This window comes from Passer montanus, unplaced genomic scaffold (genome assembly GCF_014805655.1).
Source record: "Passer montanus isolate IOZ18808 unplaced genomic scaffold, ASM1480565v1 scaffold55, whole genome shotgun sequence".
Lineage (NCBI taxonomy): Eukaryota > Metazoa > Chordata > Aves > Passeriformes > Passeridae > Passer > Passer montanus.
In genome coordinates, this window is record NW_024370485.1 from 2,183,793 (window position 1) to 2,251,860 (window position 68,068).

Here is a 68,068-nt window from a genome sequence, read left to right on the forward strand (position 1 = left end):
GGCGCAGCTGCATGGACCCCCTCCCATCCTCTCCCCCAAACGCCTCGTGCCCCCCGTGTACTTGCAGCCCAACACTGTGATTTATGAAAGGCCAAAGGTCACTGTGCATTAAAGGGCTTCTTTCTTGCATCATTTATTAACCCCTCTATGACAAGGAGCACTCATTGTGGCAGTGGTGGTGGCACAGGGAGCAGGGCACGGGCAGACTCCATCCCAGTGGCAGCATGCATCTCCCAGAGGATGCTGAGATGCAGGCTGGTGCTTAAACCTGGTTTTACACCGACCTGGTGCTGGGGGGAGGAGGGGAGGCTTTGGTGAGATATGTTTTGGCCAGCAAAAGCAACTCATGACTCCAGCTCAGCTCTGTTCATACTGCACTCAGGTCACCGTCTGCCCCCCCTACACTTGCTGCCAGGCTGGCTGCTCAGGCTGCTGTCCATGCTGTGGCCATGCACACACTGAGAGCTGACCTGAAGGTTCTGGATTTCACATGGTAGAGTGGACCACGTTGCATCACCGGAGCCTTAAGTCACCCTGTGCTACCAGGTGTTGTCACATGGGCTGCCCATGATGCAGCTGGGCAGAGAGGAGGCAGGGGGTCATGGCCGAGGATCACTCCAAGGTCTCCTTCTCAGGAAAGTAGAGATGTGCCCAAAATCTCTCCCTGGCTCACCAGAGCTGGTTGCCATTGCAGGCAAAGCTGCAGTGTCATCATGCAATATTTTCAAGCCTTCCTGTGTAGCCATGAAGCAGTATCATGAAACAGCAGCATAACAAATCCTTAGACTGATCTTTTTCTCCTGAAATTGCAGTGATCAGGTGAGTTTGGGTGAGCCATTGCAGTAGTAAAAGCTTCAGCACTGAACTTTGAGCCCTGAGGTATAGCCCCACATCCCTCGCTGTGCTTGAGGGTTCCCTGGAGACCCTCTCCATGGGCAAGCTTGCTTGGGAGGACAAGAACATTGCCATCACAGGCTGGGGGTGGTGAGAGAGCCCTGGAAAGGGGATTTCATGTCCACTGTAAGAGCAGTGGGGCTGTGCTGGCCCCTGGTTGCCTGGCCCATCCCTCCAGGCTCAGCAGAGAGCAGGCTGTGTTGGTGGGCTGAGATATGTCACCCCTCCCCGGGATAAAGGGATGGGTAACAAGGGACAAGCTTGGGAGCCCTTTGAATATGGGTGTCAGGGTGAGCCCCTGCACAGGGCAGAGGGGACATGGAGGCTGGGGTAAAGAGGAAGACGGTCCCACTGCCCAAATGCTGGCTGGTAACTCTGGTTACCAGCCAAACTGCTCCTGCCCTAGCTCTGGTGCCTTGAGGCCATGCTCCCTCACTCATTCTCCCTCACATTCCTCTGGGAGCTGATCAGGGCTTGAATGACACCCCAGATGACTCTTTGCTATTAATTCCTGTGAACAGAAAGGGCTCCTTGTTCTCCCAGTCCTACTCTCTGGAGGAATTACAGGGGCCAAGGCAGCAGGCTGAAGCCTTCCCGACTTAACCCTTCCCCCGGCTCCCCAGGAGTCTCCCTGCATCCAGAGGACTAGCAGAGGAGAAGATCACCCTGGAGCCACCTTGACCACCACAGAGTGAGCCCACTGGGGTCACTCAGCGCTGCTACAGACACAGGTCCCATCAGGAGGATCCCCTTTTCTGGTTGCTCTGCCAAACCTTGTACGATTCCCTTCTTTTCTCCTATAGGGATTTCTCATCTGGTGTGCAGACTGAGAGCATCCAGCTCCCTCCACTACATAACACTGGATATGCCAGGCTCCATCCAAAAACAGGCAACCTGGTCTTTCTCCCCCAGCTGTACCCCTCCAGTGCATGCTTTTTGGGGCTAGCCCTTTGGAAGTACACCTGTCCTCTCCAGCAGGAGATGCAGGGGTTAACAGCCAGGCAGGCTCTGTGCCATCTATCAAAGCAGGTAGCAGACAGACATGCTTGCCCCACTCCTCTTTGATCTTCCCAGACCGGAGTAATGCAGGAAAATTGTCCCGTTTAGCCATCACAGGTCCTTGCCATGCCAATGAAACATTAGACTGGCCAAGATGACAAGCCAGGAGCTGCCTGGGGTCTTTGCAATGTTCAGAATTTTTTCTCCTCCCTACTTTCCACAAGGTTTTCGTACACCTCCTCTCTGGAGCAGCTGGCACTGTAATTCACTGCTTTAGAACAAAAAATGCAGCTGAGCAAAGTCTGCTTGGCCACATCAAGGCCATACACCAGTGGCAGCAACATTGTGGTATCCTGCATCTGTGGCATCCCGCACCAACCCTTGGAGAGCAGGTTTTATTCCTGCTCTGGAACCAGGCAGGACTCTACAACCACATCCCAGACCCACTCCCCAGAGAATTTCCTGAGGACTCCCAGCCCCTCCTGAGGTGATGGGGGTGCAGGGCTATGCACCAACCAGCACCATCCAGGTTTTGTTGCCCATTCAGAATGATATTCCCAGAGGAAGACAGCCACTGTGACACCTCTTTAGCTACCTGAACAGGACACTGGATTTTCAAACTACCCAGTCCACCAGTAAACAACCCAAGGCACTGCCTGCCTGATATCCCATAGCAAAACTCCCTGCACAGTCCCTGCAGCTGTCCTGTAACCACATGGATGCTGTATGGTGCTGCCAAAACCCAGGTAGGGTTGCAGGCAGCTCTTTGCATTTCCTGACTGACTCACACCACTTCCTTTCTCCTCAGGCTGCATTGCAAACAACCAGTTCATCAATGCCCACAACTGGCAACTCAGAGTCACCTGGAAGGGTCTAGGACAAACAGAGGGAGCTTCAGCCAAGAATAGTGAGGGGTGATGAAGATCAGAGCCCAGCAGTGGTTTCTGTGCCCAGCTCGCAGTTGGAAGGCTGCCTATGGCACAAGGCAAATCAAAGGGTTCTTTGGAGAGTGTGGCAGACACAGAATTGAGGAGGGTGACACAAACATGGCCTTCAGGGACCCTCTGCTTCCTCTTGTTCATGGATAAGCCTTGAAAATGACCCACACTCTGGGAGCCTGGGAGAGCAGTCATGACATTGGATGCGAGAGGAATTTGGAGAGAAGGGCATGAGGAAGTGGTGGAGACAGGGCTGGGCTTGGGTGCTCCAGCAAAGGGTACGACCTGGTCCTGATCTCTCTCAGGCTGTCATCAGTCATGTCCCATGATGTCTCACGAGTCAGACCATCTGCAGACTCACAGGTTTTCCAGACATTATAGTGGTCTTTCCCTTTGCTCCTCCCTGCTTTTTCTCAGAGCATCACACTTATGCAATCATCAAATAAAAAGGATAATGCTTTGAAATTTTCTAGTTTTTCCAATTTTCTCACAGCTTCCTCTGTGGGGGGGTCAAATGGCCACCTGGCCACTAGCTTCCACTTGCCCCCAGGACTGAGTACCGAGCTTCCCAGCTATCCCATGGCCATGATGATGAGCTGTGGTAAGGCCCACTGGCATCTTCACACCAAAAGGGACATGCAGTCCTCACTGTGGATGTTTAGTATATTATTTCTGACTGGGATAGCGGGACTTCCATGTGGGTCAGCTGTCCCTGACATCTTCAACCCTCCCATAACCATCTGGGTTGTCTGGTCCTCTGCCTCCCTCTTTCTCCCTCATGGGCAGGGAGACAGACCCCCTTTTCCTCACCATGCCCACCAGCCATGTCAGGCAGCAGCAGCAGGCTTCATACTGTCAAAGATGCAAATCCCACTTTGGAGATAGGGTAGGACAAGGGTTTGGCTTTGGTGTGAGAAATTGAGTTTCCCTCCCTAACATGATGTTGGTATGGCCATTCCCTCTCCCTTCCACAGCATCACAGGGGTGATACAACCACAGCAAATCCACACCAACCTGCCTGGCACAGGCAAGAAGGCAGCAGGGACAAGACCCCCTCCCACCCCCAAATCCCAGACTAGCCCCCCCACACCCCCAACCACCTGCCCCTCATTGTCTCACGTGCCCACTTCCACATGAAGGGGATTTTGCAAAGAGGAGGTGGTGCCCGCTCGTCCATCCCAGTGGCTGTCCCCATCCTGGCCACTGCCGCCGCCTCAGCTCCTCCTAGCCCAGGCTTCCTCTCCCGTCTTTGGGTCTGGAGCAAGCTGGACGCTCTTAAAAAGCTTTTTATGTGCGTGCGTGTGTGTGTGCGAGTGTGTGTTAATCACATGATTGTCATTCACCTGTATCCTGAACAAAGACTGTGCACTGTTTAAGGCCCAAACAAGAAAGCCAGAAAGGGAAGGAGGGGGGGTTGTTGGGAAAACTGAAGGGGCTGTTGAGAGAGCAGGCGCGCGCGGGAGAAAATCCTTATCAAACTCCCAATTCATGGGTCTCCCTTTCCCTCAGCACACTGTGGGTATTGTTTGGCTGGGGGGTGTGTATGTGTATTTTTTCGAATGTCTGTATCGTCCCCTCCTTGCTCCCCAGCTGTGACGCTGTTTTACTGTATGGAAAGATTTCACAGGGAACCCCTCCCATTTTCCCAGGCAGTCCTGGGACAATACCAGTGCTGTGCCCCCGAGTTGGGCAGGGGACAAAAGCTGGCTCTCGTGCTGGGGATCCTGCTGCTCCTCTGCTGTGGACAGGCTCTCCCCTCTGACTCCTCCCTTGCCGCAGGTGCAGGGGAAGGTGTCACCTAGCAAAAGCCCTCCCCTGAAACCTCCATGGTCCCACCTTGGTGGAGGAGGTGTCCCACCAACGTGGTCCCCTTGCTGAAACCCTCCCAAGCAGGTGCCACTGCGATGATGCTCCTTGTTCACTGAGCAGCCAGCCTGGAGCAGGGTGTCTTCCCGATCATCCTTGGCAGTGGTATGGACACGGGACACATGGATGGAAGAGACTTGGACAAGGATATACAAACACTCAGTGCTCTGAGAGGGGGCTGAGAAAAGGGATAAACAGACTGCAAAATAAAAGAGAATTCAAAGAGGGGAAGCAGGACCAAAGGAGACAAAATACAAGAACTGGAGAAAAGCAGAATGGAGGGAAAAGCCCCTTCCTCAACATTTAAATATGAGGGGACACTGAGATTGCAGACACTGTGTGGCTGGTACACCCTCCTTTGAGGACATCCCTCTCTGCAGCTGAGCCACCCATGGCTCTGCAAGGAGGCACAAATTGGACTCAGCTCCTGGCTGGCTGGTGGCAGCAGGCTCTGACAGGGATGGTGAAAAACAGTGGGAAAAACACTGGTCCAGTGTCCTGGAGGTTACTGAAATCCCTTCTGGCTCTGATTCCTTTCTTGCCCAGCTGGGAGTTGTTCTCCTTGCAGAGTGTACCTGTTGCACTTGGGGTGTGAGCTGAGCAGGCTGTAAACTTCACTCAGTGCCTTGTGGGGCTCTTTTTTTTTGTCTCCTGACTGAGGATCCTGTCCAGCAAAGCACTAGAGGACTCCTGGCCTCTCGTTCCCTACCATGTGAAGCTCTTCACCCTGTATCCCCACTCCAGAGGAAAACAAGAAATCTCTGCCACACTGCCTCTTTCCTTTGGGATCCACAGGAACTAGCCACCTGAAAGGGAGAGCAAATAAACACCATTTTCTGGCTATTTTCTGTGTCACTCTCCCTCCCTGCTCCAGGCTGGAGGTTGGCTACAGCCAAGGAAACAAGCAGGGCAGTGTTTCTCAGCAAAGGCTGCCTTCTTGAGGGGCAGGAGACCAAACTTCCAGTTCTCCCACACTCCTGTGCAGGGTCCCTGCAGACTGAGGATGACCCTTACTGGCTGGGGAAGGGTCATCCCCAGCCAGTAAGGGTCTGCAGTATCATGGACTCTGGATCCAGTGGGCTACAGGCAATTGTGTGGAATTGACCTTGCCTCACTTGTTTTTGCTGGTCATCTTCATGCCAAAGGGTGAGCTGCCAAATTGCCCATCTGTGCTGTCCTATTCTTATGTCAGCCACAACTGGGGTGTCTGTTGGTGAGAGAACTCATCCCAAATGGCAAGACTTGGCCAAGAAAACAGGGCCTCAATGCTGCTGTGCAAAGCTCTCCATTGGGTTTTCTTGTTATCAAAAAGACACTCATATTCCTCTCTTCCAAAGGGAAAATGGCATGATGTGAAGAAAAGTATTTGAACCCATCTTTTTTTCCAGAGTAGGTAATACTGAAGAGAAGAAAGGTAGAAGATGATCCCTTGACAGTGGCGTGCAAGCAGCCTGTTTAAGCAGAGCTGCCTGCTTGATCCCAGTGGCATGCAGCCATTTCACCCTCCCAGCTCCCAGTAAAGGCTTCTCATTGGGCTTTAGTGGGGTTTCCCCCGCAGCCATCCTATGGTTTCAGAACTTTATTTCCTCCAGACAACACCAGGCATGCAGGGAAACAGCCCTAAGCTGTCAGCCAGTTTGCAGGGGCAGCAACCAGCCCCACAGGTTTGCTCTGAGGGCTTGAGCTCAGGTGCTCAGCACCATCCTTGGGACAGGTTCCCTCACAGTCCATGTGGTGCCAGCCAGTGGTTTTCTGCATCTTTGTAACACAAAGCTTCTGGAGAGTGAATATCTGTTATAGGAGGTGAAAATGTTCTTGAAATCCCTCCAAGCTGTTTGCCTGGGTCAAATGCATTAATCTCTTTGTATTTTCTGACTTAGCACTGAAATGTCTTTAGGCTGGGTCTCCAGCGGGGAGCTGGGGCACAAGCTTGGTTTATCTCTTTGCTACCATAGGAGGTCATCAGAATTTTTGTGTGTGACTTTTCATGGTTACAGAGTTGGTGTTGGTCTATAGAAGCCCTGGTAACAAAAGAAATTGAAGAAACCAGCTACCAGAGGCATGTAGGAAGGAAAGCGAGCTTGAAAACAGAAGATGTGAGGGAAAACATTCTGAACCATTGAGAGCTGAGATCTATTATGTGTCCCAGTGCACAAGCAGCAAGAATGAGGGTAAGCGTGAGAGTCCTTCCCATTAGGAAACCCCACTTTCCTTGTGAGGAAACCCTTGTTAGGAAACCCCCCTTTCCTCCAAGTTTGCCTACAGGGACAACTCAGCATGCTGGAGGAAGCAGAGCCTGCTTATCTTGGCAAGATCCCACAGAGCCCATCCACAGAGTGCAAAAATCTTAAGAAAGCTCAAGCTGGTATCCACTGTCCAGCAGCATGACATTTTCCCTGGACCTGATGTCCTCCACCCTCAGAACACCTCTGATCCCTGCATCCCCTTCCCTACCTTGCAGACGCAGGTCTGAATGATGCCCTTTTCACAGTGCCTTGACCCCAGGGTCAACTTGTTTCAGCATAGAGGAATCCTCATGCGACTCTGTGATGAGGACCAGGGACTCATTTAGCACATGGGGAGCGCTAGATCCTTCAGGAGTAACCATGATATCAGGGAGAAGGAGGGGGACCCCCATCCTGAGGATACACACCCTTCTCCCCAAACCACCCACCACCCCAACCTGCCAGGGCTGAATCCTCCAGCACCATCTCTGGGGTGGCCATGCCACTGAGAGCAGGAATGCCAGCAATTCTCATGAAGAAGCTGGCACCATGGAAAACAGGGAATGTACTGGTGGCTGAGGTGGGGTGGGGGGCTGCCTGTGTCCCCTCCCCGCCGTCCCTGGCCGACTGTTTTCTGGCTCTGAGGAGTGCTTGGCTCCACCTTCCGCCCTTCCCTCCCCCGGTGCTAAGCAGCAAAGCCAGCTAGAGACATCCAGCCGGGGTATTAGTAAAAACCAAGCCTCCCTCCAGGAATGGCACTCGCCTGAGAGCCTCCCCGTGCTGCGCGCCCCGACACCGCTGGGGCTGGGAGAGAGAACAGGGCGGCTATTGGGATACACATACAGCCCTCGCAGGACTGCCCGGCACACCGGCCAGCAATGTAAGTTTTCCTACCTGAGCTCGCTTGCACACGCGCACACTTTCAATCGCGCTTTTTTCCCCTCTACTTTCTCTTACTTTTTTCATTTTCCCAAACAAGAGTCTATGTTGCCCTCTAAAACTGGAGGGACAGCAGCTCTTGCTATGCACTGGCTTTTTTTTCCAGTTAAGCCAGAGGCATGCTTTTCCATCACTTTTTTTTTTTTAATTTCTTTCTTCTTCCCCTTTTTTTTTTTTTTTTCAGTTTTTAGATGGGGAGGATAGAGAGGCCTTTATTTTTAGAGTGTTTCTTTCTCTTAGGGGGGAACTGCTGCACAGCAGCAGGGACTTTTAGAGGTGACTGCAGACAGAAGGAGAAAGGCGGAATGTGTGGGACAGGCAACCCAAAGCTATGGCTTATCTCAAAGTTAAACTTGGTTGTGTTTTTGTCTGGATAGATATAGATATAGATACAGATAAAGATACATGAATGTGAGTATGAATATGCATACACACACATATACTGGAGTGTGTGTGTGGATGAAGTGTAGATGTATTTTAAGCCTTTGGTTTATCAGCTGTGAGAGGAGAGTGAGGGAGGAGATGTCCCCGCAGAAGCACTTTCCTACAGCTGGGATCAGGGTCTCTGGGTGTGTATCCCAGGCCTGGGCTGGTTCTCTGCATGGTGGTGTCACCCACTCAGGTTCCCTGGCACCTGGGGTATCAGTCCCTTCTGGCTTACAGACTGCTGGTGCTTCCCCTCCCATGCCTCCCCCCAGACATTTCACTGTGTGTCTTTGAAATAAAGGGGCACTTCCTCACACAAGTTTGGTGGCTCTCCTCCACATTCCACTCCTCTGTGGGGTGCTGTGTCCAGGCAGAAGGGTACATGTCTGTCTCCTTTGAGGCCCCCAGCCTTGATTATCCCTCTTGCTGCAGGCCCTTCCCCACATGTCACCTCCACACGTTTGCAGAGATAGGGAGCAATATCCCAATTAATCAGGGGCCCTGGCCCATCCCCACCCCCACTGATCACGGGTTCTGTGGTGTGCACGGCAATTGCGTTGCTTGCGCTTTAATTGAGCAGCCCCTGTCTCGTGGTCAGTTCTTCAGAGACCTTGGCGTCCCTTTCAGATTTGGTGGTTGCTTCTCATTTTCTTTCTTTCCCCCCTTTTTTTGTTTGTTTTTGTCTTCCTCCCTTCCCTCCCCAGTGAGAAGAAGGACAGCAAGAAGGAAGAGAGAAAGCTTGAGAGCAACGATGGCTGACGACCAAGACCTTTCGGAGGTGGAGATGAGCCCAGTGGGCTCTGAAGACCACCACTGCCTCTCCCCAGGACCCTCCATGGCATCAGACAACTCCCCACACCTCAGTGGCTCTGGGAATGGGGAGATGGGGAAGGTGAAGAAGGAACAGCAAGACTCGGAGGCGGATGATGACAAGTTCCCGGTGTGCATCCGCGAGGCAGTCAGCCAGGTGCTGAGCGGCTACGACTGGACCCTGGTTCCCATGCCCGTGCGGGTCAATGGAAGTAACAAGAGCAAACCCCATGTCAAGAGGCCCATGAATGCCTTCATGGTCTGGGCGCAGGCTGCCCGGAGGAAACTGGCTGACCAGTACCCGCACCTGCACAACGCCGAGCTCAGTAAGACCTTGGGGAAGCTCTGGAGGTAAGAGAGAGCGGTGGAATGTGGGGTGTCTGGAGGTGTCCTCTAGAGGACTGTGTGGTCATGCGGCAGGATGGAGACTCAGCAGGATGGGTGTCCCTTGAGGGGACTTCTGTAGGGGGAGCCCCCTCACAGGAGGCGCAGTTGTTGTCTGGAGCAAGAGTGGTGGTTGGATGTAGTGAAGGCTTCCTCAGCAGAGCTCACCTCTGTCCTGGGCAGCAGCCCTTTCCATGTGTTTCCATAAGTTTCCCTATTGTTCCTGATGAGGACACTCATTCTGGTCCTCCTTGCCTGACTGCCTGGGGAGATCTTGTTTTCTTGGCTCACCCTCCCTGTAGGGCTCAGCTGTGCACTAGCAGTAAACTGGCTGAGCTCAAGACTTAAGAGCTAAGTCACAGGTGGCTGCCTCAAGCCTGTCTGAACTCAGATCCCAGCACTAACAGGGTTTCTTTTCCAGGCAGTGCCACAAAGCAAGAGGGATTTGCAGCTGAGAAGGAAGGTCAGGGGAAAGGAGACAGGCAGTCAGAGCCCCACAGCCGTCCTTCCCAGGATGGTCCCACTTTTGGCAGGCCATGCAGATGCAGTGAGATGGAAAGGAAAGACCCAGGTAGAAATAGGGGCTGAGGCTTAGCAGAGAGGAAGAGACCTGCAAGAGTCCCAGCCTTAGCAGGCTCTCTTGGAATATGCTGGCTCAAACAAACCCCATCTTCCCGTGCACGCAGAAATGCCCTCCCTTCTCATAGCACACATATATACTTGTCCTTTGGCACCACCAGTTTGTGCACTTATTTTCACTCTGTGCAGATCCTGGGCCCTTTGAGTAGCCCCCCCTCCTTCCTCAGCAGATCCTAGGCTGCCCTCATCGAGTGCAGCCAGCCCATGAGTGTGCAGAGAGCCGTTGTGCCGAAGCCAGACGTGCCAGGCTGGCTGTGCCGCATCCTTCCCGTCGGACACTCTCTGCTGATAACCCCATCGACCTGTTACTTTCTGCCACAAGTCCCCAGCACAGTCCCCTGCCTCATGCAAATCAAGGCTCATGCAAACAGCCCTCTCATTCTCACACCCTGACAACATTTCATAGAGGAAGCCCTCCGTTTTGGGTGAGCCAAGACACATTTTTTGAAGCAGAAGCTTCAAAACACACTCTCTATAGCAGCTATTCATTCCTAGCTTCAAACAGCCTAGCTCGTAAGGAACCAACCCCTTGGGCATTAGATTCTCCCTCTGCTATGTCAGCCTGTTTACCATGACTCCTGAGTGGCTAATGTAACCCCAGCAAAGGGATTTCTTTGGGAAGTCAAAGTCAGAGCATTGATTGTGAGTGTCTAATCTGACCTTCTTTCCTGCTTGGATCTCCTCTGCCTTCCCTTTACCACAGCACTTGCTTTCACCTGGACTCTGCTGCCAGCCTCTGTATTGTGAAGCTGTGTTGAAAAGGGGGTGTGTGGGGGGGACCAACCCTTTTTGTTCCTGAAATGTTGATTTCAAGATATCATTCCTTTACTGCAAAATTTTGCCAGATTTTAGAGCAATGGTGTCTCCCTCCACGCATTGCATTTTCCTTGAAAATATAGCAGAGCAGTGAAACCTCCACAGGAATTACATTCAGAGCGCAGGGAGACAGAGCTCCCAGCCCATGGCCACAGTCATGCACCCAAATGCCTCCCTGCTCCCAGGACATGGCTCCCGCTGCTGGCCACACGGGACTCAGAGCAGCAGAACACTGCTGCCAGACAATGGTCAAGGTCCCTGTGTGTTTTAGGGCACAATACAGCCAGGAAGCTTTGCTCAGGTGAGAAAGCTTGTGGCATCAGGCCTGGGGTTGTTGTAAGCTGCTGAGTTTGCCACCTGGGTGCTTCTCTTGAATGTCTCCTCTCCCAGAGCATGCTGAGAATCTCCAAGCTGTGCCAGCCCCTACGGAGATCATACAATGCAGCAAGCTGGGTTATGGGTACAGTCAGTATCTGGCCCCATGGGTGTGTACTTCTGTGAGGCTGGGGGGAAATATCAACCACAAAACTCCAGGGGAGGTGGCCCAAATGTTACCAGGATAGTAGCCCAGAGCCTTGCTTTCCAGCCACGTTATGGCTGGGCCTCCTCTGCTGAAGTTTCCACTGCCTTATCTACACTGTCCCTCAGGTATAGCTCCTACACATGGGTACAGCTGCAAGCAGACAGGATTTTTTCTGGATGGCTTAGCCTCAAACTTTGGATGAATATCCTTCGAAAGGCGGCCACCTAAACCCTACTGCCATGGCTTGTTGCTTTGGAAAATGCTGGCTGTTCTGAGCTTATACTGATAAAGGATGGGTTAGAAGCAAAGGCTGGTGACCACAGGGACTCCCTGCAGACCCCCATTAAACCAAGCACATCCCCAGCAATTGGCACTGGGTGGGGATGGAAAAGGATGGAAATCTTGAGAGGCAGCTGCAAAATAGAATGCAACGGCACATGATTTTTTTTAAGCCCAGAATTTGCACTGCCACATGCTCCACAGGCACCAGCCTTCACTGGAAGGGGCTGCAGGATATGCCCTGATGACCATGTTACCTGCCTGGCCCCAAACATCGTTCAAGGGGGCTTATGGCCCCATCCACCTTCCCCAGTCTGTACCCACTTATGGTGTGTGATGGGTGCCAACAAGAAATGGGACACACCAAAAAAGAAGGGAGAGTTTTTGTGCTTGACAGTCACGAAATCTATCCTTGAATGCTTTCCTTTCCCAGGGTGGGACAGGGAGCAGCTCTCAAATGGAGGCTGGCTGCTGAAAATGTCAGCATGACTCCCAGCCAAAATGCCAGCCAGCACCACCTCCGGGGCTGAAAACAAGGGAGACATGGGAAGAAGGGGAGGAAGGCTTGGTAGGGAGGAGCAAGGGGCCCCGATGGAGGGATCCTTGCATGAGGGTGGCAACACCCAGGGAATTGGTTCATGCCCACTAAATCCAGGGCCATGGACGTGTAGGAGGGCTGCCTTCTGCTCCCAGCCAGCTCTTGCCTTGCACCAGCCCCAGTGCCCAAGCCCATCACCACACTGACTCATTGGCAGCTGAGCCCCAGGCAGGGTCAGGCCTCTGGCACACGGAGCGGTGCCATGCCAGGTGGCAGAAGGGGAGGTTCCGAGAGGCCAGCAGGAAGGTTTCAGCCCTTCTTTCTCCTCCCAGAGCGCGGCGCTGGATGCTTGCCCCTCTCCCCTCGGCTCAGGGGTGAGCATTTGGTGTCAGGCTTGGATAAGCCCCATGAAGGGCTTTGCTCTGTGATCCGTAACTTCTCTGCCCGTGCGAGATTCCTTTGCATTATGGCCTGGAGAGCGTGGGGGGCAGGAGGGGGAGGGCAGGAAGCAAGTGAAATCCAAATCCCCCCAAATCTCCTGGCCTTTGCCTGCTCGCACCAGTTTCACTTTGCTAAAGCTGATTTGAATTCTGATCCCAGTGGGAGGGAGGAGGGAGCAGGCAGCCTTGGAGAGAAGGCAAAGGTGTGGGGAGTGGACTTGCCTCTGTCCTGTTGGTGGCACTACCCACGGGCTGCTGCCAAGGGGAGAGGAGATGAGGCACTTCAGCATAGCTCAGAGGGCAGGGATCTGACACCTGTGTAGCCTCCAATGGCTCTTTTTCACAGCATCCACAAGACAGATCTCGGAGGCTGAGCTTTGCAGGTTTTGCCTCTATTCTCCATATCCCATGTTCTGTAAGGACAAAGGTTTTGCCAAGGCAAAGTTGCTCTCAGTCCACAAAGCCTATGAGGCCTGACCCTTAGAGGGCCATCTGGAGCAGCACAGGCTAAGGGATTAGAACCCTCTGGGACTTGTGAGCATGGCATACAGTGGCGGGAGGGAGACAGGAAAGCTAGTGCTGGATTCATGGTGGCTCAGTTGCTTTAATCTCCAGGATTAAAGCAGTGGAGGAATGTGGTGTGTGGCCACAACCCGCTCAGGCTGACTGGAGTGAACCCAGGTCAGCACCATGCCACACACCTTCCATCTACCAGCAGAGGCAATGCACAAGGTGTAGGGGGAAAGGGGGCATTTAGGGACCAAGCCATTACTTGCTGGTGACCTATCTGATCACCCACCAGATTTATCTGTGTATTCCTTGAGCCATACCTCCTCTTCATCTTCAGTTTTTCAGGTCAGTTCAGGCCTTTATATCTTCCCCAGAGCCTACAGCTAAACAGAATTGGTCACATTTTAGTGCTAAGGGCTTCGGGGTGCCAAGGTGCTGGCACAGTCCCATCCCCATGTAGTTCTTTTGCTGGGGAGAAAAAGGTGGGGACATAACATAAAAGGAACTTTTTTTTTCCCTGCTTGTGAGCCCTACCATTCATAACTGTTTTGAGTTCCCAGTCGTGAGAAGACCAGTCCCTTCTGAGAGCACTGGTTTTTGGTTGGAGACAGGGTGACCTTGAGTCACAAGAATATGAGAAGGAAAATCATAATATGAAATTGAAGTGCTTCCAGCTGAAATGCTGCAAAAGGCTTGAGCAATGAGTTTGATCTTATCTTCAAGTGCTCTGAGGCATCCTGCCTGTGCATTTCACCATTTCCTCAGAGAGCCTTAACTAGAGCAGCCCATGATCTGGCAGGAATACAGACAAGGAGCTTACATTTCTGCAGTGCCTTTCATCCAGACACCAAGGCTCATCAACTTTTACAAAGTCAGCAAAATAGCAGCTAAGTTTTTTACAACTGCTTGGCCAAGTTCAAGGAAGGTTGGTCCTTTGTGCTTCAGCCTTTTGTATTATCCATGTGTGAGGTGAGCAGGAGCTCCAGGAACAGTAAAATACACAATTTCTAGCTCTTCCAAATTTTCTTTCTGCTAGGGTTTCTAGCCTTTTCCAAACTTCCAAATTCCCATTTAGAAAATGACTAAAGGTTGCTTTACATGGTTCTTGTGGAGCCAATATCAATTCCTGCTATTGGTGCTCCATATTGCCTCAAACTAGGATCAAAGCCTATGGAAGGGGGGAGGTTAACCTGGAACAAATACAGTCTGGGGATGAGCAAGAGACACAGGGCAGGCAGCACTACAGGTGGTACACTACCTTTGTCCAAAGGACAATTGCAACTGCCCTTAATTTGTCGAAAGTTTTTAAAAGCAGCTCATCCACCCTTATTTAATACAGCTGCAAAAGGCTGCATTTCTCCCTTTGGCAATGGAAGAGAGGTTAAGTTGAACTTACTGAGGTGAGAAGCACCACACAGGTGGGGAAGGGAGACCCAGCACTGGCACCAACCAGTGGCAGGGCTTAATGACTAAGGAGAAGAAGGAAAAGCATTGCTGTCTCCATGGAAACACTCCCAGTTCTTCCTATTGTTTTGGGAAGTACCCTCCATGGGGCAACATCCTGGTATTTGGATTTACACACTGAGCATAGGTGTTTTTTTCTGAGGGACCAGCCCCACTCCTTTCCCTCTTCTCTTCTTTACCACCTTGGTCTCTGCAGGTTATTGAACGAAAGCGACAAGCGGCCCTTCATCGAAGAGGCGGAGCGGCTGAGGATGCAGCACAAGAAGGACCATCCTGATTACAAGTACCAGCCCCGCCGGCGGAAAAATGGCAAGGCCACACAGGGCGAGGGTGAAGGCCAGGTAGAAGGGGAGGCTGGTGGGGCTGCTGCCATCCAGGCCCACTACAAGAATGCCCACCTGGACCACAGGCATCCCGGCGAAGGGTCGCCCATGTCCGACGGTCACCCGGAACACTCCTCAGGTGAGTCTGGGGTCCCAGTGAATCTCTTGACAGACTACAGCCAAGTCAGGGGCCCAAAAAAGACAAGTCATCATGGTGAAAGCCTTAGTGATGGGGCTCACACCTTACTCATGACCTAGCAGACTGCTGGTGTCAGCAGTACAGGGACATGCCTGAGTTTCAGAGGCACTCGTGTTCCTCTAGTCAGGCAAGGTAACGTTGCATCCACCCTTTTTTCCACAAGGTGATACAAAGAGATTTGGTTTTGTCTATTTCTTTCTCCCTCCACCAAAGCCTCCAGCTAGACAGCTGCTGGCATACTGGGAAGAACAGAGATGGGTTGCGTATAGAGCAAGTCATAAAGCTGTAAATCACCTCCTCTCTCTTTTTCCTTTTCAAAATATTCTTCACATTGCAGGTCAGAGCCATGGGCCCCCCACACCTCCTACCACCCCTAAGACCGAGATGCAGGCAGGCAAAGCCGATTCCAAACGAGAAGGGCGCTCCCTGGGGGAAGGGGGAAAGCCACACATTGACTTTGGAAACGTGGACATTGGGGAGATCAGCCATGAGGTGATGTCCAACATGGAGACCTTTGATGTCAATGAATTCGATCAGTACCTGCCGCCCAACGGACACGCCGGCCACCCAGGCCACGTCGGGGGCTATGCGGCAGCGGCTGCTGCTGGCTATGGCCTTGGGAGCGCCCTGGCTGCAGCCAGCGGACACTCTGCCTGGATCTCCAAGCAGCATGGAGTCTCCTTGTCCACTGCCACCTCATCGGTGGTGGACTCAAAGGCCCAGGTGAAAACGGAGGGGTCCACCCCTGGAGGCCATTACACCGACCAGCCCTCCACTTCCCAGATTGCTTACACATCCCTGAGTCTGCCCCACTATGGCTCGGCCTTCCCCTCCATCTCCAGGCCACAGTTTGACTACCCGGACCACCAGCCCTCAGGACCCTACTACAGCCATTCCACCCAAGCCTCTGGCCTCTACTCTGCCTTCTCCTATATGGGACCTTCCCAACGTCCCCTTTACACTGCCATCTCTGACCCTGCACCCTCCGTGCCACAGTCCCATAGCCCCACACACTGGGAACAGCCCGTGTACACAACTCTCTCCAGACCGTAGGGAACGGGGAACAGTGACCGAAGCAGCGACGGAAAGGCTCCGAAGAATCAGCACAGGCAGAAGAGCCTCCGAACTCCAAGGTCACTCAGTGCCATCCAGCCACCAGAACCCACCAAGCATACAGAAGTGCCTTTCCTGATCCCAGCTCTTGCTGGCACACCCACCTAGAGGAAGGTTTATTGTCCTTCCGCCCTTTACCAATTTCACACAGGCCACATGACTGGCTTGCAATGCCTTACTGGCCTTCTAGATGAGGAGGATTCTAGACATGGAGTGACTGGTCTGTGGTGGGTTTTGTTGTGCGCACCCTGGACTGTACGATGAGAGAGACTGTCCTTTCCTTCCCCTCCCACACTGCTCCAGGGACTTTGCAAGTGTTTCCAACAGGCCACAACGGCCAACACTTTGTCACCTGCTGCAGATATGTCACGGGAGGAGCAGTAGGGAGGATGGCATGGCCGGCTTCCTTGCAATCAGCGTCGTGCAGCAGTCCTGCCTAGGATTCACACATGCATGAATCTTGAACCCCTTGGAAGACCAACCTATGCTTGCTTCCCTGCCGATTTCCACAGCTACACCCTAGCTTTTCTCCCCACCATCCTGTCTTTGTTTAATCCCACACTCTTCCCAGCATGGAGATTTGAAGGCTTGCCTGAACAGTACATGGCATTTGGGAACAGCATGGTCAGCCTTAGCATTACTTGTATCACAGCCTGTGTGCACACACGTGTTTATGTATGAAGGCAGAGGAGAAGTGGGGAAGGACCAATGAATCATTATGGTGCTATGGGTGAATCCTCCTTTTATAAAATTACTCTGTATCATTCATTTATGTCTGGCATTTCTGGCCTCCCAGCCTCTTCAGAACCCCAAACAACCTCTGAGAAAACTTGGTCCTTGCTCTTCCATGTCTGATGGTGCCTGCATGAAATGAAGAGGCACCAAGAAAGCTATGATGCACTTGCCAACACGCCGAGTTGATTCCAGGACTCTTTTGAGCTCCCACTCCAAACCCAGGCTGAACTCATTCGTTCTTCGTGTCTCCCAGTCAGCCAACATCTCCCTCCCATCTATGCTGAGAATGGAAAGATACTCCTGTGGCTTTAAGCAAGGTAGATATAGACCCAGTCTTGGATGATGAAAGAAGCCTATTTAGGTGCAAAGTGATATTCTTTGCCTTTGGGTTTCAAATTGGAAGCAACCAGGTCTTAGAGATCAACTCCTTTTTTCAGCCCAACATCTGAGGACAGTCTGCTTGCTTCTCCTTTGTCATTTCCAGGACTGGGGTGGTTTGTCATGCCAGGGAGTGAACTGGCACAAAAATTGCCGCAGGAAAAATGATTCCTGACAGCTGATTGCAGAGACATGCTGCGGGACTTTCCAATGCATATTCCAGTCTAGAAAGAGACTTTAACCAAATGTGGACTGTGACGGGTGCTGCTGTATCCCTCTGTTGATATGACTGTCAGATGCCCTTCCTGCCTCCCCTAGCTACAGATGACTTATCCTTGTGGTGTCTGAAAAGATCATGTAGAGTGTTTGCTCCCTGTACGCATGTAACCTCTTCCAGCCCTGTCCCCTTATTTATGCAAGTAGCACCTTCCTCCCCTACCTCCCTTTCCTCAGTCTCTGTGCCATCCTAGCACCATTAACTCTGCATTAAACATATGGAATAATAAACTTATAAGTTTCATTTTCACATGTCTGGGTTTCTTCAGCCACTTCCCTGCAAGTCTCTGTTTTTTCCCCCAGTACATGTGTGATGGGTCACACACACCACCACACAGATCCTGTGCACAGCCTTCCTCTGCCTCTCAGGAACAGGACACAGCTACAACTCTGACTGGCTGTCCAGACTCCTTCATGGATATGAAACTCACCTTCTGTTTACACCTCACCTCCTACCATTTCTTCCATGAGAAAAGCACTGATTTCTGTTCTGTTCTTCACAGAGCACATGCAATCAAGAGTACTATTTTGCATATGTTTCACCCAAAAATTTCTTAGTGTGACTGCTAATGCTCTCTAGGACAGAAGTGTGCAGTTTCTCATCTTGGTCCTCATGACCAGGTAGCAGGTTACATACTTTCAAAAAAAACTTCCCCACATACACAAATTTGTGTATTTTGGAAGCAGCCATTAATTTCTCTGTAAAAACTCAAACCCCCACCCTCTTACCATCCACAAGCAAGAACCTAAACACAAACACTCACACACACAGAGTATATTCCAGAACACATGTATACACTGCCTCACTTGCTGAAGAAGATCTCCTGTATATAGTCAGGTCCTGGGAGGGTATCTGAACTTGTCGGGAAAGAAAAACGTGTAGCAGGTATCACTGTGCTTGAGAACATCTCTCAAGGCAGAACAATAGGAGCCCATTAACCACAGACATTGCCAACAATTACAAGCTGATTCCAAAGGGCTTCAATGCTGGTGCAGGTGAGCAGATGCAGTGAATTCCCGTTCACTAAACACTTTTATGGGTGAGTTGAGTAAGCAGAACATCTAGGAACTGTGGAATGGTCAAAGCTTTTTAAAAAGCACAGCATCATTTAGGAGAAGTTCTGTATAGGCCAAGAGCATCCACAGCAGGATGGATTAATTGATCTAATAATAGTGATGCCAGCTAAAGAGCTCCATACAAAATAGGACTGACCATTCATGGAGAGGAGAAGAAACCTATACCCCAAATCACAGGCTATGGGAAGAACCCAGAAGGGCACTGCTGAGCAAATCAGGTAGGGAGGAAGGGATGTCATGGTGGAATTAGAGGTATGAAAGCTGATCACAGGGGTGGGAGAGAAAAGTGACACAGCATGGATGAACAGAAGAGTGGGAAAAGAAAGTTCTTAATCTCACATAAGTACTCCAGCCCTTCAAGAAGCAAATTGGGAAAGTGAGTGGGCTCTGCCTCAACCATTTGCCAGTGGAAGGGGATGCCTCTCACAGAGGGGGTTGTTGCAAGTAAGATGGTACTGAGAGCACCACTGGTAAAAGAGGGGTTAACACTCCTCCTGCAGCCTAGCAGGAGCTGGCCCGGCATCCTTCCCTATCCCTTTAATCGTATCTGATACAGATGCAAGGCTGGGGAGGGGAGTCCGGCAGGGAACAAAGAAGCCATTTAAAAAAAAATAAAAAAAAGGACAAGAAAACGACCCCGCGCTCCATGGCAGACGCCAAAACGATTGCACAAAGGCACCATTTCAGGGCTGAAATTTCACCGCACCAACGTGATTAAAGGATTCCATGGAGGGTGGGGGGAGAAGGCTGAAGGCCACAGTGCTTCAAATTAACCTTTTCTTGGTGAGGATGGCCTGGACCAGGAAGCATTTGCATTCTTCACAGTCAACCCCCTCCATGCACCTGCAAAGATCTCCACATCCCCTTTGACCTGTCATTGCACCCAAGGACCCATTCAGCTCTTGCATTATTGCCTCCAAAACCAGCCCTTCCTGTGCACACTAAGAGGGGAAGGACAGACTGGTGCTTTTACAGGGAAGAGTAAGAGAATGACATTCATGGCTAGTTACATGAGCCAAGTTCCCAGGCAGGTGGGTAAAAACTCCCTTTGGGACATGGATGCTCATGTGCAGGCACTGACCACACATACAGCATAGAAAATGATCACTTAATATATAAGCACAAGCCTTAACACAAACTAGTCAGAAATATTCTTTCTGGACCAGAGCACAAAAAAATATAATATAAGGCAGAAATCATAGGTGAGGTGTACCCTCCTCCTTCTTCTCTTTAAAAATAGAAACCAAAACCTCTGAGAGCTCTTTATAGTAAGATAATTGAGAAAGATCTGGTGTGTTCTGCCCAAGCTCAGATCTTCCACATGCAGAGGAAGAACCTTGAAGTACACAGATCAACAAACAAAAACTAGGTGAACTGATGAAAACCTGCAGGTGGCTGGAAGCCTTTGCAGATTGTAAGGCATCCACCCAACTCTTGACTGGAGCACATTACCTCCCAGCACACCAGAGGTGAGAGTGCAGGTACCTGAAGGGGACAGACGACTGATCTTTCACCACAACACAGATCAAAGGAACTCTAGGATTTAGCTGCAGTTGTGCCACCCTAAAAATCACCAGGGTATGTTCAGCTGAGATGGCCTGTCCATGCCCAGGACCTCAGTTCCACAGTGTGTCAGAGAACAGCTGCACCAGGAGCAAGTGCAGCAACAACAACCCACACCTGCCGAGCTGCTGGGACAGCGAGGGGCGGCCGCGCTTCCGGCTGGGGCAGTGCCACTGAAAGGGGATCCCCACTTCTGATAAGCAGCAAGGGAGCAGGGAAACAATAGGTGGCTTGATGAGAGCTGCTCTACGATACTCCTGAGAAGCCCCACAGTCAGCACTGGCCAAAGAGGAAATTGGGGGTTTCCACAGCAACCTGTTCAGGGCACAAAGGCCCAACTGTCTAGGGGGAAGCAACGGAGGTGTCTCAGCACTGCCCTTTTAAGAAGGGACAGTGGTGGAAGGCTGGAGTCTTTCTGAAGCCAAAGTACCTGCCAGAGCAATTCTGTACAGCAGGAGTTTAATTGGCTAGCAGTCCTATAACCAGGGAGGAGCTGTGCTAGAGGAGGGAGTTACTGCAGACTTTGGCCTAGCTAAAAGATGAGGCCTTCAACAGTGCAAGAAAGCTGAAAAATCACGTTGCACTTGGCTCCCTAATCTTACTAATACAGTACATGACACACAGAGAAAAAAATAATATCCAAACTGGTGGAGACAGCTAAGAAAGTAATCTCTGACATATGGGACTGAAAGAGAAAACAGAGGGCAAAAAACCCCAAATACATTTAATTTAAAATAGGGAGATCTAGAATTTATTTACACGAACACTAACCAAAATTAGAAACATCATTGGAAATGCAAAACCAAAAACAACGTCTGGAATCTGATCAGTCTGTGATAATTAACTCATCCACACCCCAGTCTTCATAGCTCCCATCTGGAAGGTAACGACGGATGATTATGGGGATCTTGCGTGCTCTGAGGGGAAGAGAGAGATGAACAGAAATGTCAGAATCTCCACTGTATCACTTCAGTAGGCGATGGAAGTGAGGTGCTTGGTGGCTTCAATAAGCTCATCCCATTTAACTGAGAGCTGTGCAGCACCAGTGGTTTGATATTACATAGCAAAGTCCCAAAAACTTTCCAACACTTGTAGATGCAAAGCACTCAGCACCCTCAGACCATGAACACCAAACATCTGACCCTGATACAGGGGGAAAATATAAATCAAGGCACTTGAAGAACAAATCCACTTTTTGTTTGACAGAAGGCTTTTCCCCACACAACACTAAAAAGGTGGCAGAATTCTGAGAACTTCCAGGACAAACTGGAATTTATAGAGAAATGTGCATCCTGAGAGCATCAGTTACATTTTAAGAAGGATACAGGAAACAGTGACTATTCAGGTACCAGAACCTGTTACAGCTGGGGTGGAGCACACACCTGCTAACAGTGCTTCCAATTAGAGAGCAAGAAAATGCTGAATACAATTTAACTTCATGAAACAGCAAAGTATAATCAGACAGTCTGGAATCTAAAAAAAACCTAAAAACCAGGGCATCAGGTTTTAACTGTCTCAGACTTGAAAAGTAACACAACTTCTTTACATTCAGGGAGGTTGTTTTTCCAGTAGTAAAGTAACTCCCATGGATGCCAAGAATTACACCTGAAATTTGGCACAGAACAGGACACACCACCCTGACTTACTTTCCAGAGCTCACACACAGGCAGTGACCAGAAGCAACTGAGTCTGAGCCTGGAGATCTGACAGGAACATGACCTAAAGAGCTTTCAGCAATGGCAAAGGGAGCTGTCATAGATAAAAAAACCTGCAAGAGCAGCTTCCGTGCACTGGGAAACTGGGGAAGCAGGGGGACAATTTCATTCAAGGACAGGAACCTAATCAGTAACAGAGTCCAGCTGCTTGAAGGACATCTGCATGTGACCTGGACTGTGCAGGAAAACTGTGGGACAGCAGGGAGCTCTGCTGTGGAAAGGTAGGCCTCCAAGTGACCATCCAAAAGCTGCCTCTGCTGCAGTCAAAAAGGATTTATTTACTCTTCTGTAAGCAGGGGAAAGCACAAGAAGCCAAGCATGCAAGGGTGCAGGAAACAAACATTCTCACCAGCCTGACCCTTACTTTAATTTTTGTCAGCACTTCACTTGAGCACAGGTCTGCTCAGATGGCTGCTTCAAAACAATTCCATTTGTGGAATTAAATCAATTCCTGAAAGATGAGGACCTTGGGATCCCATCATAGAAATAAAGAATACTGGGAATGTGAAGTAGAAGAGGTACAGAGCACTCCTCATCATCAGCATTTGCAGGAGCAATTAGTTTGGGAGAGAGCAGCTGTGAAAAAAGGAAAAGGCAACTGTAGTGCTCAGTGTTATGGAGGGAAAACAAGGTTGTCTGAGAACAAACTGCCAAATGCTGGGATGAGGAGAGGACTGCTGGCTTTACAGACATCAGTACAAAATCTGTGACTTACTTGAGTTCTTTCATGGCAATGAGCAAGGGGTCTGTCTCTCCTTCCAGCTCCACCATCACAGGGGCACACATCCTGGGAAAAACATCAACAGCCACTTGAGCAAAACCACAGAGAGGGCAGAGCTGAACACCTGCCCACCTTGTGTCACCTCTACAGCAGCCAGTAAAGCAGGAGAGTGGAGCACCATCCTGGCAGAACTGACTTGATCTGTTATGCACTTCAAGAAGAAAATTCCTCCAGATGGTTACAGACCAAACTTTTACTGCACTGTTCTTCTTGTCCCATCCCCAGGGCTCTGCCAAGCAGCTTGTGCTCAAGGACTGCTCAGATCCACACTCTCCAAGTCACCCTCTGCTGTACTTAAACACGTAGGAAAAAATGGTTCTGAAATAAATCCAATGAAAAAGGTGCAATTGCTGTAAAATGAGCAGGCCTCCTACAACTCCAACACATCTCCCACATTCTGACTGGCTCACAGCTTCCAGGCCTTGACCAGGGCAAGAGAGGGGCTGGATTTACAGGGCATTTCACCTCTGGGAAGAAACAATTCAGCATTTTGCAAAGGATTGTGACTACAGCCATCCACTGGACAGAAAGCTCTTCAGCCCTGCAAGCAGAAGATGCAGGTGAAGCAGAACCAGGTGCCAGAGTGTTTTGGATTCAGGGTTTGGCACGGGCCCATCTCCTCTCCCCCCATTTTTCCTGCCTTTCACCAACTGAAAGAACATGCACAAAGCACCTTCACAGGCTTGCAAAGAACAGCTTGCCTGCCTGTGAGCTTCTAAATTGTGCACAAGAGAAGCCTCATTATGAAAATGGATTTAACCAAGATGAAAATCAAACCCCTGCCACTGGCTAACAATCTCTCTCAGAAAGTAATTCTTCAAAAAGCACAACACTTTTTAATATTTATTATTTTAAAAAGTCTAAAAAGGCAAATAGATTAAGAACAGCCAGCCTTGACAGCACTTAAAGTAAGTTCTAAACGTTATTGTCTATTATAAATAAGGCCTTACTATTGCAAATAGTTTGAAAACCTTACAGCTTCCCACAATGCAACTTCATTTAGAATGAATTTCAGGTAGATTTCTTCACTCCCAATTCCTACAGCCCTGTGCTATCAACTGAAGCTGCTTTGAAGCATCTCTCCCTCCAACACTACCTTTCACAAACCAGTTAGGAACTTTCAAGTCCATGCTGGCTCCCTCAGGAAAGACAGAAAGCAGAATTGTCTTGTCCCATTGCCTAATAATCTTGTCTGTGATCTAGGAAAGCTCATTGTGGCTACTAAAAGCTCCCTCTTTATGCACAAGCAGCACAGTTTCAGGCAAGGAGAGACACAAAGCCTTCAGGTGCAATAAAGGCTCAGCTTCAGGCTGGGCAGGGGGTGACACACAAGCTCAGCAGTCACGCAGGGGATTCAGCAGGCCTGGGAATTGCCAAGGGAAGAGGAAAGCACTGTCAGAGCCCAGGGAGGCGCAGCAATGCCGGGGCACAGCGGGCAGTACTCACGCTATCTGCAGGGCCCGAGTGCCCAGGACTCTGGCTCGCTCGTACTTGGTCATGTAGGGGGTCGTGATGCGCTTCTGGTTCGCCTGCTGCCGCTCTCCCGAGGGCAGGATCTCCACGTTCTCCTGTCCCTCCTGGTGGGAACAAACCCGCTCAGCCGCGCCCGCCGCCGAGGCCTCCCCGGCCACGGCCCGGCACCCACCTCCTCCGCGTTCTCCAGGTCCTCCAGGCCCTCATCCTCCTCCACATCATCGAAGTCATCCCCGTCAAAGCTGCGGGAGAGACACACGCGTGGCACTCGTGCCCGTGCCGCCCCCGCCCGCCCCTCCGTGCCCGGGCCCGCTCTCCTCACTTGTCCTCGTTGTCCGACATGCCGCCCGCCCCGCCGGGCCCCACTTCCGGCCGCTGCCGTGACGCTGCCGGAAGTTCTCCTGCGCCGTTGCCGTGGCGACGCCGCCGCTTCCCCGGGCCGCGCCCCCGTGCCGATGGAGGCGGCGGGGACCCCGGGCCGCGGCGGGGTCTCGGCGGCGGGCAGGCGGGGCCNNNAGTTAGTGAGAGGTAACGGCGCAGCGGGCCGGGGCCGGGCTCAGCTGCTCGGGGCGCCGGGGTCCCGCCCGCCGTGCCTCGCCCGAGGCAGAGCGTCCCAGCCGGGCGGGCCCGCGGCTGGTGTCGCCGTCCCGGCTGGAGCCTCCCAAGACCGCATCTTGCCCTCGGGGTTGGGGGTGTGAGGGGAGGTGACCCCGGGGCGGGCTCCCCAGCCCGGCTCTGCTGCCGCTTCAGCGACACGTTGTGTTTTCCAGGGATGATGGAGGAGCTGCAGATGACGCATTCCCAGAGGCGATACCTGATGGACTACGTGACACGTGAGTGCGGCCCCCCGCTCTCCTGCCCGCTGCTGTGCTGTGCGCAGGAGCTTTAGCATCTCGCCCAGAGCCTGCTCGGACGGGCAAGTGTTGTAACCAGCAGCTGCTGATACATGGGGACACACGGGGCGAGCTGTCCCCGCGGGCCAGCCAGAAAACAGGGCACAACGGTGTGACCTGAACCGCAGCCTGTCGTGCCCAGTGAGACATCTGGGGCACTGGGGTCTTCCCTTGTGATGCTGCTGTAGATCAACAGGTAGATCTGCTGGCAGTGGCCCAGAGCCACGCATTCATGCCGTGATTTGCTGTTATTTTTGGTTCGTCCCCCAGGAGGAGATGCCCTGCCCCTTCAGAGATTCCCCCCATCCAGCCAGCAGCCAGTGCCTGTTTCCTACCCAGCAGCCTGCCAGCCGTGCAGGCTTCCAGCCAGACCGCTTCTCCGACCTGCCAAGGTGTGCCAGGCAGGAGATGCCTACACCCGGGAGAAATTCAAGCCACAGCCCACACGTAAGTCAGCAAACGTGGCTAATAAATACACGGCAATGCCTGGAGCCTCTCCTCCCCTTCTGTCCCTCCCCTGCCTCAATCCCAGCAGTGCCAGTACAGCTGAATTGCTCCAGTCTGCAAAGACACTTCAGAAATGGATCTCTGAGGGAGCATCTGCTGGAAGTGCTCACTGACTTCTGCCTGACAGCTGGGGGTGACAGGTGACAGACCTTGAGTAAGAATGGGGCACTACATGATTTTCTAGCACATAAATGTGAACCACTCCTCTGATGTTGGTTCCCCCATGTGGTGCTTGGACTGACATTCATGAAACACTTCCTCTGGCACAATTAGCAGGGAAGCAGTGTGGTCAGGCTCCTCCACGAGGAGACATGCTGATAATAATGGGGTTTTTTTCCTTTGGCATTCACAGGAGATTTGGAAAAGGAGAAGAGAAGACTTCAGAACATCTTAGCGTTAGGGAAGGACGAGGTGGAGGACAAGGTGGAGCAGGTGTTTGCTCGGAAGAAGGAAGAGGACATAGCTGAGCCTGACCGGTTTGAAGAACGTACGTCTGCATGGCCCCATCTCTGGCAGTCAGGCTCCTCCATGAGGAGACATGCTGATAATAATGGTTTTTTTTTTTTTTCCTTTGGCATTCACAGGAGATTTGGAAAAGGAGAAGAGAAGACTTCAGAACATCTTAGCGTTAGGGAAGGACGAGGTGGAGGACAAGGTGGAGCAGGTGTTTGCTCGGAAGAAGGAAGAGGACATAGCTGAGCCTGACCGGTTTGAAGAACGTACGTCTGCATGGCCCCAGGAGGGAGGCAGGCAGGAAGCCTGGGAAGCCAGCTCCCTCCTGGGGCTGGGGTGGCAGCCTGTGTTGCCAGTACCCTGAAGCCCATCACAGGAGGAGCCACAAAGGCCAGTTTCCAAGAGAAAGGACTCATTGCTGTGACACTGTGATCCAGCCATCCTCACAGAGCTTGTACTGCTGAGGTTTGCTGGCAGATGGCTCTCTGGGCTGCCCACACAAAATGCACCCTGCTGGCAGGGAATAGCCTGGGGATGTGCAGGGATACCTGGGATGCAAGCTCAGGTACTGTTGGTCCTTTTCCCAGCAAGCATGACTCAGCATAGAACAGATCACTTGATAGCCTGACCACACTTTGGGCTGTTCCACTCCAGGATCACAGTAGTTATACTAGCAAAGCTTGAATATTGAGCAGAATTTGAAGCAGTGAAAGACTTTTGCCTGCAGTGTATACTGGGATAGCAAAACCCTGCCTAAAACCTCTCTCTGTGCTTGAATCTTCAGTGTGTGTGTACAGCCCTGCCAGCCCTTTGCCAGCCAGGTCAGCACAAAGATGGGCATTGCTAGAATAATGTGTACAGAAGGGGTACATCCTGCTGCAGGGAGCCAGTGCAGCTGATTTTACACGTGCTTGGTAGCCTCCAACACTTGTCACAAGCTGAGTGTTGTCCTTGACACATCTGTGACAGGGTTTAGATCAGCTGGCTGCAGGTCTGTGCTGCAAAGCAGCAGCTGATGATCCATGCCTGGTCTTGGATGGTTGCAGCCACTGGGTGATGCATATCAACTAATGAACCTCAACAGCAGGTTCTGTCTCCATCCACAGACTGGTTAAATTGCCCCCAAGCAAAAGAGAATTGTCTACATAAAGGAAACTACAGAAGTAATGTTCCTGGGAGTGGTTAGAAGTTGGGCAGAGGGAACATTTCCCATTATGTAAGGGACTGCTGAGGTATTGTGATGACATGTTGTGCAAGGTGAGTTGTTTTCCAGATATCACCCTGCCTTGATGGGACTGCTGTTCAAGCAGAACTAGGAAACTGGGGGTTCAGACCTAGACAGAAAACGTGATTTCTTGCCTTTTGGCTGCATGCTGTTTCCACAGTTCTTTCTCTTATCCACCAGTGATGAATGAAATTCAAGAGAGGAGGGAATTCCTGGCAGAGATGGAAGCTCTAGGACAGGGTAAGAAGTATCAAGGGATCATCCTCGCTGAAATCTCAGAGGTACGCAAAGGCCTGGGCTGAACAGTGCATGGAGGGAATCCTGTGTGTCAGAGATCCTAAAGCAGAGTCTTTTCTGGTGTCTCAGCAGGAAGGGGGCAAAGAGCTGCTTCCCTTCATGGCACAGCTCAGGCATGAATTTGGGGAATGGGGGATAGCTGTTTTCCAGCTTTCTTTCCATCTCTGCATGTAAATTAATCAGGGAAACAGAGTTTTTATTCTTGAGATTGGCAAGAGAAGAAAAAAAAAGCTGCTGGCTTTCTCCCTGCTCAGCTCTCCCCTTTTCTACTTTGCAGAAACTGCATGAGATGAAGATCATTGACAAGAAGAGAAGTGAGGAAATGAGAAATATCATGGCAAAAGCCTTCCCTGGTGGGAACAAATCCAATCTCCAAGACTAGGCCAAGGGCAAAACAGAGGTGCAATTTGTTCCCACCTATTCTTCCCAGACTCTGAGCATCGGAAGCTGGTCTGTGTCTGTTTCCAAAGAGGGGGCAGCACCATCTGTTGCCTGAAACTAGAAGGCAGGACCAATTTGTACATACACAGTGACAGAAGTTGTAAAATCCTTCCCACACACTGGATCCCTTCTTGCTCAATAATATTAAAAGCATGAAAACACACAGCAATGGCTCCCAAAACATGACAAAGCAGAGCCTCCCTTTTCCACTGCAGTGCCTTAGCAATCCATCCACAGAAATAGAGTCATTCCTTCCCATGTACCCAGAGGTGGATGTTTCTCATGACAGCATGATGGTAACACACACTGCCACCACACCTGCAACCTGCTCACTCCTGGCCCTGTGACTCTGGGAATGTCTCTGCAGGAAATGCAGCTGCACAGCCTTGTGCAATCACAAGCCCTGTGACCTGCAGCATCAGCAAACCTCTGGTGGCAGCCCACTGGGCATGGGCTCAGGAATACAGCTGGGCCAAGCAGGGACAGGGAATTTCACCCCAGTGCCAGCTGCTCTTTGCTGTGGGCTTGCTGTGATTTTTTGGTTCCTGAAAGCATGGTATGCAAAATAGCTACTCTATTCCCACAGAGACTGGAAATGGCTGTTTGCTCACCTCATAAATACCCACATCTCTGTCCTCCAGCAGGCTGAAGCATGATGTCCAACTTTTCCTGTGGAAATCCCAGCATAACGTCCAGTTTCCAATTTCCTTAAGATCTCATCCTCTGCTTCTTAGCAATACTCAGTCACTTTCCAAAGCCAGGCAGCATGCCCTGGCCCTGGGACAGCATGAGTGCACAAAGGAATCAGAAACCTAATCCACAATCATTTTTTAAATCCAATGTTTCTTTTATTTCTGTTCAGGTGAATGGAAGTCATGGGGTTAGTACAGTATAATTTACAAATCAAACTTCTGACCGGGCACAGGGCCAAGGGGTGTCAGGCTGCAGCAATCCCAATGGCCTTTGGCAACAGTGATGTGACAGCAGGCTCTAAAGCAGATTTGTTTCTCCTTGGAGAAGAGCTGTGCTTTGGGATCTCCTCTCCCCCACCACTGTTCCTCATCAGCCTGCTGGGTATGGCAAGGGTGAGATGGCATTACCAGCACAGGGCCGAGCTGGCCAGCTCCCAGCCAAGGGACCACGCTGGGACTGAGGAGGGGCTCGGGTCCCTCTGGTTTTGGGAAATGAGGATCCCTCTCCAGAATGCTACACCAGGCACCTTGCAAGGCACTGCTGCGAGAGCATTTTGGCTAAAGCCTGTTGGGTTTTTAGAGAAGTCTGCAGCAGATGGCTCAGGGCTGGTTATGTCTAATTTGCTAATGAGAAGGCATGATGAACAGCTGACCAACCAAACACCCATGGAACTCTAATTGAGACTGATCCAATAATTCAATAAATAACTTATCATCTTGGAAGTGAAGGCAGAAAAAAATGGAAGGAAGAAGGGATGGTTGGAAGAACACTGTCCCCCACATTCCCTCCTCTGATGTACACACACGCACACACATGACAAATAAAATAAGGGGTTTAAAGTTCTAGGATAGGTTTGAATTCATCTAGTAAAGGAGGTGTAAAAAACAAGCAGCCACATCTGTACACTTTTAAAGTATACACAGATGAAGCTGGGTAAAGGTCAGTTGTGACTGCGCCTCTCTCCCCTGCCGCTCAAGGGTGGCACTAGTGAGCAGGGACACAAGCTTAGTGCCCCTCACCGGCACCCAGTCAATCTTAAGCTTTTCTGCCCTTGCCTGGAAAAGGAACAGGTCCTCCCTCCCCAGGAAGGCAGCAGAGTCAGCAGTGTTTAGCAGCAGGGGGGTTCCTGAGTAGGGCACGTGAGCTACATCCTAGCAGCTGTATGCTGTCCCCTTGGGTCCACTGAGCCTTGGGACGGAGCCCACCCACCCCTGGCACTCGAGGGAGGGGACAGCTCAAAATAAATAGGGCACCAGTTGTTTTTTTGGCTATGGCTCTAGAGCCTTGTGATGCAGAAGTATTTTCTTAACCTTTTAGTTTAGGCCAGTAAAACCCAAAGGATCCTGATTCTAATGTCAGTTTTCTCCTGAAGTTAAAAATGGAATAGAAAAGGGACAAGAGTGGGCAGACAGGGAGGGACAGGGAGGCCCAGTCCCCTCCTGGCAGAAGTCAGAGGCACATGGAACTGTCACAGTTAGAGCGGGAGAAGGGACGGGGTGCAGTTAGTGCAAGTTTTCCCACAAACACGGAACTCCTTTGCTTGTTCTCAGTTAATGACAAGAGCACGCAATTGGGTAACGCATCTGAAAAGCAAATCCGTCTCCTCCCCACCTTGTTAACAAGGCTTCACGGAGGGTATGGCCATGCTCCCCCACAGCCTCGGGAAGGGGAGGGCTTGGAGGGTATGGCCATGCTCCCCCACAGCCCCGGGAAGGGGAGGGCTTTGGTCATTCTCACCCACTCTGGGCTGAGGGCTGGCATCCCCCTGGGGCAGCAGCTCAGGTGCCTGGGGAGGGAGCAGGGGGAGAGGCAAGCCAGGGCCAGGGAGAGGTGAGTCGGGGTTCCCTCCCACTGCTGGTGTTCCCCTGCTCTAGCTTTTCTCCTTGGGTGACTTGCTCTTGGAGTCGTGCTTGTTGCCCAGCAGCTTAAGCACCTTCATGGGCTTGAATTTGCCTTTCTTCTTGCTTTCTGTCTCCGTCTCCTTGTGAAATTCTGGGGTTGCAAAGGGAAGTTGTTACTGTGGGATGTCAATAGTTGTACAGACACACTCATAACAACAAGCAAGGGTGACAGCCATGAACCAAAGGCCTCCACTGCATGCACACTTTCTCTGATAACAGGGGTGTGCAGCACAACTGTGCCTCCAACTTTATTGGCCCTACAGGAAAGTCCCCCCAGTCTACACAGAACAGATTCAATCTCTCCTGCGCACAATTTCCCAAATGGCTCGTGCTGCTCCTTACTGGGGTCAGCAGTGAAAACATCACACCAAAAAGCTTCCCATTTGTTTCTTACCTTTCCTTTTAATCATGGCTTCCAACATTTTATCCTCCTCCTCTTCTCTGAAAGAAAGAATGGGAAAGAGGTCAGGAATTCAGCCCTGAAAACAGCTGCTGTATTGTTTAAGGCTAGAGAGCCTCCTACTTAGAAGCCATAGAGGGGCACATCCATCACTGTCTTGTGAGCATTTGCAATCAGCAGGATAAATCCCACAGGCTGCACGTGCTGTCCTATCTTTCCCACACAAAGCATTCAAAGAGACAAGGACTGGAAGCTTGGGAAAGACATCAGCAACATGGACATCTTGAGACACCCCCACAAGGCACTCATGGCACTGAGTCAGACAAGCTGTGCCTTTCCCCTCTCCCCCAGTTCACCCCATTCCTCACTCACCTCTGCCGGTCCTCGTCCAGGCAGTTCACAATGGCATTCCTCTGCTCAATGATGGTCACCAGCTCCTGCATCAGCACCTTCTCCCTCCCTCGGTCCTCATCGGTCCAGTCCTTCTCTACCCAGCCAAACCCCAGGGAAGGACAGGCAATTACATGGCTGAAGGAGCACTGAAATTCAGGGCTTCGGGGCAGAGATCTCCAGCACAAACCCCTCTACCCTGCCATGTTACAGGGCCATGTGGGGTAGCAGTACTATGGGGACAGAGCCCTGCATGTGGCATTCCCTGGGGACAAAAAGAGCACATCCCTGCACAAGACTGGGACATATATTGAGATGGGACAGAGTCTCTAGAGCCAGCTGATTGCATTGGCATCCCTACAGATCTGATTCTCTTCACCTGAGATCCACCTAGAGAGAGGGGAGATGATGCCCAGGGGGAAAATTATCCTTGTGGGTCCCTTGCAACTCAATATAGTGTATGATTCTATGAAAAAAATGGGGCAAGCACACCCAGAGTGGTGCTTTACCTGGCTTGTTGAGGAGGCACCGCAGCTCATACTCCACGTCTGACTGCCGCTGCTCCAGGTTCTGCTGCTTGAAGCTGCAAAGGAAGGGGGAAGTGTTGGCAAGCACTGCAAGGCTCCAGAGAGGTGGAACGTCATCCCAGAGTACAGGGTGAGCTTGGAAAGAACCATCAAGATGCTGATCTTGTCCTGTATAGCCAGGGAACCAAGGACCAGTAAAGACCAGCCCTGACTGCTCAAGGCCTTCCTGGAGTAGATGCTGCAGAGGCTCTGGAGACACACTGTGAGTCAGTTCTCAGCACATCTGGACAGATTTGCTTGCCCTTACTCCCTCCCTTTTTAGGCAAGGCCAGGTCAGGATCTCCCCTGGGAGCACCATTTCAGGAGGGCTGAGAAAGGGTTCCCAGGAGAGTGTCAGTGTCTCTCCACACGCCTGCCCACACTCACATGTAGATGAGCTCCGACTCGTGGCGCACCAGCATGTGCTTCTCGTGGATGAGTTTGAACCAGTCCACAAGCAGGTTGTCCTCAGGGTTGTCTGCCAAGCAAAGGGACAGTTCAGAGCCATTCCCAGCCCTGGTGGATCCCATCACCCTGCAACAGGCTGGGCTCTGCCTAGCCAGGGGAGGGGCACTGGGCTACAGCCAACCCAACCTCAGCCTGTTTCTAAGACCCACAGAGGCCCTATCTCTACTCCCACTTGGAGGCCAGCACAGCCTCTTCCCAGCATCAGCAGGGAAGAAGTCACTGTTGCTATTTCCTCGGAGACCCACGGAGGCCCTATCTCTTCTCCCACCGGAGGCCAGCACAGCCTCTTCCCAGCATCAGCAGGGAAGAAGTCACTGTTGCTATTTCCTCGGCTGGAGAGAGGGCAGCCCTAGGGTCTGTCCTGCCCCACACCCACAGACAGCCCAACCCACGCACCATTCTCAGCACTGCGCAGTTTTTCCTCCAAGGCCACCCCACGGTGCTCCAGCTCGTCCAGCTGATGCTCAATGGCATCCATCTCCCCATAGATGTCTTCCTCAGGGATGTACTGATCTGTCTGCACCTGCCAAACCATAAATCAGACACTTTCATTACCACCAAACTCCAGTTTCCAGGGCTAATCCAAAGACTGGTCAACACTAGCACGGCCAGGGGGACAACAGAGTATTCCACTGAAGTGTGGATCTGAAATCCCCACCCCACTGTGGAGCAAAGGAAGATGATGGTGCCTTCACGAACAAGGCATAGCCTACACATCCTGCTCCCCAGCCACAGCCCCCTGCTGTAATCCCTGCCCACACGTGGCTTGCCTTCATGAACAAGGCGTCGCCTACACACCCTGCTCCCCAGCCACAGCCCCCTGCTGTAATCCCTGCCCACACGTGGCTCAGCAGGGAGCCTGCAGACTGCTACAGCCCTGCGGGATAGCACAGAGCCAGCTTTTCCCTCCCTGCTCCCCGGGGCCCTTTCACCTTGCGTTTGATCAGCGGGAAGCCGTGGCCTGGCGCGGGAGGACGCACAGGCTTGGAGCCCTTGGGAGGTTTCTTTGCCGAGGGGGAGGCAGCAGGTGATGGCTTCCGATTGAAGGGGTTCTCTTTGCAGGAAGACTGGAGAGGGCAGACAAAAGCAGACACATGAGCATCCAGGGAAGGGAAGGGATCCCAACAGGTGGGATTGAGCAGACAGGGCAGCACTACTGTTTGTCCTGCCCCACAGGCTCCTAAAAGAGGAACACAGCACTCATCTCCACAAGCACCTCGTCAAAAAAACTGCTGTGCTCCTGTTTGACAGCAGCTTCCCAGCCTCTCTCTCACAAGCATGCTGAAATATTTTCCTTCACAGTTCCCTTCCTATTTGCTCAGACTACGTGACATCCTGCCTCTTCTCTAGCACATGGGGTAGGCAGGGTACAAGCAGAGCCACCATTTAACACAGGCCTGAAGCTTGCTTTCTGGGGGTCACACATCAAGCCTACCAAAGGGACAAGCCTGGACCCACAGATGGCCTGTGACCGAGTGATGGATGGGGGAGAAAAGCCCTGTGATCTGGATGGGGAGAAGGTCATCATCTCACCTTCAGCTGTGGTTTGGGTGAAGAAGATGTCTTAGGGCTCCCAGCACCCCCATCTGAAGCCAAGAGGATGGGTGTAGGGCTAGCCCCAGCTGGAGGCTTGGGGGGCAGCCGGCTGGGGCTGGTCTTTAGGCTGCCAGTGGAGGTGCTCCTGCTGGTGTGCAGGGTGCTGGGCTGCGTCTCCCCACTGAGGCTGGCCAGCTCGCTGGACGAGGAGAAGGAGGAGTTGGTGGAGAGGCTGGCTGGGACAGCAGGGCTCTCACTGGAGGAGACGTTGGCCAGAGGTGCATCAGCGCTGGAAGTCTTGGCAGCTGTTGGCATGTGCACAGTGGGCTCCGAGGAGCTTTTGGGCACTGAGGCCTCATCAGTGTCTCCCAGCACCTTGGCTGAACTCTCAGAGTTGATGCTCTCGAGGCTGAGGGCTGGAGACGGGGTGGAGGATGATGGCTCAGAGTGTGACAGCCTGGAGATGGGGTGGTGGGCTGCAAAGCAAAGGGAGAGCTCAGGGAGGAATGAAGGGACAGCCAGGACAGAAGGGGAGGGTGGCATACACTGGACACAAGGGTCAGTGTAAAATCTTGCCTGCAGAAGCTGTGCTCCAGTGGGTAGAGAGGACATAGCTAATGCAAACTAATGCAACCATCACTGCATAAAGGCCTGGCCTGCCAGGGTGAGGCAGAGGCACCTGGGAAGGGGGAATCTCCAAGGGAATGCACAGGGGCTGCAGAAGAGGGATAAAGGAGTGGCAGGAAGCTCACCTAGCGGGGAAGCATTGGGAGCTCGTGGAGCTGGCCGCTTCTTTGCCTTTGGACTGCTGGTAGGAGTGATGCCATACCAGGGGTGGAGAGGTTTGGCAGCAGCCTCGCTCTGCTCCTGCTCAGGTGTGCTCTTTTGGGTGACAGCGCTTTCCACTTCCTCCTCATCCTCTTCCTCAAAGGGGTTGTACGGTTTGGGCTCTGAGGTATCAGACCTGCTCTCCTCACTCCTGGCTTTCCCCACCTCCTCCCCATCCTCCTCCTCTGAAGTCCTACTTGGAGTCTCATGGCTGTTGCCTGGGGGAGGAGGGGGAGCTGGCTTCTTCTTGGGCTCTGCTTGCACTAAGGCCATCCATGGTGGGTCCTTGGCTCTTGCAGCAGCTCCACCACTGGCAGAAGGGAAAGAAAAATCGAGATGGCAGAGACAAGGTGGGGTGGCAAGGCACTGGAGACGGACTTTGCCCTTGGGGGAAAGGAAAGATGGAGCAGGATGTCTCCCATGCAGAAGCAGGTTTCTCATCCAAGGATGGCCCTAGGCTTCCCCAAACACAGTGTCTCACTCTCTGTGGGCAACCTTACAGGCCTTAGGGAAACACAGCCTGCCTGACTTGCCTGCTGGGCCCAGTGTTTTGGTGTCTGAATATTACAGCCTCCATCTGCTAAGCAGTGGTAAAGGCTGAGCTTTATGGGCACAGCTGGTCTTCTCACCCTTCCCAGGACAAACCCTCCACAAGACAGACAAATGTTCCCTTCTTAGCACCCACAAGCAGGGCCATTTCAGAAGGCATGTGGCAATCTGCCTGTGCCACAGAAACACCTTTCTGAAGCTCTCAAACTCTTTACAATAAGAGAAAAATGCCCTGTGAGGTACGGATGAACACTGTTGGCCTGATCATGCTGGGCTAGCACCTATTGGAAAAGGAACTTGGTCAATGCCCACATCCTCCTAAGAGCAGGAGCTGGTGGAGCTGGGAGAGAAGACCACAGCTGTGCTGTCCCATAGCCCCAGCTTGCTATGGAGTTCTCAGGTGATCTGCAAACAGAGGGACGTACCGATCAGAGGAGCAGGGTCTCCCTCGAGGTTTTGGGACAGGGGGGCTGGTTTCAGGTACCCGACCTAGAAAGACATAGAGTCAGACTGTCACAACACCAAAAGGACATGAAGAAAGAGGTTAAACCAACATGAGGCACCTTAGATACCTTCCCACAGGAAGGTGGCTATTCCCACCCACTGAAGACCCCATGGCATTTCTCCCACAGTGGATGCAGCCAGCTAACCCCAAACATCCCCTTTGCCTTTTTTCCCCTACTTCTTCCTGGGAGCTGCACCTGGAGAACTGACATGCCCCTCTTTTCCCACACGTGCAAACTCCTCCAGCTCTACCAACTTCCCTCCACACTGGCTTGCTGCCTCTGGAGAGCTCTGGAGAAGTACAAGGGAGCAGGCAGGCAGGAAAAATATAGTACTGCTGTCCTTGCTATGGGGATGGCTGGCAATTGCTGACAATCAAAGACCTGGTGTCTGAGCCAAAGACTTATTGGAGGCAGAAGAGTGTCAGGCTGCAGAGAAGGAAGGGAACTCAGCCAGCCTGCAGTCAAGCACCTCACCACTGAGGATGTGGGGAGTAAGCCCTGCCAGCACCCTGCCCTCTTACCGTTCACCATGCCCGGCCCACAGTCGCTGCCCTCGCCCTGCAGAGCGGACCTGGGCCGGGGGACAGGGTGGGAGGCTGGAGGCGACAGGGCAGATGCATCAGTGGCCTTCCGTGGGGCTGGGGTGGGACGAGAGTCTCTGAGCCGTCCATCCAGAGAGCTGGCTTTGTCCTGGCTGAGCCCTGCAGGCTTGCTGGGGATCGGAGGCCTGGGGGGAGTCTGGGAGACAGGTGCCCCACTGCCAGTGTGAGCAGGGGCTGTCGGTGTCTCTGCTTTGCTGGCTGTGCTGTCCTTCTCTGCTGGGCCAGCAAGGCCCTCTGCAGGCGTAGAGGTCTCTGCCACACTCTCCTGGGAGTCACCATCATCCTTCCCCACCTCTGCTCCTGCCTGGAGGGCATTCTCTCCCATGCTGTCAGCCCCAGTCTCAGTTCTTGGCTCTGGTGACTGTCGGTCTAGGCTGGGCCTCCTCTCTGCCTTCCCGCTCACGGCCAGTTTACCACGGTGCTGCGTGCAGACAAAAGTCCCTGCCTCTGACCCAGGCTTGTAGGACCCCGGGAGCAGTGTGCTGGAGCATTCCTTACACCTGCCAATGAGAAGAGAGAGCACCATGAAATGGGGGATGCTACCCTGCCCTTCACAGAAGGCAACACACCTGGAAGACCCTTGTAGGGAGAGTTAGTTCTTACCCCTGCGATTAAATCCTAGAGTGCCCCAGGGGAAGTCATTTGGGAAAAAAAGAGAAGTAGAGAAATGTAACCAGGCCACTGTAGGAACCCATGGCAAGTTCACAACTCAAATACTGCACCCATTTGAGTTCTTCCTTCATCTCAGAAAGGATTTAACAGATGCAGAAGGGTGACAGTTGGTATCAGGATATGGTGTGGTTTCCACTCGGAACAGGGAGAGGGATCAACCATTCACAGACATGAAACAGTGAATATCAACTGGAATTAGGGAGTAACTGGTTCAGAACTGGCACGGGGAGGCTACGGGTCCTGGCACATTAAAGAACTGTCAGACACATTTGTTTGTAAAACAACAACTCCCCAGGACTGATAATTAAATAAAATTACATCAATTTCTATTCGGGAAATTCCTGCATTGGAGGCTTCCAGAGTACTCAGGAGAAGGAACACACAAGCCTGGCCTGGTCTGATGCTCAGCCTCAGTAATGCTGACTGTGGCATCCTGCTGGGCCACAGCTTTTGGCTGGAAGGACAAGGGCCTTAGGCAGCAGGGCCATTCTTACACTCTGCTTGGCCTGTTGAAACTGGGCTAATAGCTTCCCTGTCCTTTGCTGTCTGCCACATCTCCTTGGATCATCCTCTCTTCCCCCTCTGAGCCTCTGAATGCTTCCTAATTAATTCCTCCAGGCACAAATGACATACAAAGCACTGGCAACCAAGTCAGTCCTTCTCCACCTGGGAAGGGAGGTGGATAGCATACGTGAAAGACAGCCAAAGGCAAGGGGCTGATCAAGCATTCCCATGAAAACCAAGCTTGTTCCTTCTTGTCTGAATACCTGGTGCTTGCAGCAGCTGGCTGCCCTATGTTGCCAGCAGATAGTTTTGGCAAGGAATTCTGCTCTGGGCATCTAGTTGACTGGGATTTCCTTTCAAAATTGAGAGAAGTGTGAGGACATAGGGACTCTAGAGAGAAGGGATAGGATGAAATGAGGAGGTGGAAAGCTCAAACAAGGGGAGAAAGTGGTTTGCTTTGGGTTTGTCTCCATCAGCCCACAGGAACCACTGCCATAGCACATTTCTGACCAAATACCGTCCATGAATCAGCACAGGAAAGAAAAAAAAAAAACCGAAACCAAAACAAAACAGAACATAGACAAGAAAACAATCAGGAGGCAAAATATTTGGGATTAAATTATAGGGATCTCCCTGCTCAGTCTGAAGGGCTATGAGCTGTGCCACGGCAGACATGGTACCTCTCCTTTTCCTGGCCCATGAGGAAAGTGCAGGTTGCACCTGCACCCCAAAACTCCTGTTTTTGTCCCAGCTGCAGGTGGGAAGCCTGATGGGCCCCAGCTCAGCTGCCCTCCTGTGACACTGTTTGTACAGCACATCGCCAACTGGCTTAGGCAGGTGAATGAGGCCTCCCAAATCTTCCCAGTGGCTCAATGTTTCTGACCAGATGCCAACCCTTGTCCTGTGGCCCATGGGAGAGATCTCATTTCTTCATCATCACAGCAGGGAAAGCAAAGTGAAATGATTTCACAGGTGCTGCAGGTAAGGACCTGTACTCAGGGAGTAACCAGAGAGCTCCTCAGTTTGTTAACAGTCTGCAGCTCTCCGCATGCTCCCTGGGAGCTCAGCACCACCCAGGCAGCATGGAAGCCTGTATATCCAGTTGAGGATGTGGAGTGTAGGTGGAAGGAGGTCTGTAGGATGATGTCATGGCTCAGACCTCAATGGAAGGGAAAGGGGGGTAGTCCTGGGCAAGCAGCTGGTAAAGAGGTAGAGCATCCTTTTTATGGAGGTCAGAGAAGCTCAGGAGGCTGGGACTCCAACTAAGTGAAGTGGGAAAGCACAAGTCAGCAAGGGAGGCACGGAGCAGGACAGCAATGGAGCACAGGCACACAAGGGGCTAGTCAGACCTCTGTGACAGGGGGCTGGCAGGCAAATGGAACACCTTCACTCTCATTTCAAGCACTGTTTCTCATGTTCCACGTCGCCCAGGGACGCAGACACTCGAAGATGGAGCGCAGCAGGCCACAGACCCCAGCGTGCCGAGGAGAGAGGCTGCCCCGGCAGGCCCGGCCACGACGTACCTGAAGCACTGGCGGTGGTAGAGCTTGCCCTCGGCCAGGTAGCGCTGCACCAGGTGGACGTGCTGCTGGCAGGCTGCACAGGTGCTGCTGAGCGCGCTGCGCCGCGACCGCTCCGAGGGGACATCGGCCTGGGACACAACGCACAGGCGGCTCAGCGCGGGCGCCGCCAGCTGCTCCCCGGAGCAGCTGCTCCTGTGCAAGGCTGAGCGCTCGTGGCACAACCCAGGGGCTGACCTCAGGGGCTGACAATGCACGGAACAGCTGCCCTCAAGCCCAGGCACAGGCAGGCTGCCTCTTCCCAAATTAGAAGGGGCCGCTTCAAAAGGAGCCTTGGCCCTGTCTACAGCTGAAGGGCTGTGGAAGGGACTAATCTATACCCCCTGCACCAGGGTCCTGGGAAACATTGAAAAAGGTCCCATCCCAGACAATTGCTAAAAACTGAAATAAGAGGCATCTTTTCTGCCCTTCTAGTCCCACATTCCTGCCCTTTTCTCATCTACAAGGTTATTTCCACATAGGAAGGACACCCAGCACCAATCTGCCCAACCTCTTGCCTGCCATGGACAAATTACAGTCCACAGACTCATAAAGAAAAATTGGTCTCAGCTGGATCCCACAAGGAAACAAAATCCCAAACACCCCTCACCCTCAAAACACACGGGCAGGCCCCTGCAGAGATTCATGGCTCTGTGACAGGCTTTTTCCCATCTCCTCACCTGCAGCGCAGGGGTTACCACTGCCTCAGGCTGTCTTTGAAAGTTTACCAAGAAATTAGGTACCTGTGGTGCTGAAGGACTCTCAACTGCAGCCACAGGGGTCTTGTGGGACAGCAGAGGAGGAGAGGAGGCAGCAGTTGGTCGCTTCATAGGCGGAGGGACGCTGGCTGGAGGCAAGAGGGAAGGAGGATCAGGCGTGGAGAGCAGCGGTGACTCACACCACCCGTGTGCGGGAAGGGGAGGGGAAAAAAAATAAAATCATCCAGCCTTGTGACATAGGATGAGACCTGCCTCTCCCAAAACTTCAGTGCTTATTTTAGGTGGAAGAGACAAACACAATCTAATAATGGGTCAGCTGTGAGGCTGCCAGAGAGCCTGGCCTGCTGTGGATCCCCTTCTGTGGCCCAGGGATGCCAGCCTCTCACTGTGATTTTATTTGCTCATCACGTGCTGCTTGGCTTCCTTGTAATTGACTCCCTAAGCAACACTCAAAGCCCAGAGCAGCTGGGGTAGCTGCTGATGCTTTGTTGTGACCCACTGGGCCCCAGGGCTTCCAGGCTGTCAGCAGTCTGTGAAGCATCTCTTGCTGTCGGGGCTGGAGCTCATACACCAGGCCCCAGCAGGATTCCTTGTCTGGAGACCAGCATCCCTGGAGAAGCACATACAAGTGGAAGAGATTTATCTGATGTAGTGGCTACAGACTGAAACAGAGGAGACCTGGAGCTCTCATCGCCACCCAGCCAAAGGATGTCTGGGAAGAGCTGTCTCAAAGCACTCAGCTCAGGCTGCAGTCGTAGGGACAAATGAGCTGATTTGAAACATTCTAGCCTGGCTCCACTCCCTGTCCTCCAGACACTTTACATGTACCTATGTCAAAAAATTAGCTGTGGTAGATGGGCTCCTATTTCACTTTCTCCTATTTTAGCAGGTTAGAGCAGATCACAAAGGGTTTTGGTGAGCACCAGGGGTGGTGGCCCAACCCGAGCTGGCAGGAATGCAGTGCAGAGGGAGGAGAAAGGCGTTTCTTTTTCCACAGCTTGAGCTATTACATCACCCCACACCTCCTGTGAAACCTCACCCCAATGCACTCTCTCTTCCAGGCCCTCCTCAAGGGCACCAGCAAGATGCAGGAGAGGCAGGTACTACCTCTCCTCTCCCCTTCCCCACAAACATAGCCCCCAGTTGCCACAGGAAGGAGGAAGCACAAGGCTGTGCTGGGTTTCCTGTACTCAAACAGGGGCAAACTGGAAGCCTGAGGGGTGGGAGGACACTCACCTTGGCTGGGGTTGTTGAAATGGTTGTAGTACTGAGACACGTAAGTCATGATGCTGAGGCAGTCGGGGACTTTCATGGAGACCATATCATTGGGATCTAGCAGGGCTGGGATGCCCAGCTCCCGCTCTGCCAACTCAAAGGCCTGCAGGAACAGCACAGAGGCATTAAGGAAAGAAAACTGATGAAAAATAACAGAAATATCAAATTGGAAGGACCCTAGGGAAGGTTAAATAGTGAGTCTATGGCATCCCTTATGGACAGAGGCTTCTGAACATGCTGCTTGACTAAAAGAGTAACAACAGAAGCAAGGTTCCCTTCAAGTTTTCACAAAAAAAACTCAGTGGTTTGTTTTTTTTTTCAGTTCAACCAGCAGTGCCCTCACGCAAGAGCCTGGCAGAGTCTTGGCTGGCACCACGAAGGGCCGAGGGCTGGCAGGTACTTCCAGTGACACTGAGCCCTACTGAGCAGTGTCCCCAGGCACCCCAAGTGCTCACCCCACAGAAACTAAACTGACCATCCTTTCATGCTCTGGTGTGCCACACCTTCTCCTCCCACAATCAACAGAGCCATCCCAGCTCAACATCCAGCACCCTGCCGTGCACAAGCCAGTACTCTCAGTACTTTTCTGTGTCTGAGCAAGCAGAAACAAGGACACTGTGATAAGAAGCACCCCTCTCCTCCAACTGCATACACAGCTACTCAAAAGGAAGGAATGGAGCAGAAAAAAAGCTGTTGGGGAGTTTCCCACTTGTCAGTGTGTGAATTACTGTCTCTACACTGGCCATCCCTCTGCTGAGCCAAGGGCAGCGTACCCACAGTGATCTCCCAGGGACAGGGAGATGCAAGGCTACGGCAGGGAATGAAGAAAAGTAAGCCAGGAAGAGATGACAGTGGTTTGGGCACTGAATGGTGAGGTACCAGGTGCACAGTAAAGGTACTGGGAGTGGGTAAAGACTGAATGCCCCTAGTCTGTGGGGCATGAGGTGCTGTGCAGGATGTGAGATATAAAGGAAAGGAATGGAGAAACAAAAGAAAATGGATATTTGCAGTATATAGTACATACTAGGGGTAGAAAAGTGCCCCCCATGGACATCCTGCTCTGCTCAGCCTGGCTTTAAGCCAGTTCTCTGGACTGAGTCTTACTGAACACAAGGCTGCAAGGAGCAAGGAGCGAAGAGAGATCTCACCTGAGAGGTCTCTAATAGGACAAGATACCCATTGTGTGGGTCTTGAATGGAAAAGCTGCTAATGACTGAAAAGGGCCAACTGGTGTAGGAAAGGACGTGCCAGGACACAGCTGGACAGGCCTAATCCTGTAAATCCCAATTCAAAGAATTACAGAATGGCTGGGGTTGAAAGAGACCTCAGATATTATCTAGTCCAAACCCCTGCTAAAGCAGGTTCACCTAAAGCAGGTGACAAAAAATCACATCCAGCTGGGGTTTAAATATCCCCAGAGCAACAGACTCCAGTTCCTCTCTGGACAGCCTAGTCCAGTGCTCTGTCACACTCACAGTAAAAAGTTTTTCCTCATATTCAGCTGAGGAATTCCTGTAACTCAGTTTGTACCCATTGCCCCTTCTCCTGTTGCTGGTCACCACTGAAGTCTGGCCTCATCCTCGACATCCACCCTTAAGATATCTGCATGTAGCATAACTGATCTTGGGAAGGTGATGGGCTGTGCCTTTCCACAGACTATCAGAGCCTGCAGCAACTAGGTCTTTTTGTCATTTAAAACAAACAGGGCTATTGCTGCTCTGTCCTACCACTAGCCCCTGGGGCTGGGCATCTCCCCATTCCACACTGCCTGCTTCTGCTACTGGCTCCAGCTGTCCCAAGCAAGACGGGAACATTGCAGACCAGGATCCAGCATCACCTTCCTCTCTGCTGATGCCTGAAGTAAAACCAGCTTCCTGCTTCCATTGCCTGCAAATCTGGAACAACTGAGTCAAGATGTTGCACCATTTAAATCTTCACCTGAGATGTTGTCTTGGCAACTATTAGGATAACCAGGCTGAAAGCTGATGTTTCAGATTCCCTTGTTTCCAGAGAAGCTCCTGCCTGTTACTTACAAACACAGATTCTTCTTATACCCTCAGCACTGTCACAAATTCCTCCCACACTACATGACCTCCATCAAGTCATTCTCACATAATTTCTTCCTTCTGTGCACTGCAGAACGGGAACTTACCAAGCGATTATTCTCATAGACGTCATCTTTGGAGAGAGAATCAAAGTCTCTGAAATGAGAAAGCACAAAATAGCCACATGAAATGCACAGGAAAAGTGCCCCTATGCCATCACATGTAGATTCCCAGGACAGTCAACCTTACAACAACTCAACACGTAAGATCCTAGATAAATAAAACCTTGGCAAAGCAGATTTCAGGTTGTAACGGGACAGGGAAACCAACGGGAAATTGCAATTAAAAAAAGCAAGCGAGTCCCAAAAGGGTGGTGACCAGGAAATTAAAATGTTGTTGTTGTCTCTCATTACCGCTTCTGCCCTTGAGATTGACGGCTGCAGAAACACCAGGGCCACGTTTCAATTAGCACCACACACTGCTGTACCAAAGATTGCATGACATGACCCCACACTTGCTTTTCCAAGGCACAACCAGAGGTGGATGGGGATACAGACCACTCACCTCAAGAGAAAGGGACAGATACAGGTCTATGAGGGTCCTCAGACAAACCTGCCTGCACCACCCCAAGGAATCTGGGGTGACACAGAAGATCTTCAACTGCACTTCTGCCCTTGCTTTCCCCCAAAGATTCACAGTGCACAACCAATCCTCCTCTGCTGCAGCCCTTGGAGCTGAATGCAAGCTGCTCAGGGCACACAGAGGAATCCCAGCAGTCTCCAACCTAGGGGATCCATTTATTCCAACCCATTTCACTTGTTCCCCTGGAGCCCTCTGAGGGTTCAACCTGCCCACAGGGACTGATTAGCCGCCTTCACCAGGGAAGCAGAGGGCAGAAAGTTAAACAGTCTGCAGGCTTTCAAAAGAGGGGAAGAAATGCAGGAAGGTGTTAGCTATGCCTTTTGCACATCCGTGTGGGCATAACGTGTGAAAACAGCATCACACTGCACTGCTTACAGCTCCTTCCTGCCAAGGATCTCAGCTTTGTTACAAAAGAACTCCTCATGCAGCAGCCCGGTGTGCCTGCCAGCTGGATTCACAGGAGGATGCAGTCCAGAGAGGTCTAGGGTCAATCAAAGCCACCCCAAGACCACAGAGACGTGCCAAAGGACAATTCAGACTAGAGAGAAGAATGTATTCCCACCCCAAAGGTGGTGTGCAGAATCCAGGTGAGGTGGCACCTGCAGAGAGGGGCTACAGGAACTTCCTTCCTCCATCCCCCTCTGGATTTTAGTGCCTTTTCCTGAACACCAACAAACCCTTCGCGGTGCCACATGGCAGGGCAGCCAGCCCCTTCTCGAAGCCCCTCACGCAGCTTTCCCAAGGCTGCAGAGGAAGTCTGTGATGAGCTCAGGAAGGTTTTCCCAGCTGCCTACACCACCACAAAATTACACTTCCTCCCTTCAAAAGCAAGAGGCTGCTGGTGCCGTTTCCTCACAGACGAACGAAGCTGCAGCCACTCGCTGCTGCAGGAGCAAATGCTGCAGACACACAGAAAGGTGGGCTGGATGTTCAGCTCTGTTACCTTCCTGAAAGCTCACGTGGATACATGCACCCAGCTCAGAGTGCTCAAAATACCACAACTTTTCCTTCTCCACATGCTGGTGAGCAAAGGCTTCAGCTGCAGCCTATGCTTTAATGTCAAAACCACTGCCATTTTTTGTAATTATAACTAGTCTCCACTGGGAGATGTTTTTTTCCTGAAGTTTTGTTTTGTTTTTGCCAAGAGAAGTCCTTTAACCTTGCAGTATTTTTTTTGCCTTTTAAAGAAAATGCCAACTTGGAACACAGGAGAAGCAATGACAGCAAAGTTATATATCAACTGCCCTCTAAACATTCATGACCTTCATTTTGAATGCCTTCACTTTCAGGATATGGGAGTGGTGTAGCTGGAAGCTCCAAGACTCCTTGGTGGGCTGAGCTGGGAGAGTATTTTCTGACAGACAAAACATCGTGTCCATTCCACTCTGCCCCAGCAAACCAAAGCTGTTTTATTATACCAAGGCAACTCCATTAGGAAAAGCAGATGTCAGCAGAGGATGTGAAGCTCAAGAGGTATTGAGGGTTTACCAAGCAGCAAGGGAATAGAAGATTCTTTCCCACTAATGTAGGATTGCAGACTCAGCTTTGTTGAAGTCCATCAGTACATGGCCCCAGGGCTCAGTTTATTCAGTTCCTCTCCACTGCATTTTCCAGCTCCCTCTCTGATAAGCCAAGCAGGACCACACTGACCTGTGTTGCTCCTGACATGAGCACTCCCATATGCCATTTGGTCACGTGGCATCCCTGTGGCTCCAGGCAAGCTCCCAGTACCAATGTGCAAGGAGCATGGCCTCTCAGGCATGGGAAAAGTCACTCCAGACACACCCCTTTCCCCTCTATAAACCACCTCCTCTGCAGAGAGCCCAGAACTTGCCATCTCGCAGTTCTGTGACATGTGGCTGCATGTCACATTATTTCCTTGCCCTGATCTCAGCAGTCTTTCATCCAGCCCTGCTCAGGCTCCTCTCCTGCCAACATACCCATCCAAGGGACTGGATGTAAGAACAGGCAAGACTCTGGCTATCCCAGCTGAACAACTGTCTTGACTCAGCAAACCCCGCTGTTGTACGATATCCCGGAGTAATATTTCTATGCAAATAACATCCCAAACACCTAATTAGATACATGCAGAGCCACTAAGCACTCCAGGGTTTAGGGCAGCTGCCAGGGAGTACAGCAGATCCAGGGAAGGGGGAAGGGTGTGCCGTACAGCTAAAACCAGAGCAAATTCCTGGATTCCTCAAATATAAATCATGAGCACTTTAAGGCAGTGCCACATAATAAGCCATTCAGCTTTCCAGGTCTTGTCAGAGAAATGCAGGCAGTACATGGGAAGGGACAAACAAGATTTTTGATGCTGCCTGTAACCAAACCCACGGCTCTAGGGACACAAAACAGTGTTTCTAAAACAGTTCTCATCTCCTGTTTTCCTCAAGCCTCCATACACTCCAAAGGCCATACTCCTTTATTCTTCTCACCCCTGAATGCCAAGATCCTTCCCTGTGTGCCAGGGAGGCTGTACAGCCTGAGATGCTGAAAGATGCTCTTTGCTTCATTAATCTGTAGCAAATGCCTTGTAAACACTAATTTCATGCTTCAATTTCTAGAGCACTGAGCAAACAAACTCATTAATCCCCACAGTCCACTGTCAATTGGTCTGAATGTTGACAGCTTAACTGAAAAGGGAAGAGAAGAGATTAAATGTCTCATCTCCAGATCACACAGCCAGCAGCACAGTCAGAGGCTAAATCCAAGTTTCCCATTTCCCTGACTGGGACAGCAAGGAAATGAAGCCAAGTGAAGTGCCTACAACAATGGAGTCAGGGATTTTAATCTGCATGGTTCAACACACAGGCTCTGGAGGTGTGCACCTCGTTCTTGGTGGTCACTTCAAGACACTTTTAGCTGAATTCAGTTCCTCAGACACTGAGGAATTCCAGTTTACTTCTTTCAGAAAGCCCAAATCTATAGTGTTTCCAAGAGCTCTGCGGGAGCTGCTCCAAAGCTCTCCAGGGGAGCACACCCCTCTGACACCAATTTGCCTTATTCCATGGTGACTGTGCTCAAATCAGGAGTCATGTGGAAAACTGTCCTCAGTCTCACTTACCCATATGGTCTTTCATGAGCCTCTTCCTCAGTGTGTTCCCTCCCAGCACAGCAGCACAACAGGGGTGCATCCAGGCAAGGTCAGAAAACTGGGATAGGCTGACAGCCACCCCAGCAGCATTGCCAGAGGATCAGGGTGGCAGAGGAGCAGTGTCACACAGGTAGATAAGAGCTCCAGCTCAGCCCTCCTATGGATGTGCCCATCCCTCCTCTCTGCAATCCCAGGGGAAGCCAGTGGGAAGCAGGGAAGCAGAGGAACTCACAGTTCTGTGGAGCTCAGAGGAACTCCAGCCTTCGGGGAGCAGCGCAGCTGTCTCGTGTGGGCCAGGAGAGCCCCGCAAAAAGGAAGACCACAAAAGGTCAGAAAGGCACTTCAGATCCCTGCCAAGTCCCATTACTGCACTGACTGAAAGCACTTTAGAAGAAAAGAAGGGCAACCACTTTTCCTCTGCCATCAGGAGATTTAGTGCCTCTGATCCAATCTTCCCACTTCCAAATCGGGACAGGCTGAAGAAGCTGGAATCAGATGAAATGATGCTACTCTCCTGACGGCAGTCTGAAAATCCTTCTACAACATGCCATGTCCTTGTAAGGCCCTGGGCTTTGTCTCTACAACCAGCAGCTCGTGCAGAGAACCTGCGAAGCACGTAGTTAGGACATCTGCCAGGAGCAGATTTAAGCCCACTGACAACTTAAGAGCAGCAGCCTCTGCTTTAATGGGATGGTAACTATGGTTAATGGGAAACCATCAGGTGGTTTTAGTGGTGTTTATCATAAGCTTTTACTGAACCTCTGCTTTTCAGTTCTCAGCCTTCTTAGTGCCATTAAAAAAAAAAAAAAAATTGCAAGTGCTCCTGTCCTTAATTTGCCTGTTCCCACCCAGCAGCTTTGCAACTGGGAGCATTTTCAGAGGCGCCATTCTAGCTAGTCAGAGTGAGCCATACCATACAAGAGCTGCAGGACACAAGACCACACAGCTCCTTCAAGACCCAGAGATGTGATGCAAAGACACCGTATGTCTTGGCTCTCAGTCATTCCAGAACACCATGCTGAGGGTTTTGGGGCAGCCACCTGAAACACAGCAGGCGGCAGCTCAGGTTCCAGCCTACCTGCTCAGCTTCAGCTTGTGAGGACATCGGCCTGTTCCACTCTCTCACGGACACCACAGCCCCACAGTGGAGACCACAGCCAACCCTCTGCCTGACCGAGGTTGCTGTCATGGCAAAAGGCCTTCCTGAGGCCAGCTCAGGAAAGAGAACTCGGTCAGTATGGGCAGCCTCAGAGGAAGAGCCACCAGTGCCAGAGCAGAACGTGACAGGACGCATCCCCCTGGCTGGCTTTAGCGGCAGCCCAAGGAGCGCGTGCACGCCGCAGGCACAGCGGGGTGGGCGATGCCTCCCTGCCCTGCAAGGGCCACCAGGGATTAGAGCAGATGGGCGCCGGATTCCCGGCACCGCCGGGGACACAGGGTTACAGCGCAGGTCGGGGCAGATTCCTTCCAGTGGCTCAGCCAGTTTCTCCAGCCTGACACGGCGCCCCCAAGCAATCCCAAACTCACTGTCTGCCTACTGAAACTCACATTCCCCCCCAGAGACACCCAGGTTCACTGTGGCATCTGGGGAAAACAAGCTAGAATCCAGAGACACCCAGGTTGGGGGACGCTACAGAGGCTCAATACCCCTACTGGCTTTTGCTACCTCCTGCTTTCACTGTGGCATCTGGGGAAAACAAGCTAGAAGCAAATGCAAGCAGCAATCTGGTCCAGGCTTCTACAAAGTTCAGAGTGGCTGTCTCTGGCAGCTGGGAATCTCGCTGTGCAGGACAGGCCTCTGGCCCTCCTGAAGTGTGACAGCTCACCTCATGTTGAGGCAAAACACCCCCACACCCAGATACCAACACCATGTCTCTTCTCCGGTAGGCGCTGCTCCCATTAGGGTGTTTGGACCTAGTCCACGTCCATGCTCTCACCACCCTTATATCACACAACTTCTGCTAACCCTGACCTTGACAGGTCTGCAGGACCAGGTCCGCAGGTTGTTCGCTGAAACACAGAGTGACAGAATGATTTGGCTTGGAAGGGACCTGAAAGATCATCTGATTCCAACCCTGCTGCCACGAGCAGGGAAACCTTCCACTGGACCAAGATGCTCAGAGCTCCATACAATCTGGCTTTGAGCACTGCCTGGGAACATGGAATCCTTCATTCCCAGTCCCAACTACTTCTCGACAGCATCTTCTTTCAGCACATCCCCTACCAGCACATCAGCGCAACAGAGACACATCCGCTGAGCCCCTCATGTCCATGCTCAGGGCGCTTCCCGGCCAGCCAGCCCGGAGCTGTTTCCCACGGTTCCTCCATCCCCCCGAACCCCTGTGAGCCCGCCGAGAGCCCCCCACGATCGCTGCCGGGCACAGGCGGCCCAACCCCTCCGGAAAGGGGGGTCCCAGGGGTCCCGCGCCCCAAAGCTCCGCGCCCCCCGCTCCTCCAGCCAGCAGCGGCCGCGGGCGGCAGCCGGGCCCCGCGGCGCCCGGGGCGAGCGGCGGGCGAGGCGCGGCCTGCACTCACAGGAGGTCGGGCCGGTGGCGGTGCAGGATGGCGCAGAAGGCCAGTCCGTCGCGGAACGAGGTGCTGAGGTCGCGGATCTCCACGCCGCGGTAGCCCTCGCACTGCCGGCGGCACCAGGCTTGCAGGGCGCCCCGCGGACCCGACATCGGGGCGGCCGCTCCCAGCGCCGCCGCCGCCGCCAGCCCGNNNNGGCGGGGCTCGGGGCGGGGCCCGCGCACGCCGCGGAAGCTCCGGGCCCCGGCTCCGCGCTCCCCGGGCAGCAGGGCGGCCTGCCGGGGAGAGCACCCTCTCCCAGCTCGGGGGAAGAGCTGGGCCTGAGTACAACTTGAATTCAACTAGATTAGAAACCACTATGGAACCTGATTTCTGAAACCCTCTCGGGCTTAGACAGAGGCAGAAGCAGTTCTCAGCAGACCTAGGGGCATAAGCCGTGGCGGTGGATACATCTGGGAGGTAGCTGGCTCCCAGGGTAGGCTCAGGGCCAAGGAGAGCTTTGAAGATCGAGACACTTGGAGTCACAGGCAGCGCTTCACAGGAAGCCCTGGAAGAAGTGGAGGAAGAGTGCGATACAATCTCAGGAACCCACAGCATCGAGGGGATGGATTGTCACGAGAGCTGGTGTGCACTCTCGGGGGATGGTTTGACAAGGGGAGGAAGCACACTATTAAAGGCTACTTTATTTGGCTTAGCTATCTTTTCACCTCCAACAGCTACCTCTGTGGAAGACCAAACCATCACACTGATGTTGAGCTTATTGCTGCCAGTTCCAAATCTTTAAGAGTCTATTCTCTGCAGTTATTTTGTATGGCCTCTACACTCCTTCCTTCCCTCAGATTTCATGAGTAGTACTCTCTTTCTTAGACTCCACTGTTCATTGTATCATTCTATGGTCCCAGAACTGTAACAAGTGAAAAATAAATTCTCTGACTCGTTTGTACAATCTCCCCACTCAGCACTCAAGATAAACTGTGGCGTAAATCACAAGAAAAACTACTCTGTAAGCAAAAAAGGAAACGAAACATTGTGTCAGTTTTGTAATGGCTGAGCTGGCTATTCAGTATCCCCCGATCTGCCAACAGGGTCTTCCTGATGTATCCTAAGGGACAGCAGCATGAAGGAGGTTTTCATGGTTTATTCTTGTAATTTTCCAGGTTCCATAATTACACTCATCCCTATACAACTGTAGGTCAGAGACAGAGGCACAGAGCACATGACCCTGTACTTAAACCCTGTGGTTCCCTCTGACAAAACCATTTTGTCCAGAACCACTTCCACTCACCAAACCCTGCAGCAGCAGGCGAGGCTGGAGCTCGAGCCACCCCCACCTCCCTCTGGAGCGCCTTCCCAGCACCAGCAGGGCTCTGTTGATGCTGCTGAACCCTGCATTCCTCCAGCTTCAAGCAGTGCCAGGCACCGCAGCTCGCTGAGCCCATCTTTCCACGCAGCGAGAGCTGCAAGCTCCTCCTGGCTCCGTTCCACCAAGTGCCAGTCCTGCTCAGTTAACCTTCGGCAGTCCCTCCGAGAGGGCGCGGAGCCAGCGACATCAGTGCGTGGTCTCTGTGCACCCTTTGGAAGCTGCTCTGGCAGATGGAAACAAAGCAGCAGCATATTCACAGACCTGAGAACAGCCTGTAGCCACTGGAGTGTTTCAGATGATACAGATATGCATCAAAAATCTGTAATTCCAACATGCCAAGCAGATATTAAAATCCCAGCAACACGCTGGATTCTTTTGCTATGCTATGAACTAGAACTGATCATGGAGATACCTGCCAGGGCTCACATTGTGTATCACATCCACCTGAGCACTTCCTGGGAAAGACTTAAGCTTTGGATAGTAAGAAAGTAGGGCAGTTGCTGTTGACAGATATGTTTACTGTGCTGCTGTTGGCAAATACACAGAAGGAAAAGTGCCAGCCCTAAAATCAAAAAGGAGCAGATTCTGCTTGATATGAACACAGCTCCCCACGGGCTGCTGCAATGCAGTGGCATCTCAGTCCTTTAATTTCTTAATGATATGGCTGCCTCAAACCCTCCAGAACTAGAGACAGTGAGCTCCTAGCATCCATAACACCCACACCAGCAGCTAGGCTGCAAACAGAAATTGTTCTTTTAATCTCACTGTGTTGCCTGTACCCTGCCTGCCCGAGTTACTTTGTGATGGGAAACAGAGTTTACTTTTGAGCAGTATCTAGGACACTGGAAATCTGACCCTCATTCAAACACAGAATATAATCCAACAAAGGCTAATTATTCCCTTTGTTTAAACAGAATCACACACAGAGCCAAACTGGACAGCTAGGACACCTCTCTCAGTGGAAAGGAATGAGAGGGAGAGGTACAAAGAGGCAGATGGTGAATCTGAAACACAGTTTGTGTAGCTTTCTATTACACATGCAGGTTTTTCTCTTGCACCTGCTTCTACCACTCAAACACCAAACTATTTAAAGATGGAAAAGTGAGAGAGGGTGTGGAGGGATGTGATTCATTCTTTGCATTCTCTTCCCCAATACTTGCAGGTCCTTGATTCCCTTTTACATGACTCGTTTCCAACTTTTTTTCCCCTTTTTTCAAGGCACTACAAATTTGCAGGGAGAGAGCAGGGAAAATTTGCATTTAAAGGGTTTTAATAAATTAAAGGCCTTGGGGAGTTTTCCAGAGAAACTGAGCTCAATTAAATTAATGGCCAGGTCTTGGGCATCACTTCTGCTGAAATAAAACACAACCTCCAGCAAGGACATTTCATGAGACAACTAGTTAATATTGGTTGAATGTTTACAAAAATTCTCCCCTCTCCTTTAAAAACATGACAATCCACTTTGGAGCATTTCTACTCCATAGCAAGTAAAATAAAATAGAGGGGAGAAAAGGCAAAAATGCAACCTTCTAAGAACATAACTAGAACTCAGGTCTATTCACCACATGGGATAAAAGCTAAAGGAATAGCGTTAGCTTACATCTCTTTCCATAATCCTGTGAAGACACTGCAGAACTGCTCATTTTGTTCCCGTCAATCAGTTCTGCAGTCTTCCTCATTTGCTGTGCACGGTAAATGTACAGAGTACCCAAACAGATCTGCTCCCTACTGCTACCTGCAACATAGAACAACAAAGCACCAAGCCAACAGCAGCTGCTCATGTCTCCAGATGCAGTTATATTCTTCCACAGAGGAAAAATAAATGAGTACAAATGCTCAACAGGAAAATTCCACTAATTTATTATATGTCTTGTCCTTTGTAGGATAGTTTGAGCCAAACAAGTCTGCATATTTAAATACAAAATACCTTCTGAGTCACAGGAGATTCCAGAAATGCCAGAACTCTGAGCTCCCCTCCCTCAAGACAGAGAATAGTCTCTCCCACCCACTTCTCTGCCCAGGCCTGCACTGCATCCACATCAGGGTCTCTGGCCCATCTTCTTCAACGTTCGGTTCAGCTGGAATTAGAGAAAGCAAAGGTCAGAAAAATACACAATGATTGATACAGACTGCTGCTCCCCTCAGCAGACCTTATACCTCTTAACTTCTTCCTCTCCAACTCTCTGACAAGAGAGCTCTCGAGCAAATACAGTGTGTCAAGCTGAAGGGGAATAAGTAGAACTCTCTCCTCTCCAAGACAGCAGAGGAGGATGTGGGGAGAAGGGAGGATGCAAACTTGTAGCAGCAGTATTACAACTCTGTTTTTAATCGCCACATCTCAAAATTCTGCCCTCTGAGTTTCCAGTGCAGAACAACCTCCATTGGGAGAGAGTGGAGCAGTGACAGAACATCACCTCCTGGCCAAGCTCAATGCTGAAGCCATCTATGCTCCAGAAATCTCTGTGGACATTTCTAGAGCCACAGTTATGAAGTTAGAGATATGGTTGTGTTACTGACAGGGACAGTGGAAAAAGCATCCCTGAACTGTAAACTCTCCTCCTTTTCCACTGTGGCTCAACTGAGCACCCCTCACAAAAATATGCCATTCCTCAAAGGCCAGCAGCTGCTGCTTAGAACACCTGCCTTTGCCCAGTGCCTTGCAGAGCCAGGGATAAGTCCAGCATGGAATGACACAGCTGTCTCACACAAGTGTGGACCTTCGAGGGCCTGCTCAGCCCAATGACTGCCCCATGTTTCCTACAGAGCTACAGCTCTCCCACCCAGGCCTCACCTCCTCAAACTTGTGGATCTGGCGGATGAAGAAGTCCCCGTAGCGTCGAGCGACCTTTGTGTCTGCAATGTGGATCATGTCCTGGGAAGAGAACAGGATGAGATTAGGAAAAGGACTGTGCTACTAGCAGGGAGACAGCAACAACTGCCGAACATAAGGACCAACCTAAGGGGCTTCACCCCAGCCATGGCTCAGCAGCACACATATCTGACCCGTGCTAGTCCCACAGCACCCATCCAGCTCTCCTTGGGCTGCCTTCCCTCACACCTTTGTCTGCAGCTTTGTCCTACAGCTTTGTCTGGGATGGGTCCCCTGTTCATGTTGTATTCACTTCCCACATTCTTATACACTATGGTTTTGCCTTCCTTGCAGCAGTTTGACAGTTCCAACCCCAGTCCATGCTTCCCTCTTTTCAGTCATGCTATATGCCATGACAGATGGGTTGAGACATAGCATGAGACCTTGCAAGAAGAGGTCTGCTGCAAGGACCAACGACACAAGGTAACCTGGTTTCCTTCCTAGCAAGAAACCTAATGGTTACTGCTGTCCTCTTTGACTACAGTCCTACAAGACTCTTTGCTATGCTTCCTGCTGCTGGAGCTCCAAGGCAGATGGTGATAGCTCCACACCTTCTGTTTAGATTCCTCCTAGAGCAACCACAACTGAATGCTCTTCCAGTGCAAAGCAGACCTGTAACATGACCAAGCAACATCTCTGCTTTGTCAAACAAAGGAGAGATGTGGGGGACACCTACAAGGACAACCCCACCTGGCACACACACAGCAGCACTATCTGTCACTCAATTATCACCTCCCAGAACACTGACAAGCAGCTCCCTCTGTCCTGGGGAAGTGTTTATTTTCTAGGCACATTGACTGCCAAAGCTGCCTGTGATATTCCATCATTCTTCATCCACTGACACTTTTTATGCGGGGCTATAACCTCACTATGGGCAGCCAAACCCTATAAATGGCAAAGGAAGAAGGAATGCCTCCCACAGAAAGGAACAAAACTAGGTGCTGCCAATTCCAGAACTTCCTGGGTGAAAGTTTCCCAGCCAGATACCAACCTTGTCAATATAGAAGTCAACCTCAGAGGCAGACTGGAACTCTCCATCCAGGGCAGATATGCCACTGGTCCATACCAGGTTCTTCATCTTGTGCTTGAAGACGAGCAGCTGGATACGGAACTCCTGCTCTGTGAGATCCAAGAAGCCGGCCAGCTTCGCCACAGGCATGGTGGTGTAGAGCTTGAGGAAGCTACGGATGGTTGAGAGCTGGGCCTGCTGCTGAACTTCGTCAGCAAAGACCTTGAGCTGCTGCAGGAAGGGCTCCTTGTGGTAGTTGGGGTGCACGTTGTCGTAATTGGGCACCACAGGGGAGAGGAACTTGGGGCAAGCATAACTGAAGAGCTCCTCGTAGACCTGCGCGTCGCCCTTCTGCATGCGCAGCATCTTGTCCCCGTACTTCTCGCGCAGCTGCAGGTGGATGCTCTCGTCTATGCGCATGGGGTACATGGTGAGCGCGATGGCCAGCAGCGCGTGCATCTGCTCGTTCTGCTTGTTGATCTGACACACAGAGGAGACCCCGTCAGCACCACGGGGTGCTCGGGCTTCAGGGTGCCCCCAAGGGAGCTGGCAGCTGCACTTTGCAGAGGAAGATCCTTTACACAAAGCACTGATGGTCCTAACGCTCAAGGGGGACAGCACAAAGAAGCAGTGCCTCTGGGCAAAGCAAATGGATGAACCACACATCAAGGCTCTTGGAAATAAAACAAAGGGTGGGCAAGAGGAAGGTGCAGAGTAAATGCATCCAGAGCCACCCAGAGGGCCAGAAGGACGTTTGACTGTTATGGTACAAGAACATGCAGAGAAGGGAAGGCAGACAGTTTAACAACCATCTCCTGTCAGGGAGGTGGGTCAGTAAAGAAAAGACCGAGAAAGATTTATATGAGTGTGGGATTAAACGGACAGCTGTGTGGCTGAAACAGACACAACAAACTTTTTGAAGTGTCATGGAATTAAGACTGACAGGATTTGGCTAAACAAATAATTAGAAATTAATCATAAGGATAAAAAGGAGACAGCAGGTAAAACAGGCACCAAAATCAGGAGGTAAGACAGCTTAGGTAGAAAGAGAAAGGAGCTTTGTTACAGCCATGTCTGTGAATGATTATCAGATAATGGAAATACATCTGACAATGGCAACAACCTGAAGTGCAGCACTGGACTGGAAACACAACTAAGTCTGAAGGAGCATGGACAAGAGTATCAGCAGCAGCTCATACTCATTAACAACCTTGCCTAGAGCTAGAGTGCAGATGGACCTGGGACAACAGTATGGGGAACACCCAAAGTAACTAGTAACATAGAAATATTGTCACCCTTGGCAAAGGAGTTCAGAGGATCTCCAGTCACCATCACCAGCAAAATCCAGGAGAATAAAGCTGGACTATTAGACACAAGCTACCAGATGATAGAGGAGGGAGGGACAGGAAAGAAGACAGTGGGTTTTTCTTTGGGGCAGTGCAGTCTATTCTCTCTCTTACCATCTCATACTTGTAGGTCGTCCTCTGAAACATGCTCTTTGTCCTCTGGATGTAGAGGAGGATGTTGGCAAAGACACGGATGGCGTCCTGGTAGCGCCGCATCATAAGGTAAGCGAAGCCCACATAGTAATAGGTGGTCACCTGGCACTCAGGCACCCGGGAGTACATGCTCTGAGAAGGAAGGAGTAACGTGCTATGTTAGGGGAAACAATCCACACCCCTTGTTAGCCACAATTCTGCCACCTCTGCTTTCACTCCCATTCCAAACACAGAAAGGAGAGGGTTAATTCAGGATACCTCACCTCCCACCCATCCCTGCAGCAGCTTCCTCACTGTTTTATTAGATCATCCCATTTCCTATGTTTTCCAATTTCAGCTTCCTGCAAGGAGAGGACTCTTGTTCTGTGCCTAACGTTGCTCTGCTCAGTTCCCTTTTACCCTATTTCACTCTACATCCTGTGCCAGACAGAACATATGTATATCTGTGCCAAGCCTTGGCCCAAACCCATTGCAGCTGAACTTTTATTAGCCACAAGCAGCACTCAATTCTAAGGCAAAAACAGCCCAGGTGGGAGTGGGCACAGTGAGAAGTAAAAAATAGAAGAAAGAATCAGTAACAAAGGTAAGAATGGTGTGTTCAGGCAGTTACCACTGCACTACCACTCGCAGTTCCAGCAGTACTCTGCGTAACAACACTGCATTGCACACAAGAGCAAACCTCCTAAAAAACTGGACAATTGTGCTGCAACAGCATCAGGCATTATCATATGGCTTGATTTAATGCCAAAGCTCTAGCTGTGCTCAGCCACAAACTCCTGACAACTACAGCAGATACAAACAGTTCCTCAGCTGGAAGATTCAGGACAGCAATTTTTCACCAGCATGCTTCAACAGAGGCATTTGGAAGACTGCAAAAGAAGGGTTAAAACATGTTGTATTACCTTCTTGTTGAGCTCGATGTTCTCCAGCACCTTGATGGCTTGGTAGTAATCTCCCAGCAGAGAGTGCAGCCGCAGCAGCCCAACCAGGCTGAAATAGCCCAGCATCTTGTACAGGGAGTGGCGCCCATATTCACCAGCCACACTTTCAGGGTCACCTGGGGAAAAAAGGAACCACAATGCCATCCTCCAAGGAAGCAAGCTTCCATTTCAATACTTTTCTGTTTAAAACAAGGGGAGCAAGGCTTGAAATGTAATCACTGGTACTTCTCACCGAAGCCAACAGAACCAGTTCCCAGCCAATCCAGCCACCGATTATGGGTTTGATCCAGCTCCCAAACAAAGTTAAGCAACTTGGGTCAAATCAAAGCAAGGCAGCACAGACACCAGTGCTGCTTGGCACCACCCAGAGCTCACCTCCACTTGTATAGACCTCCAGCTGTCGGTTGATGTTGGATTTATCAACCAGAGAGTGCAGCACATTAAGGACACTGTGGACGTTCCAGATCTTGGGGTTGGAACGAAGGAAATCAATTTCCTCTTCAGACTTTTTGGCTGTTTTACAGCGGTACTGGCTGAAAGACTGGAACTACAGGAAAAAGCAGAGACTGAGTGATGAGCAGCTTGTCTAGAGATGCTCAGGTAAGTGCACTGAGCTTACAACTTGTTCACACAAATGCATTACAATAAACTACAAGTTGCATGGGAAAAAAAAGCTTCATGTGAGATCACATGGAAATCAAAATGGCAGATTATACCATCTTTAAAACACCTAAAAATTATAGAGTACAGAAGGAAAAGGATCTCTTAAACAATTAGGAAAGGCAACTAAACACAAATTTGCTGTCTGAACAGGTAGAAAAGAGAATGACCAAATTATAAGATGTGTTTGCATATACACGTCTTTTTCCCTTATATGCACACGTCCTTTTTGCTCTCAAGATTGACCAGACAATACTTGAGGAATTCCAGGCAGTTCTATAATAAAAAGTTACAGAGAAGGGAATATATTCTCTAAAGAGAAAAACCAATAGCATTTGAGACTGTACTGTGGCACTCAGAACAGTAAGTGGAAAAATATCCCTTAATGCCAAGGTCTCAGACCACAGCTAATTCCAAATCAGGTCATCAATCCATCAGTGCATGCATAAAGGCCCTACTGACTAAGAAAGATAGAAATTTTGTTCTGAAAGAGAAATAGGCACAAAAGTTCAGGACTCCCTAAACAGCACCTTGTAACTTAAAAATCTGTACATTTACAACTACTTCATCACCTGGCAACACAAGAGCAACAGTGATCACCAAAGATTTTCAACATGCAATGGTACCTTTGCTATGGAAATCACAGCAAAGGAAGGGATGGAAAATTTATACAACTAATAAAGGCAAGGCCACCTCAAAATGGCCAAGTTTTACAATCACATACCTGGTATATGAATTCATCAATGATATCCCAGAGCCACTGGTTGGGCAGTTCCAGAGGAGCAGGGCCATCAGCATCTGCAGGAGAACAGATGAGAGGGTTAACACCTTCAGCAAGAACACTGTCACAACTGGAGGAACAGACAAATTAAAGAACACAAAAATTTCCCTGAAATGGGAGATGGAGCAGCAGATGAATGAAGCTTTCAGTAGGGCAGAGATGCAGCTCTCACAACCTCAATTGCCTACACTTTCAAAGACTATGAACATGCACAGGGTTAATCTCTAGAGTGTGACTGCTCAGCAGCATCAGCTCTCAGAAGCTGCACACAGACTCCAGGGGTTTATCCTAACTGATCCATTCTCCACGTGAGGCTTGCCAGGGAGTCACAAACACTAACATTTGCTCCAAGGGGAGTGAACAACAGTAAACAGTTATGAAACACTGCACGTCTTCTTTAGCTTATTGTTTCATTTTACTTTTTAATAAAGATAGGTGAAGCAGTTCTCAGCAAGATAGAAAACCAAGTTTTATTCTTCACAGTATTTCAGAAAGCACTGAAAACTATTTCTACTTTTTGTGGTTTTTAAATCCATGGATGTAAATTGTTCTTCATTCAAACAAACTCAAACATGCAGAAAGCTTACAGGCTGCCTTTCCCTCTATTATTTATAAACAAGTATGTTGCAGTTCTTCTGACCCTTTCTTCAGCTCTGCCCTCTCCATCTGATCTTTCCCTCCAAAACTCACAACTCAGAAATTAATTGCAGCAACTCACTGAGGATGTAGTTGAAGAGATTGCAGTAATTGTAATAGGACTCAAATCTCTGCTCCAGCGTGGGCCCCCCCTGCAAAGAGAAGTCAGCAGAGTCTGCTTTAAATCAAGCAGGGCAGGAGGGAGTTCATGGGCAACAGCTTAAGAAGGACAGTCACAATAGTAGAGGGTCTAATGCAGGAGTGCTAGAGGCAGTATTCAACCAGGACACCCACCAGCATCACCCAGAAAACCTGAAATTGTAGCACTATTGTCCCACAAAACAGGGATGACTCTTCCTGTACAGGCAGCTTCTCCCAGGATGTCAACCAGTCAAACCTCCTGTGAATACTCTGCATTAACCTTCCCTGTTCCCCTCTGCTGTTCAGATTCAAGAACTTCCTGTTACCTTCACCAGCTTTCCTTCCTTCTCTGCTCATGAGAATTCTTAATAGATCAACAATTCTGTTTCTGGACTAAATTTCTAAGCACTTGACCTACTGGTTCTTGTTTCAGCTGGAGACACTGAGTCTGAGAAGCACTAACAGCACAGCCTGAAAAACCAGCTTCTCCTGTTGAAGCCTGGCTTGGGTTAACACAGCAGCCTTTTTAAGGTGCCCATTTCTCCACCCTCTGGTCCAGAGTAAAACTGCAGTTATTACTTATTTACCCAGAAGTCATGCCTCTGTTGAAATATTTTTTTCTTTAAGAACCGAGTACTGTAACTTTCTCACTGATTAAAGAGGCTTAAAAAAAGGGCAAAGTTTCTTTTGTTTCACAGAGCATTATTCATTTCATTTCCTTCTTCTCCATGCTTCATGGTATCCGTGTTTCCCCTTTCACAAGGCACTCTGATCCCATGTGAGGTTTTTCATGACAAATAATGCACCTTCCTCTTGGGACACCCCTTCTCACTGCCTGCTCATTAGAAGAGGAGCCACAGAGAGACACACAGAAGCAATAAAAAGGAAAATTCAGTTACCTTCCAACGCCCCCTTCTTCCCTAACTCACTAACCATTCCATTTGCTGTTAGCAACAGGGAGCCTCCTGAACACTCAGATCCAGCCTCCTGATTCATCTGAGCTACCAGAGAAACCTGCACACTCATCACCACCACCACCAACCTTCAAAGACACCTAATGAGCCTCAAACAGACAGACAAGTCTTTCTTGCTTTTAGCCATCAGTGAATCCTCACTAAACTAACAAAAAGCAAGAAGCTTTCTGTTAAGCTTCCCTAAAATCAATGTGACCCATCCAATCCTGCCTTGCAAAGATCAGGACACCACTGACACTGTAGTGGCAGCAAGACTTGTCCAGTTTGCTGGCAGAGAAGCCAGCATGCAAGCCACAAGAAGACACAGGGCCAACACTCACGCTGACTTTGGCGTAGATGTGCCTGTAGTACAGCTCCTTGTACAGGATCAGGAAAACTGCATCTGGAAAAGATGACACCAGAGGACATCAGCAAGCCACAGGAGGCACAAAAAGACACTTTGCTCAAGTCTGACTCTTGCCAGGCATCTGCTGAAGGAGCTGTCAGAGTGAACAAAGGCAAGTGCTCAGGCAGCAACAGCTCTGTGCACCTGCTAACTCAGGATCAGGAGGGATCCAGCTCCTTCTCTCTCTGGCAACCCAAGGCAAAGGGGAAGACTCACCATTTCCAACCTGAGGAGCAATGGCCTCAGCCTCTGGCCATGGAGTGTTCTTAAAGAACCTTTCTGTCAGTTTTGTCCAGCTGAAAAACAGACACACGTGCAGCATGAAAACCCACGTCTCACTCAGTATGACAGTGCTGGAGTCAGGGATGACAACAGTCAGAGGCCTCGGCCTTGGTGAAAGCTGAGCAGCACCACCAACCCCTGTTAGCAAGTCCAATGCTGAAGCACATTATGGGAATCACAAACTAAGCAGTGAGACTTCAATGTATCCCCCAGGCACGACACAGATGTGTATGTCACTTCCATGTTCCCTTTATGTCAAGGTGACATGGCTACAAGCAGGAGTGGAAGCAGCTGTTGGCAAGAGACACAAAAGTTGCACCTCTCAGCTTGCTGCAAACTGCCTGAGTAGCACCACTGAGAGCCCTGTTTGCAGCCCCCCTTCCTGTCAGGCCAGGGCTGACACTTCCCTTCAGACAGAGCACAACTCCTGTATACTCACATTAGCCTAATGGGCTGGAAATACCTAAAAGTTTTTTCTCCACAGTAACCAAACCAAACCTGTTTCAGAGAAAGCCCAAGTTTGGAACAGCAAAGGTAGCAGTCAGCCTTTCCTTTTAACAGCATCACAGCTGTGATAGTGATTTCTATTTCCTAAATAATAGTATTGTACCTGTTCTCATAAATGTCCTGGATCTCGTACACCTTCTGGTCAATGACATCACTGGAAACACGGCTGGCCTGGAGCTCGTACACCTTCTGGTCGATGAGATCTGACACCGTCTTGTGGAAATACTGAATGAAGTTTTTGATCACTTCGGGGATCACCTGGTAGGTCTGCTGCTCGTACTGGCGCTCGTAGGCCAGGTCTTGCTTGGGGTCTCCTGCGGACAAGGAGGAGCCGTGAGGCGGCGGCCGCACGGCGCGGCCCGGGCCCACAGGCGCAGCCGGGGCCCTCACACTCACCCGTGTGCATATCATAGTCGTTGGAGTACGCGTAGGGGTCGTAGGCAGCCTGTGGGGAGAGGGTGGCAGTGAGTCCCCGCGAGCAGCCCAGCCCAGCCCAGCCCAGCCCAGCCCAGCCCAGCCCAGCCCGGCCCGGCCCGGCCCGGCCCCCGCGCCCCCCGGGCCCGCACCTCGTTGTCGTAGTCCTCGCCCGGGTAGGCCATGGCGGCGGCGCGGCACGGAAAGGGCTCCGGGCGGAAACGCGGCACAGGGGCGGGGCAGCAGGGGGCGGCTGAGCCCTTCCATTGGCTGAAGCAAGTGCCTGTCTTCATCCTGCTGAGCCGTCACGGGCAGACCGCGGCCCGCTTCCCTATCTGATTGGAGAGGACAACTGCCCGTCAAGCTCTCCTGGCCACTGCCTCCACTTCCCGCCCCGCCTCTCTCCTACCCGCTCCCTCCCTATTGGCTGCACGCGCGGGCTGTGCCGCCTTTCATTGGTGGAGAGGAGGCGGCCCGCCCCGTTGCTATGGTGACGGCCCGCCCCCCTCCCCGGGCCGGGCCGTGACGGGATGGAGAGCGGCGGTGGGGCTGACGGGGCGCCCGGCGCGGGGCCGGGACCGGGACCGGGACCGGAACCAGAGTCAGAGCCGGGACCGGGGCCGGGGCCGGAGCCACAGCCGCGCATCGCGCTGCCGCCGCCAGGAGCGGGCGCGCCGCTGGGTTACCTGCACGTCGTGTGGCAGCGGGAGGAGCCCGCGGGCAAGATCCCGGCGCGCCGCCTGCGCCGGGCCGCCCGCCTGCACCGCCGGCTGGGCCCCACGGGCAAGGAGGCGCACGGTGAGCGGCCCGGCTGCGCTCGGGCTCCGCGAGGGAGCTGGGCGCTGTTCGGTGGTCCCGCCGGGGGGGTGCCCGGGCCCGCGGGCGGTTCGGGGGCAGACCGGGAGAGCCGTTCTTACCCGGTGCCTCCATCTGCTTCCCGTTCTCTGGTAGCAGTGGGATTTGGTCCCGCGCTTGTGCTGGAGCACATGGTGGAATGGGTCAGTAGGGAATCGTGCCTCTTTCCTCTGTGCTTCCCAGTAATTGCTGTCTTTCCTCCGTAGCTCTGAAAAGGCTGCGTGAAGCTGCCAATAGCAATGATCTGGACACAGGTAAGGCTTCTGCCAGTCCCACCTGGGAGCTCTTCTTGGAAGGGCAGTGTCTCAAGGGCTCTTACTTTTGGAGAGGAGGAAGTGGGTGCTGATAGATTGAGAACAGGATGCTTTAGCTGCTTCAGGTCTAGAAAATGCTTTTCTAAAACCCAGGTTTGTTCTCTGAGCAGAGTGGGGCTGGTTATTGTGTTCTCTTTTTCACTGCACGTGGTTCATAGTGTTAGTTTTCCATCTGCCTGGAGCTAAACCAGCACTGCACTGTCCCAGCTGTTTTGGTGTCTTGTTTTGCCCAGTTGTTAGCAGCAAGAGAATAATGTTTTGATTTAGGTGGAAAAAGTATGATTATCTAAGCCATACCCTGTGTGATGAGGCAGCATGACCCAGTAGATTAGAACCAGGGTCAGAGCTGGACTCTTCTGGTTTCTTTCTGGAATTTTTCAAAATTCCCTTGTGGTCCATAAATTCTGCTTTCCAGATGTCCAACCTCAACACTACATCCTTCTCTCTCAGGCTTTTTTATTTGAAGCATATCAGAGTTAGTTTATCAAAGCTTAAAGTTTTAGTAGTTTTTGCAATCTGTGTTCCTACAAAAATAACTTAATGACAACTTTGCTAGGTGCTGGCTAAAAGTAATAAAAGAATAGCACACTATTTATAATTAATAAATAATTGTTGATTGTAACTAAACAATCGACTTAAGAGGTTATTAAAACCATTAACTAAAATTACTAAAAAGTTCTGACATTTCCAACAATTCCCCCCTTTGGAAGTGATTTGAATTTTCCTTCAAGATTAAACTTCCACTAAAATAATTTAAACTTAAATCATTGAGTACCTAGCAAAACTTAAGCCATTAAAATGCAAACATTTTGCTTGTGTCTTGTTATAAGGTACCATAGATCATTCATTCCAAATGAAATTCCAGCCCGGGGTATTACTCTTTTAACAATATCTTGGTGACTTCCCTTGCTTTGTTGGTGCAAGCAGCTCTCCAAAAGATGTGTCAGCTCAAACAAATAGGTATCAATATCCCTCTTGTTGAGGTAACTCAGAAAAATCTGTTTGCCTATAAATTCCAGGACAGTTTCCTTTTTTTGGAGTCCCTAAAGGAGGTCTTTTGTAGGGCTGTGGATTGTGTTGCAAACATATTTTACACTTACTGACCACTCTTTTGATTCCTGGTATTTTTACACATATTACTTGATGTTTCAAGTTATCTCTAATATCTTCTGCTCCCCAATGTGTTTTTTTCTGTGTTTATCTTTGGCTACTTGTCTCATCACGGCTTGAGGTACTATGTATAGTGTGTCATTCCATTTTTCTTTCTTTTGGCAACATAACATCAACTCTAAAATACCATTTTGGTGTAAAAATACCATGAACTGGCCATTTTCCTTGATTATCTGATAGATAAACTAGCCACCAGAAAATACAATATTCTATTACCTGTGTCCAAGTTAAAGAATTGCTTTAAAATTCTTTCCAGTGCTGAAAAATACAACCTAAAGGCGAACATTTGGGTATTCCCCTCTTCCTGAGAAGAAAAAGGGAAACCCACAGTAAACAGAAGTTCCAGCAATGACTCAAACCGACACGAGAGAGCGCTCTGTGCACGCCAGTACAATTCCAGTCACCGAAACAGCAGCAGCCGCTGTGCTGAGCCAGGAGAGAGCTCTGAGCGAACGGTCCTCACTTCAGCAATTTACATTGCCCAAAACCAACACTTAGTACACACCAAATACCCTAAAATTCACAGTCAACATACAGTAGCTTCAGCACTCTTACAGCCGATGAGTTTTCATGCAAACTCAATTTATTCTTATGGCACACTTGCATTTTCCAGCACTAACAGATACCATAGCATTTAATGAGCACAGAAATATCTGGGCAAAGCCCTTCCACAACGTGGCTCTTTTTGCAGGCAGCACTGTCTGACTAATTTGTGGGCAAAGCAGAGGGTGAAGATTCAAACCACACCTTTTGATAGTCACTTGTACAGTTTTACAATTAGAGTTTTCCAACTGTAAGGCAGTAGGACTCAAACACAATTCCATTAATGTTCACTTATAGAGTTTTACACTAACTTTTAATAGAAAATAGCCAATTATGTCATTACTTTCTTAACTCCCAATATGTTAGAGAGTGCAAGCTTATGATTAGGTATACCTTATTAAACCTTCAGGAATGTCTTAATAAACTCCCAGGGGTTTTTGCCTTGAACTCACCTGGATCAGAGGATTGAAAACTTTCCCTGAAAAAAAAGTCTTTCAGTGTGCACCAAAGTCCTTGATCCTGTAAGTGTGGGATATCAAATGTGTTGTCTCACCTGGGTCAGCAGTAAATTGTTACCAAATCCTTCAAAATTGTTGGGGTAAATAAGCCCCTCTAACCCTTTCTCTTTAGTGTTAGTGTGTAAGATGTTATGTTGTTGTTGGCTTGCAAAATTCTGGCCTCCACAAAATTTTTGTGGCTTGCAAAATTCTGGCCTCCACTCAGACACAGATATAAAACTTCTTCACTTATTTATACTTTTTAGCAAACAATGTTTGTTGGTTATAAATTACACCATTCTCTTTTATTAATTAGTACTCTGTCCTCTGTGGAATATTGGTTTCTCACTTCTCATGCTAGTTAGTCTATATTTTTAGTCTTTTTTTGTATATTTTTCCTCTGGTAGGGACTTCCCAATACGTATACTGAGTCTTTGCTAGTCCCTTCTTTATCTTCTAGTTTCTGCAAAGTCCTTGTGGTCCATAAAATCTACATTCCAGACGTCCAGCCTCAACCATACATCTTTCTCTGGTTTTGTTCATTGAAGCACATCAGAGTCAGTTTATCAAAAGTTAAAGTTTCAGTAGTTTCCCCAAGCTGTGTTCCTACAAAAGTATGTTATGACAGCTTTGCTAAATACTGGCTAAGAATAATTTAAGATCTATATATATAATTCTAATTATATATATAGATTATGATTAACTAAAGCAATTAATTTCAAAGTTAATTAAAATCACTAACTAAAATTATTAAAAAGTTATATCATTTCCAACAGGAAGATGAAAGAATGAAGTTTTATGGAAGTCTTGGTTTCAATTCACCTTGGATTTGATAGACAGGTTCCCATGTTTACAGTCCTCTTGTGTTTTGTTTACTCTGCAGCTTGAGGAAGTGTGCTATGATTAATTTATTTTTCATCAACAAGTAAACATCTTTGCTGTTTCCTGTGGTGGCACTGGGTGGAGAGGTTATGTCATTCCTACTTGGTTCAGGGGAAGAGCAGCTAAAGTGTTCCCATTAATGGTTCTCACTGGGGCACTGTCAGTTTGCCATTCTTTCTTCTGAAGTATCAAACATTCCATGTTAATGCCCCTTCCATCTCTTCCTATCCTTTTGCATTCTTCCCTAGGTATTTGCTGGTTGTCTTGGAGCTTGAAAATTTGTCTAGGTGGGTCTTTAGCCGTTAGAGCTGTTGCCTTATCTTTTATGGCAACGTGTGGAAGGTGGTGAAGGCTGAAGCAGAGGGTGGAGGTTACGCTGCTAAGGCTGGTTCTGCTGAGCTGGGATACTGGTGGTAACTGGTTCAAGTCCAGTTGACTTAGTCAATGGATCAATGCCTTGGATTGAGCTGGCAGAACCCCACTGCACCTCGCTAAGTCAGAGCTGAATATCCTGCAGCAAGGATTCTCTCACAGCTGCTAAGTTGACTTAGCAGCTGACAGCACGTTTCTGTACCCCCAAAAGAGCAGACAGCATTACCTCTCTGATGAGGTGCCCCTTCAGCTTACTTGCTTTTTTCTCCTTGGTTCTGTCAGTGCAGCAACTCCTGGAGGATGGAGCTGACCCCTGTGCTGCGGACGACAAGGGCCGGACAGCCCTGCACTTTGCCTCCTGCAATGGCAACGATCACATCGGTGAGTGGGGGGCTCTGTCTTCCAGCCTCTCTGTGCTGGGGATTTTGAAGGGTGCTCTTTATTTTGCTTCAGCACCTGCCAGAGGTTGCTTTTTTCTGTTCCTTTTGTGTCGACGTTGCCAACTCTGGCCCCAGGGTTTGCCATGTCTGCCTGCTGGAAGGGGGGCAGGACCTCCCAGTTCTAGCACTGTACTGGTGCAGAGGGAAGGGTGTCCTTCCATCAGGGAGCCCAGGAGCAGTGGCACTGCATGGCTCTGTGCTGGGTCCTTCTGCATTGCTGTGCAAGCCCCTGCCCTGTCTCAGGAAGGAAGCTGATGAGCTGAACAGAAGCACCCTTAGGGCAGCCTGGTGGCTGCCACATGGATCTGTGGCCCATGTGGGCCTGACCTGTGGGGCAAAGGGAAGGGACTGATGTGTGTCTGTTTCCTTGTGTCTAGTCCAACTGCTTCTGGACCACGGGGCTGACCCAAACCAGAGAGATGGGCTGGGCAATACTCCCTTGCACTTGGGTAAGTGCCACACAGATGAGCTTTGCATGGAGAAAAGTGAGGTGAGAACCTCCTTAGTGTTCCTTTCCTCTCCACCTTCCTCTTGCCTGTGCCTCACAGAGTGCATCCCCAAATTTAAGCACCTAGGAGGGACTCTGCATTTCATTAGATTCACTCCTCACAAAGATTCAAAATCAAAGAAAAGGTTTGAAAAAATTGATTTCCCTTCCTCTACCAGCACCAAGGAGTGCAAGATCTGTTCCAGACAGAGTACTTAGGCTTGAGTGGGTGGATACCTTAGCATTTGGACCGTTCCTCTTTCCTCTGGCAGAGAAGCCCTTTGGGAAACAGCAAGCTAGTTTTTCTGCTCAAGTTTCCTTGAGCAGAAACTAATTTTTGTTTGTACCTCTAAGTTGTGTATCCTCTGTTTTCCCTCCCCAGCTGCCTGCACCAACCACGTTCCTGTCATCACCACGCTGCTGCGCG

General features: G+C 50.7%; 6 protein-coding genes across 8 annotated transcripts in view; 3 read left to right on the top strand and 3 right to left on the bottom strand.

The window, feature by feature from the left end:
* The first annotated feature begins 7,563 nt into the window (after nucleotides 1–7,563).
* SOX10 (SRY-box transcription factor 10) lies at nucleotides 7,564–17,951 on the top strand. The gene is made up of 4 exons (XM_039725603.1): nucleotides 7,564–7,802; nucleotides 8,992–9,448; nucleotides 14,887–15,152; nucleotides 15,550–17,951. The coding sequence occupies exons 2-4, from the start codon at nucleotides 9,039–9,041 to the stop codon at nucleotides 16,263–16,265; spliced, it is 1,392 nt and encodes a 463-aa protein (XP_039581537.1). The 5' UTR covers nucleotides 7,564–7,802; nucleotides 8,992–9,038; the 3' UTR covers nucleotides 16,266–17,951.
* Nucleotides 17,952–21,064: 3,113 nt separating this feature from the next.
* Nucleotides 21,065–24,703, bottom strand: POLR2F (RNA polymerase II, I and III subunit F). Its single transcript, XM_039725570.1, has 5 exons — nucleotides 24,646–24,703; nucleotides 24,496–24,565; nucleotides 24,297–24,427; nucleotides 22,785–22,856; nucleotides 21,065–21,271 (listed from the first exon to the last, which is right to left on the bottom strand). Exons 1-5 carry the CDS (start codon nucleotides 24,663–24,665, stop codon nucleotides 21,181–21,183), a joined length of 384 nt encoding a protein of 127 aa, XP_039581504.1. The 5' UTR covers nucleotides 24,666–24,703; the 3' UTR covers nucleotides 21,065–21,180.
* A 75-nt stretch (nucleotides 24,704–24,778) lies between these two features.
* Nucleotides 24,779–28,304, top strand: CUNH22orf23 (chromosome unknown C22orf23 homolog). Its single transcript, XM_039725224.1, has 6 exons — nucleotides 24,779–24,851; nucleotides 25,094–25,156; nucleotides 25,487–25,663; nucleotides 26,076–26,210; nucleotides 27,582–27,682; nucleotides 27,976–28,304. Exons 1-6 carry the CDS (start codon nucleotides 24,779–24,781, stop codon nucleotides 28,078–28,080), a joined length of 654 nt encoding a protein of 217 aa, XP_039581158.1. The 3' UTR covers nucleotides 28,081–28,304.
* A 658-nt stretch (nucleotides 28,305–28,962) lies between these two features.
* Nucleotides 28,963–49,818, bottom strand: MICALL1 (MICAL like 1). 2 transcript variants are annotated; one of them, XM_039725445.1, is made up of 16 exons: nucleotides 49,627–49,818; nucleotides 43,460–43,508; nucleotides 41,269–41,410; nucleotides 40,057–40,160; nucleotides 39,278–39,405; nucleotides 36,498–37,078; nucleotides 35,896–35,959; nucleotides 34,846–35,231; nucleotides 34,091–34,569; nucleotides 33,490–33,624; nucleotides 32,954–33,080; nucleotides 32,477–32,567; nucleotides 32,033–32,106; nucleotides 31,506–31,620; nucleotides 31,128–31,174; nucleotides 28,963–30,824 (listed from the first exon to the last, which is right to left on the bottom strand). In XM_039725445.1, exons 1-16 carry the CDS (start codon nucleotides 49,770–49,772, stop codon nucleotides 30,703–30,705), a joined length of 2,790 nt encoding a protein of 929 aa, XP_039581379.1. In that variant the 5' UTR covers nucleotides 49,773–49,818; the 3' UTR covers nucleotides 28,963–30,702. The 2 variants fall into 2 exon arrangements, with proteins under 2 accessions (XP_039581379.1, XP_039581380.1); XM_039725446.1 differs by lacking the exons at nucleotides 43,460–43,508; nucleotides 49,627–49,818 and having other exon boundaries at nucleotides 40,057–40,216; nucleotides 41,269–41,384.
* Nucleotides 49,819–52,819: 3,001 nt separating this feature from the next.
* On the bottom strand, nucleotides 52,820–62,345 carry EIF3L (eukaryotic translation initiation factor 3 subunit L). The gene is made up of 13 exons (XM_039725458.1): nucleotides 62,234–62,345; nucleotides 62,064–62,112; nucleotides 61,771–61,981; nucleotides 61,095–61,174; nucleotides 60,814–60,875; nucleotides 59,461–59,530; nucleotides 58,686–58,759; nucleotides 57,677–57,848; nucleotides 57,263–57,417; nucleotides 56,322–56,492; nucleotides 54,844–55,341; nucleotides 53,775–53,855; nucleotides 52,820–53,061 (listed from the first exon to the last, which is right to left on the bottom strand). Exons 1-13 carry the CDS (start codon nucleotides 62,264–62,266, stop codon nucleotides 53,023–53,025), a joined length of 1,695 nt encoding a protein of 564 aa, XP_039581392.1. The 5' UTR covers nucleotides 62,267–62,345; the 3' UTR covers nucleotides 52,820–53,022.
* Nucleotides 62,346–62,604: 259 nt separating this feature from the next.
* Nucleotides 62,605–68,068, top strand: part of ANKRD54 (ankyrin repeat domain 54) — a 9,081-nt gene continuing 3,617 nt past the window's right edge. The window contains exons 1-5 of one of the 2 annotated variants that reach the window (XM_039725255.1): nucleotides 62,605–62,879; nucleotides 63,143–63,190; nucleotides 66,997–67,095; nucleotides 67,532–67,603; nucleotides 68,024–68,068. The exon at nucleotides 68,024–68,068 is cut by the window's right edge and continues 3 nt beyond it. In XM_039725255.1, coding sequence (XP_039581189.1) covers nucleotides 62,612–62,879; nucleotides 63,143–63,190; nucleotides 66,997–67,095; nucleotides 67,532–67,603; nucleotides 68,024–68,068 — 532 coding nt within the window. In that variant the 5' untranslated portion in view covers nucleotides 62,605–62,611. The remainder of the gene's footprint in view (nucleotides 62,880–63,142; nucleotides 63,191–66,996; nucleotides 67,096–67,531; nucleotides 67,604–68,023) is intronic. The other variant, XM_039725256.1, reaches the window with a different exon arrangement.

Coding starts and splice junctions, on each gene's coding strand:
- SOX10 (XM_039725603.1), top strand. CDS start 9,039: ATGGCTGACGACCAAGACCTTTCGGAGGTGGAGATGAGCCCAGTGGGC. Junction 9,449..14,886: donor ACCTTGGGGAAGCTCTGGAG/GTAAGAGAGAGC, acceptor TGGTCTCTGCAG/GTTATTGAACGAAAGCGACA. Junction 15,153..15,549: donor TCACCCGGAACACTCCTCAG/GTGAGTCTGGGG, acceptor TTCACATTGCAG/GTCAGAGCCATGGGCCCCCC.
- POLR2F (XM_039725570.1), bottom strand. CDS start 24,665: ATGTCGGACAACGAGGACAA. Junction 24,566..24,645: donor ATGTCGGACAACGAGGACAA/GTGAGGAGAGCG, acceptor TCTCTCCCGCAG/CTTTGACGGGGATGACTTCG. Junction 24,428..24,495: donor ACCTGGAGAACGCGGAGGAG/GTGGGTGCCGGG, acceptor TGTTCCCACCAG/GAGGGACAGGAGAACGTGGA.
- MICALL1 (XM_039725445.1), bottom strand. CDS start 49,772: ATGTCGGGTCCGCGGGGCGCCCTGCAAGCCTGGTGCCGCCGGCAGTGC. Junction 35,232..35,895: donor AGACCCTGCTCCTCTGATCG/GTACGTCCCTCT, acceptor CCCTTCTGCCAG/TGGTGGAGCTGCTGCAAGAG. Junction 30,825..31,127: donor AGCCATGATTAAAAGGAAAG/GTAAGAAACAAA, acceptor TTGCAACCCCAG/AATTTCACAAGGAGACGGAG.
- EIF3L (XM_039725458.1), bottom strand. CDS start 62,266: ATGGCCTACCCGGGCGAGGACTACGACAACGAG. Junction 58,760..59,460: donor TCTCTTCAACTACATCCTCA/GTGAGTTGCTGC, acceptor GTTCTCCTGCAG/ATGCTGATGGCCCTGCTCCT. Junction 57,418..57,676: donor GGAGGTCTATACAAGTGGAG/GTGAGCTCTGGG, acceptor TTTTTTCCCCAG/GTGACCCTGAAAGTGTGGCT.